The sequence below is a fragment of the Delphinapterus leucas genome, chromosome 2 (assembly GCF_059928025.1).
Source record: "Delphinapterus leucas isolate spDelLeu-1000000601 "Yukka" chromosome 2, BTC_Dleu_Yukka2, whole genome shotgun sequence".
Classification (NCBI taxonomy): Eukaryota; Metazoa; Chordata; class Mammalia; order Artiodactyla; family Monodontidae; genus Delphinapterus; species Delphinapterus leucas.
The window spans coordinates 35545702-35617790 of record NC_143130.1 but is presented as its reverse complement, the minus strand read 5'-3'; the positions used below and the strand labels follow the sequence as shown (position 1 = coordinate 35617790).

Here is a 72089-nt window from a genome sequence, read left to right as displayed (position 1 = left end):
TTCAATACACTGGTTCTTGGAACTCAGCCACCATGCTGTGAAGAAGCCCAAGCAGCCCCCATGAGGAGGTCACATGTAAGTGTTCCAGGTCAGTTCACAGCTGATCACCAGCACCAACTTGCCAGCCACGTGAGTGAGACATCTTGAAAGTGGATCCTTCGGTCCCAGGTGGAGTCACCCCAGCTGACACTGCACGGAGCAGAGATAAGCTATATCCACCCAGCCCTGCCTCAATGGCAGCTTTGTGCACAAAATAAATGATTGTTGTCATTTAAGCCATCAAATTTTACAATTAGTTATACAGAAACAGATAGCTGGCACAATGGAGAAACAAAATAATCAGCTAAAATAGGTCAGAAGAGGATAAATTAGCAATACTTATAAAAAGCTTTCAAAAATACGTGTACCCTTAAATCCAACCATTCCAATTTAGGGAATTTCATCCGAAGGAACAAATTTAAAATGCATTCTAAGATTTAGCTCTAAAAATATTCTTCCTGAATAGAATCCTAAAACAGTAAAAGGACATAGATAAAATCTAAGAAAACCTCAATAACAATGGACTTCAGTTAAAGGTAATATATTGATATTGGTTCATTAATTATAACAATGTGTCGTATAATGTAAGACATTAATAATAGGAGAAATTTTGTTTGGGGGGTATGGGAACTCTGTAAAATCCTTGAAATTTTTCTGTTAGTCTAAAACTGTTCTAAAATTAAAAGTTTATTTAAAAAAAAAAAAAAACGGCAAAAAGCTGGAAACAACCTAAATGTTCCTTAGAGAATTGGGTACCTCAGTTATGGTACATGTAATTCTGTTGGTCCAAACCTGATCCGTCAGAATCACCTGGGGATTTTAAGGAAAAAACAAATGAGTAGTCCCTCCCCCCAGTTCCCTTGTTGGTGAATACTAAGATTGTTTCCAGTTTAGGGCTATACAAAGAGTGATGTAATATATTTCTTTAGTCATCAATTCTTAGGTATTATTGCTTTTGATCTCATAAGATCATCTCTAGAAATAGGTTGTCCACATCAAAGGTATGCACAGTTTCAACTGCAATAATTGAATAATAATTGTGGATAATTTTCCACAAAACTTGTAGCAATTTACACACACCAGTAATGTATGACTTCCCATTTCTCCACACCCTTGGCAGCCCTGGGTGTTAACTAATTTCTTAAGCTTTGTCAATGTGATGCGCAAACACTGATACTTCATTTTATTTCAATTTACATTTCTCCGATTAGTGAACTTGAGCAAACGCCTATGTTCCGTTTACATTTCCTCTTTTAGGAATGTCTTCTCTATGTCCTTAATTTTTTCCCCTTCTGAATTATTTATCTTTTTCTTATTATTTGGTAGGAGTTTGTTTTTTAGGGGTTTGTCTGTCATAAAAAGTTTTAGGCATTTTTTGCTCAGGCCTTCACTGGTCATCATGGCAGTCACCAACCACCTGTGGCTATATATATTTAAACCAATTTTTTTTTTTTCCCCTTTGGCCGCTGCACACGGCATGTCGGATCTCAGTTCCTGCATCCCCTGCAGTGGAAGTATGGAGTCTCAACCACTGGACCGTCAGGGAAGTCCCTTAAACCAATTTAAATTTAATTTCATTTAAAATTCATTTCCTGAGTCACACTAGCTTCATCGCAAGGGCCCACTTGCTGTGTATGGTTAGTGAGTACTGTATTGGACAGGGCAGGACAGAACACTTCCGCCACCAGAGAACATTCGACCAGACAGCGCTGGCTCAGACTGCAATTTGTCTTTCATCTTTTCTAGGTGTCTTTGTCTTGGCCATCCCTAATTTGAAATATTTATAGAGTTAAATCTGACAACGTTTGCTTCATGGCTATTAGGTATATATTTCTTGCTTATGAGAACCAACCTTTTCCCAAGGTTATTTTTTTTTAAACTTCCAGTTTTTACTTCTCATATTTTTATACTTTTTCTCATTTAGATCTTTAGCACACAAAGAATTTATTTTCACATAGGGTGAGGTTGTACGTCTGGCTTTATTTTCTTCCAGATATGTAGCAATATGATTTGTGAAGTAAGTATCAAGGCAAGAGTTTGTTTTTAATGCTCAGTTGTAGAATGTCTGTGTGATCAGGCTGTGATTGTTTTTATTTATTTATGGCCCCGATGCCCAGCATGTGGGATCTTAGCTCCCCGACCAGGAATCGAACCTGTGCCCCGTGCATTGTAAACAAGGAGACTTGACCACTGGACCACCAGAGAAGTCCCTCGTTTTTGTTTATGAATTGGGCTTTGCTCTCGTCCCTAGACAGCTCTGTCCCACTGTTGGATAGTGAACACCCAGCTGCCTTTTCATCTAGGTCTATATGGCCAATTAAAGATGGGGAAACTGAGTCCTAGGAATGGCAAGTAAGCAGCTTCAGGTGACAAGAGGAAAGATAAAGGGACAAGGGTGTGGCGGTGAGATGCATTTTGAGTGCAGCCGTCTTGCAGGCTGGAGGATGTCACCGTTCCATCTCCATTTCCTGCACATCTGCCACATGGCTCTTCCACCACCGGTTCCCAGGCTCGGCTGCAGGGAGACAGAGGTGACTTAGACCTGAAGCCCCAGTTCCCTCACCGCGTTCCAGTCTCATGGGCTCCAAGACCTCCTCCCCGGCTGATACACAGGGCGCTCTCAGCGACCACCCTCTGGGTGCCTGGCTGCAAAAACATGCTTGGTACCAGGAAACCGTGCATCAGATTCAAATGAAAGCGCCAGTAGGAGGCTCCCCTCGGAGGACGAACTGGCTATGTAATTTGCAGGGCCCAGTTGAAAATGAAAATGCAGGGTTCCTTGTTAAAAATTAAGAATTTCGGGCTTCCCTGGTGGCGCAGTGGTTGAGAGTCTGCCTGCCGATTCAGGGGACACGGGTTCGTGCCCTGGTCCGGGAAGATCCCACATTCAGCGGAGTGGCTGGGCCCGTGAGCCATGGCCACTGGGCCTGCGCGTCCGGAGCCTGTGCTCCGCAACGGGAGAGGCCACAACAGTGAGAGGCCCGCGTACCGCAAAAAAAAAAAAAAAATTAAGAATTTCAAGTTGGTGACAGCAGAGGGTCTAACCAAGCCTGAGGCCTTTTTCAGCATGGCGCTGTGGAGCCAGCCCTGCTCCTAGGGCTTACAGGCCCAGGGAACTGGGCCCCCCCACCTAAGCTCCCTCCCCACTCAAATGGAGGCGCTCTCATCCGCCTGGCACCAGAGCCCTGACTGCAGAGGTTGGTGGTGCCCCACTCCAGCCACTCCCAAAGCCCCAGACTGTACCCCCCAATTAGGGGCTCTGCTTTGATCCTACTAATTTAGAAACTTCGGCTTCACAGTGAACCCCAGCCCCCGACCCCATCTTCACGACAGCACATCCGAGTCAAAGCCAAGGGTGTGACCTGTGGTTGTGGACACAGCCCCTTGGACCACAGCAAAATGATTGAGAAGCCAGCTCCAGGCCACAGGAAGCACAGTCCCCGAGCTCTGGAATCAGGTAGACCCGGTCCAAATGCATCTCTATCACTTACCGTCTACATAACTCTGAGACTCTGCTAGGGATGCCGAGATCTGCTCCAGGAGCTGCCACAAAGATTAAATGACGTGAGACCCAGTGCCTGGCACAGAGCAGAGGCTTATGAACAGTCACTTTGAAGGAGAGGCAATGTAGCCAAGTGGTGAAAGCTCGGCCCCTTACCAGCTGTATGGCATTAAGTCACATTCCTAAACATCTCTCTGCCTCAGTTTCCTCAGAAGTAAAATGGAGATGATTTTAATAGTACATTCCTCTTTGTGTTATTTTTAAGGATTAAACAAGGTAATTTTAGATGTAGAGAACAAATGGACGGACACCAAGGAGGAAGGGGGGGGTGGGATGAATTGGGAGATTGGGATTGACACATATACACTATTGATACTATATATAAAATAGATAACTAATGAGGACCCGCTGTGTAGCACATGGAACTCTACTCAATGCTCTGTGGTGACCTAAATGGGAAGGAACTCTAAAAAAGAGGGGATATATGTATATGTAGAGCTGATTCACTTTGCTGTTATATAGAAACTAACAGCACTGTAAAGCAACTATACTCCAATAAAAATTAATAAAAATAAATAATTTTTTAAATTATATAAATAAATAGGTTAATGTTTGCCACTCAGGTTAGAACACTGCCTGGCACATAGCAAGAGGTATATGAGTATTTGTATTTATTAGTATTTAGTATTTATTGATGAGATAAAATAAAGAATTGTCTACGGTCATGTAGGGTTTGGAATTGGCAGAGTTGAGGGGCAGGTCTGCTCCAGCTTTTTCACCGAGGAGCCTAAGCGGGCCCTGTGGGTTCCCTGATCCTGTGCTTGGGTCTTCTGGCCACTTAATGGACATAATTTATTTATTTATTTGCGGTACGTGGGCCTCTCACTGCTGTGGCCTCTCCCGTTGCGGAGCACAGGCTCCGGACGCGCATGGCTCAGTGGCCGTGGCTCAGTGGCCATGGCTCACGGGCCTAGCCTCTCCGCAGCATGCGGGATCTTCCCGTACCTGGGCACGAACCCGCGTCCGTTGCATCGGCAGGTGGACTCTCAACCACTGCGCCACCGGGGAAGGCCTTAATGGACCTAATGACTGGGGCCTTTGGGCTGTTGCAAGAATCAGACTTGCCTCTGGCACCAAAATGCTGATAAGCAAGATGCAAATATTGGCTGCTGTCATGGCGATTTTATTTCTGGTTGTCAGAATCCCTGACCTCGTGAGGCCACATAAGGGGCACAGGATCCATTCAGTAACATGAACTGTTAGCCTGCCCTGTGGCTGGCATTGTGCTAAAAGCTAAATATATGGAGGTGAGTTGGAGGCCCTGCCCTCCAGAAGCTCACTTTCTCTTTTTTATGGAAGACAAACACCGGACTTATACTGGACAGAGGGGAGTGTTGCAGGAGATATAGTGGGCTGGGGGGTGGGCATGGTCCCGGGGGCAGGAAAGGCTTCCTAGCAGGGGCATATTTAACTGGAGGCCTGGCTATGCCTCTCACTAGCTGTGTGATCTGAGCCAGGGACAGAGACCTCTGTGAGCTTTAGTTTCGTCATCTGTAAAGGAGGTAAAGAGTGAATTAAGCAAGATAATGTGCCCGCAATGCATGAGTGGTAAGTAATAGATGTTGCTTCCTGCTCTGTTCTCTCCCAGCCATGAATATCAACGATGACAGAAATGGGAGGGGCTCCTTCCCCCAGATTCAGACCGAGCAAGTTCACCTAGAGGTTGCCATGGGGTGAGGGCTGGAGGCCGGAGGGGCCTGGGATCTGAGCTGTTTAGATCTCCAACCGGGATGAAGGGAATTTCCTGAAGCTGGCTTTGCTGTCCCTCGTTCCTTTTATGAAACACTGGCCTCTTCCTGCATCCATAAAGATGAGGACATTCTTTTGCAGGGATTTAATTTCGGGACTGCATGCCTGGCCCCTGAGAAAGCCCAGGCTTCCTCCTCCTTTTAAATCTAACCCGGGCAGCTTTGTGCGCTCCAGACAAGACCGCATTCCCCTAAATGCTCCTGGAATCGCTTACTCACACTGAAATCCGCTGCCTCAGGGCTTTTTCCAGCCAGAAATAAGCCTCCTTTTCATGAGCAATCAGGCAGCAGCCTGGAGCAGAGAGGGGGAGGGGGGGGCCTGCATGCCCCGTTGGGTCTCTGTAGACAGTGCTGGGCACGGGGCCCTCCCCTCTCCCTGACCCCAGGCGATGAGCCCTGGGGAGGCTCCCAAGCCTGGGGAGATGTGCAGTGACAGAAAAGTTATCTACATCTGCAAAGGGGAAGCTGAGGCTGGGCGTGACCCCGGATCTGCTTGGGTCAATACCTGGGTTTAAACCAGACAGATTTCCTGAATCAACACCCAGAGTCCCCACTCTCTTATGGCTGAGGTCGCCTTCAGTACCTGCCGGGAGCTATGTATCGTGCTGTCCTTGACTCAGTATCTGGGTGCAGGAGGTGAATACACTCAGAAGAGTGGGTCCAAAGGTGGGAAACGTCCACCAAAGGCCCTCTGCTCCACTTCTTGGGGAGGTGACACCCAAGCTTGAATTGCTAAAGGTTGCGTTTGGTGGAGGACGGGGGTGGGGGTGCGGGGATTCGCGTTGCCTCTGTGCCCAGCAGGTGTGGGAGGCTTTTCGTCAGCAAATCTCTGTTGTGAGCCCACCGAGTGCCGCATATCATGCATGCCAGATGCCGGGATTCAGGGGGGGAATAGGGTCGACAAAGCCCGCCAATCTCCGTAGCACGAGGGGTGGAAGGAGCATGGGCCGCGGATCTGGAAGAGGCGAACTCGGTCCCCATCTTTCCGCTTACTGGCACTGTGTCCTCAGGCAGGTGATCTATTTGGATGGCAGTGTCCTCATCTACAAAATGTGTGTGACCCTGAAACCTGCCTCTCAGGACTCTCTAGAGGGATCAGCTGACGTTCTGTAAGGGAAAATGTCCATCCTCTCTCTCGCCTGTCGCCACAGCTGTGAACTGAGGTCTGACTTCTGCCGTACGTCCAGGGTCACTCCGGGTAGTACGTGTAGTGGTTACACACCCTGCCCTCACGATCTGACAGTCCTGGGTTCACATTCTGACTCTGCCACCTACTGTGCGACCTGCTGCATGGTACTTAGCCTCTTCGGACCCTTGTATTCCCAGCTGTAAACTGGAGATGATAACAGTAGTACCTAGCTCAGACTGTGGGTATGATAATTAAAGGACGTAATTCAAAAGTAAATTTAAAAATTATTAAAATTTAAAAGTAAGGGGCTTTGCACAGAGATGTTCCCCATCAGCCCTAAAGAAATGTGAGCTACACTTTTAATCATTAATATTTTTATAATCCAAAGTCTAATCCAAGGTATTTTTCTATGTTGCCACATGTATGTCTTTGGACTGGTGCAAAAAAAAAAAATTGGAAACACGCTACACAAAGACAGAGTTATGAGGAACTGTGGAAACAACCCAACACCTTTGGAGAATTGACTGCAAAGCTAGATGCTCTGTTTGTATTGTTGTGCGCTCAACAGTGTCTTTCCAGGTGCCCACCAGGTGCCTCCAGCATCCCATGCCGTGCAGGAGGATGGGAGGTTCTCAGCCCCCTTTCTACACAACCCCTTCACTGTCTGGCCAGCCCCTGGCTGGTCTCTTTCTGTCCAAACGAGGTACTGAGTCTCTGGGCTGTGCTGTCTGCTCCTTCCAGCAGCCTCTGCCCGTCCACCCCATGGCCTCTGGAGCCGTTCTCCATACTCCTGGACCCAGAGTGGAGACCTCCAGGTGCTGAGTCCCCTCTGGTAAAAGAAGAGGGGGCCTCAGCCACCCCTTAGAGCAGGAAGGGCCTGAAGGGGACATTCACTCCGACATTGGCCCCCAGTTTCTACTGAGCTTAAAAGGAAACTGAGACATGATAAAGGTTAAAGATTTCTCTCGAGTCATAGCAGGAGTCAAGGTCTCAGCCAGGGCTAGAAGACGGGCCGTCGGACGACCAGATTATAGCTATAGATTGGGTCACCTGGGCACAGCTACAGTGCCATGCCTTGACTGGTTAAATCAGAATCTCTGCGAGTGGGACCCAGGCATCAATGTCTAGCACCCAAGGCTGTACAGCACTGCATTAGAGCAAAGAGACCCCCATGTGAACACTAAAGGCCTGGTTCACATTCTACTCACGCCCAAACCATATGCCGGAGATTCTAATGTAATTGACAGTGCATCAGGATCATTAAAGACTCCCAGATGATTCCAACGTGCAGCTACTTTTGAGAACCACTGTTTTAATGTAGCATCTTAATGTAACTTTAAGACTCCACTTTACTCTTTAAGGAAGATCATAATACTTCATTGTAGCCAAAAAAACAAACAAACAAGCAAACAAAAAACCGTACCTGTTCAGTCAAGATGCAATCCACTGCCTGTTAATCTGTATTCACCTTCCAGGAAATAGAAGCATTTGTAGTTAAGGGAATATTAATCCCCGATTTTGTCTTTCCAAGTAGGTGCAGTTAGACTTGCTTGCGTGTCACTCGATTAAATCATTCGCCAATTCAAGAGATTTATTGTTTGTTTTAGCATAAGCAAAGTTTAAAGGATAATTCTGAATCAACAACATAATAAATAACCATCTTTAATATAACAGAAAGAAGATAAATTTAGTTAGTACCATGAAATGTCCTGTGTTAACATATGGTCCTTATAAGTTGAGTTTAGTGAGTGTTTGTCATTTGTTGAGGAAAATGTCTGGGATGGGACTTTCTCACGAATCAGATGGAAATTCCTGCTCCTTTTTTTTTTTTTTTCTAAAGTAAGATTGCCTAAAATTCCAAAGCCTTTTAGCCTCTTTATTACCTCCCAACTACGATGAGGAAGCCTCAGGAATAAGCACCCCAAACACTCCACCGCTGTTCTCATGGGGGAGACCCTCAATGCAGTCACAGAGAGCACGTTTTGAATAAGGCAAGTGAAGACCTCCCTGAGAACAAAACCCCAAGGCTGCTCCAGCATCTTCCGGCAGGGAGCACAGCCCAGGGCCCCCGATGCCGCATGGTCCTCCTTCCTCCTCCTAGGATCCCCTGCTGCCCTTGGGCATCCAAGCAGGAGCAGCAGGTTTCCCCAACACGCAGGTGACCCTCGGGGCTTCTGGAAGCTGCGAGTGTCAATCACCTACTCTTATCAGTTCTCCGTCCAACATTTAGAGTTACAAAGCTGGCTGGAAAAGTGATAAGGGGATGTGACTGGCTGGCAACGACGTTCTGATGAAGTTTTGAGGGACAGGAAGAAAACTGACTTGATTTCCAGGTCAAAGCCTCTCCGTGCCCTGCTGCTTGGCTCCGGCCTCTCCCCAAGTCTCTCCTTTTGACATTTGGCAAGGCTTTTCTGTTTCTGCACACTCAAATGGAGACATGCAGCCCTGGATCACTATAGAAAGTCGTGGATTCTTTGCATTTTTCAAAAAAAAAAAATTAAATGTTTAAAAGTTAAATTTTAAAACGAATAAATAAACCAAAGTTAGCAAAGTCTTTACCCAACAGCTCTTGCAGGTCTGAGGCAGGGCACCCGGCATGTTCTCCTCCTCCTGGTCTCTGGGTCTAAGCTCACACCCACATGCCATTCATAAAGTCCCTACTCTGAGTCTCCTCCTCCTGCCAGGATTGGTCCTCCAGAGGTGCTGGCCCCAGGCCAGGACCCGTCAGCTGCAAATCTGCTCGAGCTGGATGTGTCCACTGTGCTGTGTGGCCTTGATAGGATGAGGCTAGGGTGGGGCTCGGGTCCAACGGTGAGCTCTGCCGCATCCAAGCTCACTGGCCCATCGTGTCAGATTCTTCCCTCTTGACGGTTGACCATCCACACTGATCCGTACACAGACTCTTTGGAAACCAAACGCTACTGACATGGCTTCAATTGTGGAGAGGTTAACATGTTTCTCTATGTCAGGATGAAACCAAGAATAAGAGCCAGCTTTCAGGAATGGGTTTCTACAGAGCAGTGCATTGTGTGAAGTATTGCATTGTATAAAGATCATCAACTTGGATCCCAACTGCCTGTCACCCACTTCCTGGTTGTGTGACCTTTAGCAAATGACTGAATCTCTGAGCCTTGGTACCTGATCTCTGAAACAGCTAGTACCGCCTAACTCCCAGGACTGCTGTGAGAGCTAAATGAGAAGAGGGATGGAAAGTGTGTATGCTTAAATTTAGGTTCAAATCCCATGTCAAGCGCTTCCTGGTGACAGAGCCTTCAGCAGGTCTCTTAAACTCTCTCAATTTTAGCTTCTTCTTTTGCAAAGTGGGGATTCTAATAGCTACCTCAAAGGGTTGTTCTGAGGATTAAAATAGATATATGTTACAAGGTTAAGAGCATGGCCCTTGTAGTTCATTGGCCTGGATTTAAATCCTGACTTTGTCAGTTACTGGCTCTGTGTAAGTCACCCAGCCTCTCAGAGCCTCACTTTCCACATGTGCGGAATGGCTGTGACTCTCCTGACAATCCTACCTCAGGGCTGTCGTAAAGGTTAAAAAAAACCCTAAGCACAGAGAATTCAACAGAAGTGCAGCTAATGTCATTAACAAGATAACACAATCACCGACAGTGACCTTGACGCAGGAGATGCCCACCAGGTGGCAGCTATACCTTTCCATGGGATTCGCTTGCATGGGGCTTTTTCATTATCATTCGATTCATCCCACAGGCATTGATGAGACCATTTATTGCCAGGGATGGCTCGAGCCATTGGACGGAGGAGGAGATTCAGTCTCTGAGCTCAAGGAAATGAGAACCCAGGGCTGATACTGACCCACATGCTGAAGAGGGCCATTCACTCTGTCTGGGGGAGACTGAGAAAAGTGACTTTTGACCTCTGCCTAGGAGCAGAGAAGCGGGAATGGATTGAAAGGTGAAGGGAGCAGCTTGTGAAGGTAGGAAGGTGTGAAGCGGGGACTTGGTTGGGGACCAGCAAAAAGCCCACTGTGAGGTGATGGTGTAAAATGAGGCTGGAGGTATAAGATCGGGGTCAATCACAACACCTTGAACATCCGGTTAATTGGTTTGAGTCCTACCTGACAGGCAACAGGAAGCTCTGGAGTTCTGAGGAAAGTCACATCTGATTCAAGGAAATAAGGGCCAAAGGTTTGGAAAGAGAAGGGCTGCAGAGGGTGGGAAGAGTTGGAATGAACACAATGGCAGTCGCAATGGTGTCCTTTAATTTTAAACTTAGCACGTTCTTTAAATAACTATATCGTGAAAGTAATGGTACTTAAATTTGGATAACGCCTACAGCATGTAGGTGCTGCTGGATTCAGCTCATCTTCGTATAGTATTTCATTTCATCCTCTCAACAACCCTGAGCAGTGCGTATCTGGGGTGGGCTCCGCCCTTCCTGGGGGCAGCAAGGGTCATGGGAAGCTATCAAGGCAACAGAATGTCAAACTCAGAAAACTCTCCCAGGAGAACGAACTCCATTCCAAGGACCCTTCCAGATGGCAAAGCCACCAAGTGGAAAAGCGGTGACAGTCACAGGACAACCCTTGTATTATTTACACAGGTCACGGCTATGCCAGAAGGAGAGACCCCAGGCATACGCCATGTGCAGGACAGGACACCCATGGGCTGCAGGCTCAGGACAGACCTTTGATTGTCCACCCAAGCTTTGCTCCATTGATCTTATCCCCTCAGCTCCACAACTCACTCCAGTCGATCTTCCCTGGCTAAGTCATAAGACCGTGTACTGCCCTGTCTCAGTTAGGACTTTTTCAGCACATGGTTCTTATTACTAAAATGCATCAACACGAGGAAGGGACCCCTAGCCAGAGAGTCTGGAGGGGCTGCCTGTACAGCACAGGTTGCCCCCCGCTCACTCACTCTGTGACCCCAGAACTGAAACACTCTCCAGCCTCCCTCTTCTCCTTTCGTTGTGTTTTCATGACTTTTTACCAAAAGACATTCTAAAACCACTTATGGACATATCATGGGCGCTCTAAATATATACCCTCTAAAATATACTTTTATGGACGTATTTGACTTGAGTTTTCCCACTTCCAATACAATAAATTTTCTTAGGGACTAGTTCTACTCCAAGCATCACCATTTTCTTTTTATAGAATAAAAAATAGATACAGAGAGTTTAAGCGACTGGCCTAAGGCTTCACAGCTTGTCAGAATTGAAGCCAAGGTATTTCTGTCTCCAGAGGTTTCTCCTACATCACCCTCCCTTTCTAAGTGCACAAACAAGTGAATAGGCATCACCTTCAACACTTCTCACAAACATTCCAAGTCACGCATGCCTGTTTTTTTTTGAATTTTAGAATTTTATTTATTTTTTTATACAGCAGGTTCTTATTAGTTATCCATTTTATACATATCAGTGTGTATATGTCAATCCCAATCTCCCAGTTCATCCCACCACCATCACCCCACCACCACCACCACCACCACCACTTCCCCCCTTGACACACGCCTTTTAAAACAGTTTATCGTTCATTAGCCCAGAAACCAAAGGACGGTCACGGTCAAGGAGGCAGGCTTGAGGATGAAGCGAAATAATTGCTGAGCTGCTGAACCACACCGTGCTCATCTTTCATGGGCACCCCGTCCAAGAAGTTCCCCTGCGGATCCCACCTGGTGCTTTCTGTAACTCCTTTGGCCTTGGTTGACTCTCGTGGGTTATGAAATCCCCACCTCCCAGGTCTCCGGCTGGGCGGTCTGTCACAGTCACTTTGCATCTCACATAATCCTTTCCTGCCAGCTGACTGGCTCCACCGCAGCCTGTCTGCCCGCCAGGGTTAGTAAGTTCCTTATGGGTGGTGCTGATGGCGACCTGCAACCGGCCAACTCCTTCCCCCCAAAGCTGGAGAGATGTACTTGCCCCACGGTTGGGGGTATAACAGGCCGTGGAAGGAGCGGGCAGCATCAGGACAGGTGGAGGGAAGGAGAATGCTGAGTGCTGGGCCCCTTCCAGAGCAGGCTGCCCTGCCCGGCTGCATTCAGGGGCCACGACCTGTCTCCTCCCCGGTCTCCATCCGGTTGTGCTCACTTCACCCAGTTTAATGCGCTCAGGAATGTGCTCTGTTGAGACACCCAGTGTTTGCTTTGGCCCCTTTGAGCTGAAACGTGCCCCAGGCTCTGCTCACCCACCTGCAGGCTTGCTCGATTCAGTCCTCAGAGAACATCCAGGGGCAACAGGTGACCTACGCCCAGAACAGGGCTCAGTACCTGCATTTAATATATTGTGAAGCATGATAAACGTCCACCAGGCCTGGCCTGCAGGGATGGCACGGACCCCGTCCTGGGAGCCAAGGAAGCCACATGGCTTTGAAGTTGGTTCCAGCTCGGTTCCTCCTGCCTCAGAGCTGGAGGTGGAAGGTCAAGAACCAGCTACCTCCTTCCCTGAATGCTGCTCGGTTCTGAGGGACACGGGCAGCATCTGCTCCCTCTGAAGCCCGCGTGGCCGTCTGAACACTGGTCTAGGAAGCGCTGTGTGCTGGCTCTGAGCTGGGGTCCTGAGACGCAGCTGAACCAGAGCTCCTGGGCTGGGGAGCAGGGAATGTGGGCAGGCAAAGCAGCACACTCGATGTGATAGAAGAGAGAAATAGGGGCGTGGAAAGGGGGCCAAATTCCCACATCAAACTTGGGATCTGGTTACAATTGCATCCTAACTCGGGGCCTCAGTATATAAGAAAAGACAAGAAAAAAATTGATTTTGGAATGGTTCCAGAAAACCTGGGTCGTCAGCTTGAAAGGGGAACAAAACTCAGAGCCAGACAAGGAAACTGTGTCCAAGCGCAGGCAACTGGACGGAGACTTTGAGCTGGATCTCAGAGGGAGGGTGGGCAGAAGTGGCTGGAGAAGCGGCCCGGCACAGACCGGGAAGTGTCTAGAAGGCCAAGTAGAGGAGAGTGGCCTCTGTCCTGGAAGGTGTGAGGAGCTGTGAAAGGATGTGAAATAGCATCTCACACACCTGTTTGTCCTCTGCTTAGTCTCTGTCTCCCCCACTTGAATGTAAACACCGGGAAGACAGGAACGTTTTCTGTTTTGTTCCTTTGCTGCTTCCAGCGTGCCTAGAACAGAGACCAGCAGACAGTAGATACTCAATACGTATTTGGTGAATGAATAAATGAGCAGGGAAGGGATTTCTTGAGAGAGGGGCTATTGAGGAATTCAAGCTTTTGTTAATACTGGTTCTGGTGTCAACACCCTTCTAAAAAAAAAGACTCAGATGTGTTGGAGGGAGGCGATTGCTGGGGGGTTAGAAGACCAGGGTTCAAGTCCCAGATCTGTCCCTTGCTCTCCAGGAGAAAGAAAGAAAGCCAAAGGTACAAGCTGCTTTTCAGAAACCTCCATGCTCAAGACGCCATGTCACTGCCAGCCACCCTTCGGCAAGCTTCTACACACTTCTTTCTCAACGGGTTGCTTCTGAGTCATGGGGAACACTCATAAACGTGTTCTATAAAGACCTCACAGACACACCCCACCTTGTTCTGGGAGCCTCAGGGGTGCCATTGCCCTCACAACCCACTCCTACCTCCTCTGCCCGCGTTCAGAGCTCTGTACACACGGGTCCCCACCCTGATATTTGTCCAAGATGTTCTTGCATAAAGCCTACGTCTCAGCCACATCAGAACAGCCAGTGAAACACAAACATGTTCTCAACGTGCCCTTTTCCATACCTCTGTCCAGCATGGTTTTCTTCATGCACATCGCCTGTTCTATCCAAATTCAAAGCCGAGCTCAGATGCCTCTGAGATGCCTGCGTGATCCTGACGGTCGGAAGGAAAGCCCTCTGCTCTGTTCTGGCCCAGCCCTGCATTCACTCCTTGTCTCTTCTGGTCTTTATTTCCCTGTGTCTCACTCCCCGTGGAGTTATTGTTCACTACATCTTCTCTTGAGTTGCCCTGAATGTCGAGTGTTCTGTCTGCCATGGTGGATGCTTGCAAAAACGTATCAAAGTGGGTGGTGTTGCACCTTCTAAGATTTCCTTCCCTACAGTGATGGCACAGACAGAATGAGGGAGAAAAGGTGAATTTATGAACCTTCAGCTAATTGGCATTGGCTGGGAGCATGTCCATGAGAAAACCATCAGGCCGTCCTCATTTACACGATACTCTTGGGCATCTAAGTTCCACATGTGTCCTTATTTCCACCCTTGAAATTCTCCCTCATGGGGTCTCAGTTATTGTTCTGTCCACAAACTCCTCCTACATTCTATAAGTTCCTCCAACATCATGTGATCTCAACATAGTCACACCCGCATGTGTCAAGCCCAGGTCTCCAGCCTCTTGCCGAAAGAGACATCTCCTTCTAATTCAATACAATCTCTGTCTACCAAACACAGTGGAACATCAAAAGACTCCCAAACTTGCTTAAGTACATGTGGAATCTCTCTCAAGATATATTTCTTCTGCACTCGAATACAACGAGCAGCCAAGTAGATCAGAAAAAATTCCGTGCCGCCTCCGTAAGAGCAGATGTTGTCGACGCCCCACCCATATCCTCTTGGCGTCACCATTCCTGTACATATGCCCCCTGGCTTGGAATTTATGGGCTGCAAACATCCGCAATGCTCTATCCGAGGGACTTTTCTTGGCTTGCGCCAGGGACCAGCTGGACACGCTGGGGAGTTAACACCTCTGGGGGGAAAGTACCCCAGAGACCTCACCCTCTGGTGGGCAACTCTGAGATACGTCCTCCCAGAGGTCTCCAGCAAGACTGAGCCCCGGTTGCCCATGGTAGTAACTTGCTCATACCCTCTGTATTGGTCTCCTTCTCTTCCCTGTCTCACTTCCCCAGTCAGCCTCTGAACTAAACCAATTATACTCAAGTCTTTGTCTAAGAGTGTGCTTTGGAAGATCCCAGCCTAAGACAATCTCCCTGCCGTTTTAAACCCCTTCTGCCAAGAATATAATATGTGCTTCTCCTCCATGCCCAAGCCCTCATTTCTATCTGGAACCAGCAAGAGAAAGATGGAAGAAATTCTGAAACAAAGTAAGACCCTCAGGGATAGCAGTCACACATCATCAAATTTTAGAACTATGATGTCTACAGGGATTGGCCAAGTTCAGCTCTGTACTTCTCAAGTGGGGCATCTAAAGACACCCATAGAGAAGCAAATTGCCCAAAGTCACCCACCAGGTTAATGACAGAGCTGGAACTAAGACTTGAGTCTCTCCACTCTCAATTTCAGGGCTGGATCCTCTATGCCATGTTGCTGTGAAAGGGTTTAACCAAGTGGCAAGTCCCTCCCAAGGTCACTGGTTAAGCTCACAGCCAAAGAAAAACAAGCTCTAACATTCCAGCTCTCTCCTATGAACCTTGCAAACACTTAAAAGAGAACGAACCTAGCCCTTTCCAAGCCCATGTGTCTAGATGGCAAAGAGAAGTCAATTCTAGGAGCAATGATCTACACAATTTAAGCCCAGGGAGGGTTTGCTGTAATGGCAGTCATTCAAGTAATAGCCACCTCTCCATACTCTTCTTGCTCTTGTTCAAGGAGACCCAGGGCTTACTAGCAGAGAACAGAGATTCTCACTTTCTAGTTGAACGGTCCAATCCGTAAGAAGGGAAAGATGGAGCTCAAAAAAAATTGTATTCAAATGCTTACATATTTTCCATAATACACGGCACGAAATAGGGCAGCTGCTGGGACAGCAGAGCCAGAGATCGCATAAGAAAGACTGGCATGGGGACGTGGGCTTATGTTTCTAAAAGGCAGCGAAATGCTACTTAGATTGAGTGGGTCTGTAATTCCGGCGATCCTCTGCTCAGCTGGGTCGCCTTGTGTCCTGTCTGCTTTGTCCTGGCCCCACTGGTGAGGACACATTAGACTTTCACAAAGGGGCAGCTTTCTCCTGCAGCACATGAGAGCTGCTTTTAGAGCTGTGAACCTATCTGCATCTCAGCAAAAGTATCTTGATTATGTATCATGAAGATGGAATGTAAGTGGGCCCAAAATACCCCCTGGCCCATGTACACAACAACCCAGGTGTGGAAAGTGGGAATCTTCTCATGTCTTCAAATAGCTTTAAAAACAACATATTCTATTAAAAACAATATACTTTGGTTTTCCTTGCTTCTCAGGATGTCTCCAAATACACTGAAGACAATCTATTGTAATTTTTATTACGTTATTTCTACAAACAAGACATTTTAAAGTGAAAACTGAAAAGTGGATTAAAATGTCCCTACTCTTTGATCCTTCAAGCTCCCTTCTGGGCACCCCCCTACCAGGCAAGCAACAGAAAATAGAGTACTCTACGCCCAGAGATGCTTTATTCGGCGTTGCAGATCACAGCCAAAAAAAACCCCGGAATAACCAAAGTGGCTACTAGGAAAAGTTCAGTGAAAGAAACTGAGGTGCATCCATTCTACGTGAAGTGGTATGGATAGTGTCATGGTTCTAAAACATGTCCTCAAATTCTTTGACACGCACTCCATCAAGAGGTGGAGTCCACAGCCTGCCCCTCCAGTCAGGGGATGGTGATGGTGGCTGCCTCGAGGAGGACATAAGGAGGAAGGGGTGCTGTGTGGCTCCCGGGCTGGGTTAGCAAAGGTCACACAGGGGCTTCCCTGGCGGTCCAGTGGTTAAGATTCCACGCTTCCACTGCAGGGGGCGTGCGTTCAATCCCTGGTCAGGGAACTAAGATCTTGCATGTGGCACAGCGTGGGCAAAAAAACCCAAAAAACAAACAAAAAAAAAACCCAAATAAATAAATTAATTAAAGTCTTATTAAAAAAAATAAGAAAAAGAAAAGGCCACACAGCTTCTGCCTGTCTCACTTGAGACACTTGCTCTAGGACCCTTGAACCACTATGGACGGAGTCAGCTGCCCTGAGGCGGCCGTGGGGAGAACAGGATGCCCCAGAAACCCAGCTGTGTGAGTCTTCCCAGCCCAGGCGCCAGATGTGAGAGCAAAGAAGACTTCGTTCAAGGGAACCCTCCCCCCAACTGCCTGATTGACCGCACATGGGAAGACCGGCTGAGAAAAATCAACATTGTTATTGGTTGAAGACACTGTTTGGGGGATGGGTTGTTACATCACAGTGAATAACGGAAACAGAGGTTCCAAGAAGTGTTGGATCTTACGCAAGGTCACATAACTAATAAGGAGGGAAGCCAGAGCTGGAATCTGAACCCTGGGTCTTCAGTGTGGGGACATTGACAAACCTACAGTCTTTTCTGCTACAGAACGAAAGAGTTCATGTTGCTTGGTAAACAGAAGGAAGATGTCGATCTATGACAGAACCCTCCTTGGTTCCTACGTGACTTTTCCCAGTGTATCAGTATTTGGGGCCAGCAAGTATGCAAAGTACAGGAGCACCGCTGAAGGTTGCAGGCTGCCAGGAAAACAGTGCTGGGATGGGATGCCCCTCGTGCCTCTCTTTGCCTTGGGGCTCAGCCCACCACATGGGTTCCTTGGGCGATGTTTCCTGCCCAGGTCTCCCTGGTATTTGTGGATTTTGCTCTTGTCTCCTGACCTCAGAAGCCTCTACCCCTCCCTACATTAGGTCAGAAATGCCCGCTCTCCCACAACTGGCTCTATAAGCCAGTCTAAGCTCTATAGACAGAGCTTACATTTCCCGGAGTCCGGCAGTCCCCCGTCTGGTCCAAGACACTCATTTCCCTTACCTGCCTGGCCGTGCAGACGTTTGAGTTGGCAACCCTTGACTTAAGAGCCTTCAGTATGGAGACGTGTCTGTCTCTACCTAACCCAGGGCATCCTCTACTGGTTCAACCACAGAACTAACTCTCAACCCACCTCCTACATACTGCCGACTTCAGTGTTCCTAAGGAGGCACAAAATAGGAAAAGCTGCAGGGTCTTCTTTTTTATTAGTATTATTAATTTTTATTGGAATGTAGTTGCTTTACAATGTTGTGTTAGTTTCTGCTGTACAGCAAAGTGACTCAGCTCTATGTATACATATATCCCCTCTTTTTTGGATTTCCTTCCCATTTAGGTCACCACAGAGCCTTGAGTAGAGTTCCCTGTGCTATACAGTAGGGTCTCATTAGTTATCTATTTTATACATAGTAGTGTATGTATGTCAGACCCAATCTCCCAGTTCATCCCACCCACCCCCTTCCCCCTTGATACCCATAAGTTTGTTCCCTACGTCTGTGTCTCTATTTCTGCTTTGCGAATAAGGTCTTCTAATTCTACTTATCAGCGCCCGGTTATTAACAGACTCCAGCCTTGGTGAGCTGACTTCCTTCTGTAGATGCCTCAAGACATTTACAGACCATCTGGCCTTTCTCCTCCAGGTCCACCAGCTGCGTTTACAACGTTGAGATTAACAACCTCTGTCAGGGCCTCTGTGTCTCTTCCATGAGCATTTAGTGCGTTGTGCCCTTCAGTTTACGACCTGTGCTGCCTTCCTAACAGTCAGAGTATCACTCTCCATTCAGTTCATTCTGCAAGTAGCTCTGAGTTGCCCTTTTTTTTACTTTATTTTTTAAATTTAATTCTTTATTTCCTATTAGAGTTGATTTACAATGTTGTGTTAGTTTCAGGTGTACAGCAAAGAGACTCAGTTATACATGTACCTATATCCATTCTTTTTCGGCTTCTTTTCCCATACAGGTTATTACAGAGTATTGAGTATGGTTCCCTGTGCTGCACAGCAGGTCCTTGTTGGTTATCTGTTTTATACATAGTAGTGTGTATATGGCAATCCCAACAAGTTGCCCTTTGAAAGTAACTACACGACAAGGATGGATATTCGACTTGTGTGCTCCATGTGGTCTATCTGTGGGGATCGAAGAGCAAGACCGCACTTGCAGAAGGTCTAGAATTAATGGCCTTTCATCCTGGAAAGTGCCCATCCTGAAATGGGAAGTAAAGACTCCATAGTGGGTTAGGAACTGTGGCCTCAAAGAAAGATTTATCTAACTCCTCACTCTTGGTACCTGTGAGAGCGACCTTATTTGGAAACAAGGTCTTTGCAGATGTGACTTTTTAAAAATTAATTAATTTATTTATTTTTGGCTGCATTGGGTCTTCGTTGCTGTGCACGGGCTTTCTCTAGTTGCGGCGAGCGGGGGCTACTCTTCATTGCGGTGCACGGGCTTCTCATTACGGTGGCTTCTCTTGTTGCGGAGCACGGGCTCTAGGCGCGTGGGCTTCAGTAGTTGTGGCTTGTGGGCTCTAGAGTGCAGGCTCAGCAGTTGTGGTGCACGGGCTTAGTTGCTCCACGGCATGTGGGATCTTCCCGGACCAGGGCTCGAACCCGTGTCCCCTGCATTAGCAGACGGATTCTTAACCACTGCACCACCAGGGAAGCCCCACAGATATGATTAAGTTAAGGATCTTGAGATGAGATCATTCTAGGTTAAGGGAAGGGGGCGCTAAGTCCAAGGAATGGAGGAAGGAGAGGAAGGAGAGGGAGATTTAAGATGCAGAGATGCACGGGGTGGGGGGGCAGGGGAGCCTACATGAAGACAGAGGCAGAAATTAGAGTGATGCCTCTGCAAACCTGAGGAATGACAAGGATTTCCAGCAGCCACCAGAAGCTAAGAGAGAAGCAAGGGACAGATTTTCTCTCAGAGCCTGCAGAGGGAACTAACCCTGCTGACCCCTTGAATTTGAACCCCAGACCCGTGAGAGAATAAATGACTATGTTTTCTGCCACCCAGTTTGTGGTCCTTTGTTACAGCAGCCACAGGAGACTGATACAGACTCCAAAGGCAGGTGAGGGAGGAGGTACAATTGCCTCATCTCAGGGGCCACATGGCCATGGGGAATGGGGTAGGGTGGTGAGGGGACCCCGCAGAAAGCCAGCAGGATCGGAGCCAGGCTGCAAGGTCCCTCAAAAAGGGGGGATCCTAAAGAGAGGTATCTTTGCAACCTCCCGCCCGTCCGGGCTTCTCATTCACTCTCTCTCTACTCTCAATAAACCTTCATTAAAGATTAGAGCTCAAGGTCCGCTGGGTAGTACAAAATTGAGGGAAGGGCCTGAGGAGTAAAGGGGAAACAGAGTCCCTCTCTCCTGAAAGCAGGGTGATGGGAGCAGGAGAATCACTGGAATGGCTGAGCCCCGAAAGATGGAGCCCATCACGGTCATGGGCATCAGAGGCAGCAAAGGGCAGAGGAAAGAGGGGACCAGCGTGCCAGGCCTTGACCAATACCGCCCTCTGCACAACCAGGAGACCGCGCCCTGAGAACCCTCAGAAACAGAGCCCTGGGACTCCTTCAGGGGTTTTTGTCCTAACACCAAAGGCAGTGAGTCGTTAAGAGACATGTGACCTTGCTCTGCAGTCACAGGCTGGTGAGGCCCGAGACATTCGAGACAGGTGAATATGCCTGCAAAGTTTCCCCAAATAGCCAAGAAATTAGCACCCCCGACATAGCTGTGTGAGAGCGAGAGGGCGCAGCCTTGTTCTGGGCCGGCCACTGCTGCTTTACCTCCCCCTCTACGCCTCTCTCCATCCCTCCCTTCCTCCCCACTCTGCCACCTTCCTCCTTTTCTCTCCTTCCTCCATTCCTCCCTTTTGCCCTTTCTGTTCTCCTCTGTCCCTTCCGCCTGCCTTCCACACCCTCCATCTCCCCTTTGGCAGGAACCAAGCCCACGGTTTGCATTTACCAGTGACCCTGAGGCAGCAGGCTGTCTGCAGACGTCCCTGCCAGGGTCCGGTCCCCACCCCTCTGAGGGCATGTGGCTACTGGTGACCAAGCAGCATGGCCATTGCCCATCAGAGAAGCCTCAGAGGGCATACCCTCTGAGAAGGGAGATGCTCTTGAAAAATACCTCCTCTTATTTAAAAAAAAAAAAAAAATGAGGTCATGACATTCACTCATTCATTCATTCAGCCAACGTGGCTAATGTATCGAGCACCTAGGGGTGCCCGCCCAGAGCTGCTGGGGGAGCATACAGTGTAATAAATGCCATAGTGAAACTCTGCACAGGAAGTATGGGAGCACAGAAGGGAGAAATTCAAGTCTTTGGGGGAAGGGGGGTGGGATCAGGGACAATTTATCGAAGGAGAAGGTGACCATAGAATTCATTGTCCAACCCAAGACACATTTGGACATGTGTCCAACCAGAACTGTCCCAGGCCAACTGGGACCCCTGGTCACCTTAGCTCTGAAGATTGTTTGGGGGTGTCCCCATTTGGAAGATAAGGGTACTGTGCAACAGACAAAGTGAACAACATGAGGGTTACAAAAAGTGTGTGGGATTGGGGAAATGCTCATCGTCAGGTGACCTGAAGTGAGATGGGAGCGATGACGGAATGTACTCGTAAGACCGGAAAAGTCCATTTACAGTCAGTCTTTGAAAGGTCGCAGATGCAAAGCCAAGGAGTTCTGCTTTTACTCCTCAGGGATTAAGTATAATGCTCGAAAAATATTATTATTATCTCATCAACAGGACACAAAAAGAGATAAAAAAGCATATAATCATATTAATAGGTGGTTAAAAAAAGGTATTTTATAAAGTCCACTATCTACTACTAACAAAAAAAATACTCTGTGAACTGAGATTAGAATACTTTCATATTATAATAAAATATCTATCCCCAAATACCAATCAATATTAACCTTATCAGAGAAACACTGCAGTTAGAAAATAAGATGGGAAAAGTATCCTCTACACACTTTCAATATATTTATGTACATAACATACACACATACAGGCATGTACATGTATGTATATTTGAAAATAAACTTAACAAGGAATACGTTAAGATGTATGAGAAAAAATGCTAACATTCATTGGGAAACATTTAGAAGACTAACAATTAGAATTATAGAGCATTTTCCTGAGACAGAGATAACAGTATAAAGACATCCAGTCCCCAAAAAAATCATAACCAAATTTATAAGTTTTTTATTTAAAAATTTTCTGAAACAATAAATGCATGGGGGAAAAAATGAGATAACTCTGAAAAAGAAAAGCAGGGAGAGAGAATTGGTCCTACCAAGTGTCAATATCCCCTGCAAAGCTACAATACTCAATACAGTGTACTACAGCTGAAAGAAACGACAAATCCATGGAAAGTCCTGAAAGGGCTGACTGTACATTAAGTGACCAGGGTGAAAATAGGATTTTCTGTTCAACTTCGGTGGGACTTGTGGAAGCTAGAAAATTCCTCAAATGGCATGCAGCTCTCTGCCTCCAAAGGATGGAGACTTGAACCTGACCACTATTTTAGGGCTGCCTGTTTGTTTCCTTCTGGTAAAACTTCCTGAATGATCCTTCAGTGAAGCAAGAACCAAGTCAGTGTTGGGGGATTGACTGTGAGAAAAAAACACCAATAAACTGCTCATCAAATACCCCGCAGCCCTGTTGCCCCTCCCCCAAGTTGCTCGCTGCTGGGTGGGATCATGTGACCAGCTCTGGCCAATGGGCTTCTAGAGAAAACGACATGTGCTATTTCCAGCCCCAGACAGAGAAGAGCCTGGCGTGACCTTCCAGCTGTCTTCTCCTGCCATAGCAACCAAGGAAACCAACGGTTTAAGATGGTGTCCTCACAAATAAGGATGCCTCCGTCAGAAAGCTGCCTGCACGGAGCAGAGTCTCCCACTAACCCTTACTGGACATGCAGTGTGATTGAAAAACCAAACTTTGTCATGATAAGCCACTGAAATACTGGGATTCATTACTGTGGGATACCCCAGCCTCTCCTGACGAATAAGACCAGTCACCTCGATGTCAGCATTTCAAAGCAGTGGTTCTCAACTCAGGCTACACATTAGAATCATCTGGGAACTCTGGGGACAATGCGAGCTCCCAGACCCCTCTGAGAGCTTCTGACTTGATCGCTCCAGAGCGTGGCTCAGGCAGCAGTAGTTTTCAGAGTTTCCCAGACAAGTGCACTGTGCAGCCCCAGTGAAAAACCACGCTTTCAGTTAAGATGCTAAGAATTCTGTAAGGTAAAATCACATGTAGTTCACGGTCAGGTCAGCATCTGCTCTACAGACTTGGTTCTTCCCACGAGCCTGTTTTTCACTATGGATTTCTGCAGCCCTGAGCTTGCATACCGTTGCTGACTTTTTTTTTTTTAATTTACTTTTGGCTGCGTTGGGTCTTCATTGCTGCGTGCGGGCTTTTTCTAGTTGCGGCGAGCGGGGGCTACTCTTCGTTGTGGTGCGCGGGCTTCTCATTGCAGTGGCTTCTCTTGTTGCAGAGCACGGGCTCTAGGCGCGCAGGCTTCAGTAGCTGTGGTGTGCAGGGCTCGGTAGTTGTGGCGCATCGTCCTAGTTGTTCCGAAGCATGTGGGATCTTCCCAGACCAGGGCTCGAACCCATGTCCCCTGCATTGGCAGGCAGATTCCTAACCACTGCGCCACCAGGGAAGTCCCCCATTACTGATTCTTGAGAAGCTGCATGTGTGCTTCTGTGAAGATTTGGTATCAGGCATTCTGAGGCTGAGATCCAGGGGAAAACAACACCTTTGCCCCATGTTAGAGGCACCTCTATAAATAGGAAAGTAGGGCCTGATATGGGAAAATTCAACCTGGAGTGTCCAGTCAAGTGTTCTGCACAGAAAGCTATTCAGAACTAAGACCCTCACGGCATTTGGAAGCATGCAGATCCTGCACTGCTGTGTTCTGATGTCATCTGCCTGTTGGGATCATGAGGGAAGCTGAGACTGGGTGGGGTTTCTGATGCAGGGAGTGGACATTTCTGCTGTCATCAGCCTGGGACCAGGTTTCTGGTAGCGCAGGCAGGCTCACAACCCTCTCAGAGAGGTGTAACTGGGCCCCACTTCATGAGGCAAGCTGAGAGATGGGCAGGGAGACTGTTCTATCAAATCACGACTCTCCCAAATGTTTAGTAAAGTCTCATCAGAGGGCACAGACTGGTTTCTGCACCACTTGGGAAATTAGGGGTCCTGGTCATAATAAACATGTCTCCTCTCCTGTTCCCCACATTCCACAGCCTCGAAGCCCGTGTTCTTCGTAATCCTCCTCACTCTCCCCAACATGGGGCTGCCCCGCAGATCTGCAAATACCTAGCCTGCACCTGCTACCCTCCCTTCCTGGACCAGCAGCAGGTACCACGACACAATCCCAGCATCCTTTGCCACCAAGCCTGCCCGAGGCCTTGACCTGATCACAGGAACCCAGGCAGCATCCGCCTGCTGGTCACTGTTGGGAACGGCCACCCGACACATGCTTTGATTTCAGGAACGTGGTGGTGCCAGCTAGACGCAGCAGGCTCACCTGTGTAAACATCGTCTAGGGCCGCTTTCATGTTGCAAAGGCAGAGTTCACAGTTGCAGTGGAGATTCTATGGCCCACAAAGCCTAAGATAGTTACCATCCAGCTCTTTGCAGAAAAAGTATGGCGACCCCGAGTGGGTAGAGGCAAGGCATGTTCAAATTTTTTTCTCCCAGAATAATAAAGTTGTCAATAAACTTATAGAGTATATGTTTCTATTCACAAAAAAGAAGTGTAAATAGAGTCATCTGAAATTTAAAAATAAGGGACTAGAGATATCTAGTGATTGTGAGAGTCAAACAGGACTAACCTCAAGGGTTACTATACCTAGTTAACTCAACCTTGGTTGGAAAACTTACTTTAACTCTCTTCCTAGAGCCTCCTTGGGCTGTGTTTCTCTGGTGTCCGGTCTTCAAGGCTGCAGGGAGTCCGTGCTGGGGACGCTAGCCCTCCGCAGGAGGATGCCAGCACAGGGGGTTGCTAAGAGCCCTTCCAGATGGGCGCTGTGACATCACACCTCATCTTTCCCTCCCTGGGCTCAGGGTGGGAAAGATGGAGAAAGATCCGGCAGCTTTGCCTTCTCCATCTGCCCTCTGACTCCCACCTTCCCATTAGGATGTGGTTACCAGGGACGCTCAGTCCTCTCAGCTCCCAGCCCCTCTAGGTGGGGCCCCTGTCCTAATGAAGAGCTAAGTAACGTCAAAAGCATTGGCTCAGCCCACCGCTGCTTTTCATAATCACTGCCCGTCCCCAGCAGCAGCTTCAAAGCTGCCTCGCCCTTCAGAACACATTGCTCACATGAAGCTACACCCTCCCCGTGTTTTTCAACGATGATCTGCAGTGCAGATCGCCTGCCTTGTCTGTCACCCACACAGGCACCCCCTCTCACTGCCTGCAAGGGGGAACTCTGATGCAGCTGGTAACTATTAGCCCTCACCTGTGTGATCAGGAGACTGGGTTAGGAATCAGGACCCCGTCCTGCTTCACAAAGAAGTGTGTTGCAAGAACTGTTAGGAGACCAAGGCTGGTCCTCTTCTTATCAGACAAGTAGCTCAAAGCCTCGCCGTGGGAAGGGGAGGTCCCACCTTGAAGGAAGAAGCCTCCACCCCCAGCCCCATGGCCTGGCGAGCCTGGAGAACCTGCACAGATTTGAGTTCCTCATCCCAATTGATGACCATTCTTTCCCCTGATCGCCACGTGGGGTCAGATCCCAGATGACTCGAAAGCAAGACCGGCAGATTTGGGCTTTGTCTCGGCAGGGTCCTGGGGTGGAGGGGTGTGTGAACCAGACTCTTCGTTTCTGCAAATTGATCTTTAACATCCGCAAAATGGCCACGAGCTGTCCCCAAGTAAACCCTGGCTCACCCCAAAACACCTGCAGACTTCAGATAATCCCACACCCCGTGCTCTGATAGTCACAGCGAACATGAACTTCACGGGGTCGCCACTTTCAAACAGAGCCAGTCGCAAGCTTGCTCACCCTGCCTGGCCTCTCACTCCTTCCCAAGGAAACCACCATAAAGGCACTTGCCCACAGCTCCGGTCTCTCCCTCTGCCTCATAACCAACCCCGTGCTTCCTTTGGGTGGCCCTATGTGGCATGCAGTGTTCTCCCCAGGGAACTGAGTATAAAATTATAAAGCTGTACACCTCTTTCTGGTTTCTTTTGCTCTGCATCAGGCCTCACCATACCCCACCCAAATTCATATGGTTTGAGCAAGTGCAGACCAAGATTCTAAACCTGTGACAGCCAAGGGGTCATTAACAGAGGGACAGGAGTGGAGGAAGTGAATTGGAAGTCAGGAGAAAATTCCAAGAAAGAAAAGGATCTTACTGAAAAGAGATGATCACAGACTCAATTCCTTCCCTTGATTTAATAGGCTTAATAGATTAATTGGGAATTGGCTGGAGATACTTTTCATCCAGATTTCAGGGAGGCACATAATGTGACAAACTTATGAAGACGTTGGGGTGATGTGTATCCTTCCAGGTGAGCTGGAAACCAACTGGACACTCTAATAACCAAAGACTACTGGTGACAGGCAGTTGTCACCTGGAAGGCAGTCAGAGCCACTCACCAGACTTCAGCCGTGACTTGTGGGGAAGGGGTGGAAGGTAAGCTGACCTAATTTGCAAACGCCATGAAGTTGAGTACAGACCTCAACAAGCTGGACGACGAAGTCGGGATCCATGAGCCTCTGACCTGGACAACAGCACAGCCTCGTGATGGAGCACAGATTCCCCGAACTGAGTCTCCCTGGGCTCAAATCCCAGCTCCGTCACTTACTAGCTAGCTATCTTTGGCAAATCGCTTGGGCTCCAACCATCACTAAGTGAGTATCTCCCTCATTAAATCAATGGGTGGGAGGGGAAGTGGGGGGCGCAGGGACGGGTAGTCTCTGTTGAAGTGGTGGAAAGCCGACACGGAGGCCCTGTTCTAGACAGGAAAGCAAGGCATCCACGTGACTCTGAGTCCCTCAGGCTTTGTCTATAAAGAGAAGCATGACGTCTGAAAGTCTGATGGTTTTCCATGTTGGCCAGGAGGCCCCCAGGTGCAGAAGCCTGGCTTGGGGAGTGAGCCAGGTGAGGGATGGCAGCTGTCACCGCTCGTGGGGCTGGGAGCAGAGAGAGAGCCAGCGTCAGGCAGGTGTGGCCTGTTGCAGGGAGGGGCAGTCTGAAAGCCCCAGAGGGAGCAAAGAGGAGGTGTGGGTTTCTGCATGGGTGGACTCCCAAACCCAGCAATGGAGCAGAGCAGGGTGTGGTCTGGGGAATGTCTGGGTCAGATCCTCCGTCACCATCACAATACCAGGAAATGAGACATCCCAGCAGAGTCAGTGGGCAATTCTAGGCTGACGGGTTGGCAGTTGGGCCTGGGAGCTGGGCCAGGGCTTAATCTCACTGCCGGGCAGCCCCACCAGCACCCTAGCTCTAAGTGAGGCATGAGTCACCTTCGGGAATGCCACTCCCCTTCAGTCCTAAAAGCCCAGCGTGTGCTGACCACAAGACGTGATTAAGACCCCAGCCCATCTACTAGTTGTATGATTTGGGACAAGTCACTTAATACTGGGCTGGCCAAAAAGTTTGTTCGGGTTTTTCCATAACATCTTACGGAAAAACCTGAACGATCTTTTTGGCCAAGCTCAAAGTGTGCGACTGTGTAACGGGAATATCCTACTTCCCAGGGCCACTGTGAGGACCAGATGAACTCATTATAGTAAAATACTTAGCACAGTGCCGGCCACAGAGCACACTCAACAGTAAATGCCTTCCACCTCCTGCTTCATATTTTGCAGAAGGAGCCAGAGTGGGACATGTAGCAGGGAGTTTTTGCTTGTACACAATTCATTCTTCACAGCTAATTAAGCTGAAGAAGCCTGGGAATAAAGTTTGAAACAAAGGTGAATAAAGTTCTTTGCCCAGTCATAAAAGGGGGCTTTGGGGGTGAAGGGAGTTGAGTGAAACCTGAGACAAGAAGCCCATCACCATGGCCTAGAAGGAGCTGGACCGTTAGGACTACAGTCCTCCAGTTGTGCCAGTTGTCAATCCCTACCTTTGAAGTTGCCCAGGGACCACGGAGGTCCCATCAGGGGTGGGAAAGCCCAGACAGTGCCCCTAGCTAGCAGAGGTTTGCAGAGCTCCAAAGCTCAGCTCCCAACCTCAGGCCACTGGGGCCAGAGCTGCCTATCCTTGGTTGCTGGGACTTACCTAGGGGGCTTTTGCTTTCCATTTATCTTTGGCTTCCTTAGTATTTCTCCACATAAACTGGTAAACAGGATGCATCTGCCAAATGTCAGCCATCTAAGTTGTTTGAACGTGTGTACCTTCCAAAGGGGGAGATCCCGGAATTCCTGAACCCTGGGTGCCCTTGGAGTTCATGTAGTCCTAAGAGACTCCTTCAGAAAGCAGTTAAAGAACTAGACCCTCACTCACACATAACTGCCTATTCATACAAAATTTTCTTTAAATTTCACAAAATCCCCCACCACAGATACATAGATCCTACATTAAGAACTTCATTCGAACCCTTCGGGTTGTAGATTGGGCAGCCAAGGTCACACAGGGTATAGTGGCAGAACCAGGAAGCAGATTTCTCGCCGTGCCTCTTAATACCTGTATCCAGAGAGGTGCCATCCTGGCCAAAAGGTGGGGTCATCTGCATACAACCTCACCTTTGCCTCCTACACCTGGAGAAATAGCTGGGCATCTCGCCAGCTGCCAGAACCCTTCCTCACCACTAGGTGGCGCCTGCGCCATGTGTTAGACTGGAGTTACAGACAAACACCCTGGAAAATCAGAGGTGCTCCACCTACCTACCCCTCCTGATTACAGATGGGTAAACTGAGGCCAAGAGAAAGCAAAGGAATCCTCGAGTTATTCTGAGACATTATCTTCCTCCTTTATGATATACAGTCTTCCCCTTCCAGTCCCAAAAGGCATTTCGACTAGAATCAGTTTCCACAATGGAACCTTGGGTTTCATGCGGAACAGGATTGGGGGAACAAGGCTGTCCCCAGACCTCCAGACTAAGCGAGCAGGGCACAGGCCTCTGAGCCCCTCGCCTTGTGCTGCCACCAGACCAGCCCCATTGTACCTGTTTCATATACTGGGCTACTACATAAAATTTCATGTGAACAAAGGGTTCTGTGGCTAAAACAGTTTGCAAAGCCCTGGTTTCAGTGGACGCTGAGGATGGCTACGACCCAGGAATTCCACAACTTCACTCCAAGAATCTATGTGGCTTCAGACCTTTAATAGTTTCCAAACTGGCAAAGGCATGCGGCCCTCTGATAATCTGGAAAAATTCTGGGGAGGCACCCAGCCAGCCGGGGCAGAGCTGGGACTCAAAGCAGGCAGGTGTCCTGACCTGAGGCCAGTGCTGGGTCAACAGCATCTGCAATGCAGGTTACATGAGCACCTGCTACGCCCCAGGGCTTGTCACTGTGCTTGCTCAGCGTCGTCATGTCTGTTCTTTAATCCGCGTCTCCCAAGGTTCAGCACTGTAAGAATTACCTCCCCGTGTTACAGATGAGGAAACTGAGGCTCAAATGATCTGTTTAAGAGAGAAAAAATAAGTCACATATACTCAGGGATGGAATTGTTTTGGACTCCCAATTTCTCCAGAGGAACTCGAGAAATGGAAGGCTTATACTTGTGGTCCAGTAACTGCCCTGCCCCATGAGGATGTCTCTCCACCCCTACACACGTGCTCAGTTCTTCCTTCCCTCCCTCCCACCTGGCCATCCCCAGCCATACTCTTTTGTTTGTTTGTTTTTTGTTTGTTTGTTTTTTGGGCCGCAGGATTTTAGTTCCCGGACCAGGGATTGAACCCGTGTCCCCTGCAATGGAAACACAGAGTCCTAACCACTGGACCGCCAGGGAAGTCCCAGCCGTGCTCTTCTTGACATCAGTCAACCACTAACAGACATGGACTCCCAGAAGCTTGAGGCCTGAATCGGGCAGAAAGCTACCCAAGCCCCACACGCCTCCCCATCTCACCATGCCTGCAAGTCCACCACTAAGAGTGTCAGTACTTGGGGCTAAAGTCTCTGGAAAGGCACACGTTTTAATCTAAAGTCAGACATCAGTCAGATATTTGAATCCCAGAGTGAACGAGTATCCAGTCTTTTCCAGAGAGCAAGGAGAGAAGAGAAAAACTATATGAAAGTTCCTGGAAAACCAGAGGGGGCCCCTCCTGAAGGAGGAAGTGTGCAGGGTGCAGATGCTCTGAGCACCAAGAACTATCCCCATTGACTCAGAGGGGCGCCCTCACCCCCCAACGCTCACATTTTTAAGTGTCTGTTCAGGGCCAAGCCCTGTGCTGGGTGCAGCTAGAAACACCTATAAGATGCAGCTCTTGCCCTTGGGGAAGGGAGAAGCACATAAATACTAAACTAGGTGAGGGGCAATAATAGAGGGTCCTCCGTGGTCCTGTGGAAACCCAGAGCAGAGGGCATTTCCTCTCCTGGGGACTCAGGGAAGGCCTAGAGGCTGGCGTGGAATCAGGAAGTATAAGTTTAGGCACTTCCAGTTTTCGTGGGACCTGAAGATCATACAGGGGTGTGTGTGTGTGTGTGTGTGTGTGTGTGTGTGTGTGTGTGTTTTCTGGCAGGGGGAAGTGGGAAGCCTCTTAAGTAGAAGAATACAAAACCAAATTTGAGTAAAATATCTAACATTGATTTAGAACGAGAAAAGTAATCACAACAAATTGTGATTTTTTGAAGCTGGAAAATACTACCAACGTCACAAAAATCAGAACATAGTATTTTTATTAACAGAATGTCTGACATCTTTAAAATACTTCTGCCTGCATAATCTTTGACAGCGTCTGCATAGGACAATAAGTTGATGAGATCAATTTTTTTGGTAGGGAGAATATAGAGATAAATCAGTCTTTCCTCCAGCATGGTGGATAAGAACAAAAGTTTTTTGTCGTTTGATAATGTCACAGCTTATTATTTGCAAAGTCAAATAAAATTTTAGGATTGTTACCTCTTTGGGAAAACTATCAAGGATAGCAGGGAAGTCCCTTAAATTGTCTTTATTATTTTATTTTATTTTTTTAACATCTTTATTGGAGTATAATTGCTTTACAGTGTTGTGTTAGTTTCTGCTGTATAACAAAGTGAATCAGCCATATGCATACATATATCCCCTAGTTTCTGCTGTATAACAAAGTGAATCAGCTATATGTATACATATATCCCCATATCCCCTCCCTCTTGTGTCTCCCTCCCACCCTCCCAATCCCACCCCTCTAGGTGGACACAAAGCACTGAGCTGATTTCCCTGTGCTATGCGGCTGCTTCCCACTAGCTATCTATTTTACATTTGGTAGTGTATATATGTCCATGCCACTCTCTCACTTCTTCCCAGCTTACCCTTCCCCCTCCCTGTGTCCTCAAGTCCATTCTCTACGTCTGCATCTTTATTCCTTGTCCTGCTCCTAGGTTCCTCAGAACCTTTTTTCTTTTTAGATTCCATATATATGTGTTAGCATATGGTATTTGTTTTTCTCTTCTGACTTACTTCACTCTGTATGACAGATTCTAGGTCCATCCACCTCATTACAAATAATTCAGTTTCATTTCTTTTTATGGCTGAGTAATATTCCATTGTATATATGTGCCACATCTTCTTTATCCATTCATCTGTCGACGGACACTTAGGTTGCTTCCATGTCCTGGCTATTGTAAATTGAGTTGCAATGAACAATTTGGTACATGACTCTTTTTGAATTATGGTTTTCTCAGTGTATATGCCCAGTAGTGGGATTGCTGGGTCATATGGTAGTTCTATTTGTAGTTTTTTAAGGAACCTCCATATTGTTCTCTATAGTGGCTGTATCAATTTACATTCCCACCAACAGTGCAAGAGGGTTCCCTTTTCTTCACGCCCTCTCCAGCATTTATTGTTTGTAGATTTTTTTAATGATGGCCATTCTGACCGGTGTGAGGTGATATCTCATTGTAGTTTTGATTTGCATTTCTCTAATGATTAGTGATGTTGAGCACCTTTTCATGTGCTTGTTGGCAATCTGTATATTTTCTTTGGAGAAATGTCTATTTAGGTCTTCTGCCCATTTTTGGATTGCGTTGTTTGTTTTTTTGATACTGAGCTGCATGAGCTGCTTGTATATTTTGGAGATTAATCCTTTGTCAGTTACTTCGTTTGCAAATATTTTCTCCCATTCTGAGGGTTGTCTTTTTGTCTCTTTCATGGTTTCCTTTGCTGTGCAAAAGCTTTTCAGTTCCATTAGGTCCCATTTGTTATTTTTGTTTTTATTTCCGTTTCTCTAGGAGGTGGGTCAAAAAGGATCTTGCTGCGATTTATGTCAAAGAGTGTTCTGCCTATGTTTTCCTCTAAGAGTTTTATAGTGTCTTGGCCTTACATTTAGGTCTTTAATCCATTTTGAGTTTATTTTTGTATATGGTGTTAGGAAGTGTTCTAATTTCATTCTTTTACATGTAGCTGTCCAGTTTTCCCAGCACCACTTATTGAAGAGGTTGTCTTTTCTCCATTCTATACTCTTGCCTCCTTTATCAAATATGAGGTGACCATATGTGTGTGCGTTTATCTCTGGGCTTTCTATCCTGTTCCATTGATCTATATTTCTGGTTTTTGTGCCAGTACCATACTGTCTTGATTACTGTAGCTTTGTAGTATAGTCTGAAGTCAGGGAGCCTGATTCCTCCAGATCCGTTTTTCTTTCTCAAGATTGCTTTGGCTATTTGGGGTCTTTTGTGTTTCCATACACATTGTGAAATTTTTTGTTCTAGTTCTGTGAAAAATGCCATTGGTAGTTTGATAGGGATTGCACTGAATCTGTAGATTGCTTTGGGTAGTAGAGTCATTTTCACAATGTTGATTCTTCCAATCCAAGAACATGGTATATCTCTCCATCTGTTTATATCATCTTTAATTTCTTTCATCGGTGTCTTAGAGTTTTCCACAGGTCTTCTGTCTCCTTAGGTAGGTTTATTCCTAGGTACTTTATTTTTTTGTTGCAATGGTAAATGGGAGTGTTGCCTTAATTTCTCTTTCACATTTTTCATCATTAGTGTATAGGAATGCAAGATATTTCTGTGCACTAATTTTGTATCCTGCTACTTTACCAAATTCATTGATTAGCTCTAGTAGTTTTCTGGTAGCACCTTTAGGATTCTCTGTGTATAGTATCATGTCATCTGCAAACAGTGACAGTTTTACTTCTTCTTTTCTGATTTGTGTTCCTTTTATTTCTTTTTCTTCTCTGATTGCTGTGGGTAAAACTTCCAAAACTATGTTGAATAATAGTGGTGAGAGTGGGCAACCTTGTCTTGTTCCTGATCTTAGAGGATATGGTTTCAGGGGTTGTTTTGTTTTGTTTTTTAAATTTATTTATTTATTTATTTATGGCTGTGTTGGGTCTTCATTGCTGCGTGTGGGCTTTCTCTAGTTGTGGCGAGTGGGGGCCACTCTTTCATTGCAGATCACGGGCTTCTCATTGCAGTGGCTTCTCTTGTTGCAGAGCACGGGCTCTAGGCACGTGGGCTTCAGTAGTTGTGGCTTGTGGGCTCTAGAGCGCAGGCTCAGTATTTGTGGCTCACGGGCTTAGTTGCTCCATGGCATGTGGGATCTTCCCGGACCAGGGCTCGAACCCTTGTCCCCTGCATTGGCCGGTGGATTCTTAACCACTGCGCCACCAGGAAAGCCCAATAGTCTTTAAAGTCTATTTTGTTTGATATGAGAATTGCTACTCCAGCTTTCTTTTGATTTCCATTTGCATGGAATATCTTTTTCCATCCCCTCACTTTCAGTCTGTATGTGTCCCTAGGTCTGAAGTGGGTCTCTTATAAACAGCATATGTATGGGTCTTAAATTCTCTTTAAATTGATGGCTCCCATTAACAACTTTGTTACCGATAGATTTTGGTAACAGCATATTGTAAGGTTCACATTATCTTTGTCAATGTCAGTATTTATTCCAAATCAGAAAGCAATTTAAATCTTTTCCAAATATTTTCATATGATTGCTCCTCTTCATTAATTGGATGATCAAAACGTCCAAGAACTAATTCATGGCCTGTACTGAAAATTCATCTCTTCATCTTAATGAATTATATGCTTTAATTCACTCCCCAATGCCAGAATGATTTCTGTTAATTTTGTTGTTCATCTTTAAAGCTTTTGTTCCATATTCCATTTATTTTTATTTGAATATTCTCTCCGTTCTTTAATTAACTAATTGAATGATGTCAAAAGAAGGATACCTTCCTATATGTACAAATCAGGAGTCTGTGATTTCTCATTTGTTTTACAGAAACATTCCAAAATGTCTTTTCAAACTACAGTTAAAATGGTGTATTTGAGTTTTATTAAATTGTTAAATAAAACTTTTGTATCTTGTATCAGTGTTTGAGTTCCTCTTCCAAATCTTAAAAAATATGTTTAGATTCCTCAAAACATCCCGAGCCCACCTTGCAAGGACTGAAGCGTACATTTGGGGGTTCAAACCAAGGAGAACTTGAGTTGGGGGTACATTTAGTTTGTGCTAGTAAGGTTCACTATCAATCTGATGTAGAATTAAGTCACTGCAAGCTGTCTCAGTGTAGGGGGCCTTCCAGGAATATCCCCCTGACAGCTGCGCCAGCGCTCTCGGTTTCCTGACCCCAGAGTACAGGGCCAGGGGATGCATCACAATGGGAATGTGTCAGGTGGCTCCTCCAATGCCACGAGGACTGGAAAATAACCGCTCTTTGACAGCGGAATTTGAGAAGTGTTCCGAATCCAACACCATCTCGAGTTATTTCTGCTCTCCCCCTCTTTAGGCATGGTAAGCGACCCCCACTTGGGCAGTGCTGTTCTCACGGGCAATGGCTCGGCCAACAGGAAGCAGAGAACCTGCTGGCGGCACGAAGCAACACCATGTTATGTGGGGAGGGTGCTTTATGGTCCAGCAGACCCTTCGCCACCTTTGGCTCTTGGATTCAGCCCTCACATCCCTGGGAGGCAGTCAGATGACTCATGTAAACTGGTTAACAAGGCCCAGATGCCACGAGTCACCCTCCAGGGCCATAAGAGCTGGGCCCAGTGCCGTCTAGACGATCCTATCAGTTGTCATGGGACGCCTGCGTTGAGACAGTTTCAGAGGATCGGTACCACCCACCCTCAGGGGGCCCCCCTCAACTGTGGGGCCGCTGTCCTTTCCCTCCCCAGCCCCCCCAGTGCTCTCCACCTTCAGGCCACAGGGCCCTTTCAGGACATTGTGCAATCTCAGTCGACACAAATATCTTGACTTCCGGTTCTCTGCTAAACCCAAGAGGACGTCGCCTGCTAGAAACCACTGGGGGCACACAATGAGTAAGTTATCAGCATTAAAGAAAATGGATGGTTAGGGCTTCCCTGGTGGCGCAGTGGTTGAGAGTCCGCCTGCCGATGCAGGGGACACGGGTTCGTGCCCCGGTCCAGGAAGATCCCACATGCCGCGGAGCGGCTAGGCCCGTGAGCCATGGCCGCTGAGCCTGCGCGTCCGGAGCCTGTGCTCCGCAACGGGAGAGGCCACAACAGTGAGAGGCCCGCGTACCGCAAAAAAAAAAAAAAAAAAAGAAAAGAAAACGGATGGTGAAAAAGACTTCAATCATGTATACCTTAAGACCATTTGTCCCATGTATTCAAAATTATCTGAGGCTCAGGGGCACAGCAGCATAATTCATCTCTAGCGGGGTCCCCTTTGACATCTCCCAGCTTAAGAGACACCCCTTTCCAGGTGCTGGGCTGCGTAGGGGAAGGGGAGAGGGCTAGTGTGTCCTTTGGGAAGCACGCATCTTAAGCTTTGTGAGCCATGAAATCAGACGTGCTCAGCTCTCTGGGGACCTCATCCCAGACGCTTCTATCCCCGCCCCATGAGAAAGTATAGGAAGACCATTACTGACAACTAATTTCCTGATAATTGACGCTTAACTTCCCTGGGTGGGAGTGGGAGGGGGAGTCACCATGTGGTGCTCAGTCAGGAGGGGTGTCTCCAGGTTGGGGGTCTGGGGTGGGGAATTGATCGGGTCAGATCACAGGACAGGTAGAGTCCATGATGGCCTTGAATGAGGCCGTGTGATCTGGGGCCCTGTGTGAAGTTCCAGTTGCCATGATTTTTAACCCATCTCAAGCAAGAGAATGTGGAATTCACCCCAGGTTGAGGGCTTCTCAGATGGTAACGTGCACACAAATCCCTTGGAATTTTGTGAAGCAGATTCCGATTCAGTAGGTCTGGGGCAGCCTGAGATTCTGCATTTCTCTCCAGCCCTTAACAGCATCATCTAACAGGCGATGCTGACACTGTTCTGGTCCAAAGAACACACCCTGGATCTCGAGGCTTGGTATCACCCTTAGCCCTCCTTCAGATTTCAGAAACGAAGACCCAACGCAGCAATACATAAATAAAGAAACAAACAAATAAATAAATAACATTAAAAAATGGGGGTAATCACAGAGTTGTAGTAAAGAGTGAATGAGATATGTATAAAGCTGCAGCGAATAGCAAGTACCCAACAAATGTTAGTTATCATAAATAGTATTATAATTTAGTATTAGAATCAGAAGCTATACTAAAATTCAATCTGCCATAAAACTGTTCTCCAGCTCCAGGAAGCTGTTTTGGACCCCAAGGTTCATTGCACTCCTGTATCCCTCTCCCCTTTGATATGGGTACTGTTATTATTATCCCCATTTTACAAATGAGACCACTGAGGCTCAGAGTGGTTGATGACTTGCCCCAAGGTCACACAGCTAGTAGATGATGGTACCAGAACTGAACTCAGGCAGGCTGGCCCCAAAGCCCATCCCTCTCTCACACTTATCACCTGTTGACTCTTCAGAAGCTCTGTCAATTGGGATTTGTTCTCCCCATTTTATAGGTGGAGAAACAGGCTCAGAGAAGTACAGTGAATTCCCCAAGATGGCACAGCAAGGGAGAGCAAGGGAGATGGGGCTCAGAATCAAGGCTGACTCCAAAGTCAATGTTTTTCTACTCAAGGTGGGGCCTCAGACCCAGGGCGCTTTGCATCTTCACAAAGCTAGTGCAGGTTGTTTACAAAGAAATGGAGCCTTTTGGAGCGCAGCCCACAAAAGGAAATAAGGTTTGTGCCTTTGTCATCCAACCGTGGTTGCCATGGTCTCTGCGTGCTCTTAGCGATTAATTACCACTATTAATTTCCACCATTACCCGGCTTATTGGATTTCTTCTTTTATGTCTGTTGCTGGCTCTGTGGCCGGGCTATAGTTTAGAGAAAGTGCAGCTGACCCATTGCAGAGGTGAGTCCCAGCACAGTCACCTGCCTGCCCCACACAGTGCCAGAGGAAACAGCCCAAGGCCGGGCACTAGGACAGCTCAGAGAATTGAAATCTCCCAGTAGCCACGCCTGGGGTGGACTTGATGAAGATTTGCCGGATACGGCCAGCTATCGGTCACTTCCAAACAGTGCTTGTGGTGCAGTGTGGGAGAGCCCCGGGCAGGGAGTCAGAAGACCTTGGGCGTCTCCACGGCTGATGAGCTGAGATTGTGTTCTCAGAGCAAACTCCCTGCCACGTCAGCTTCTGCCCCCACCCCCTGCTGCCCGGCCTGGGGATCTGACATCTGCTTACACACAACTTTGGGGGAAGGAGTGGGCAGTGAGGCTCACCTTGACCCCAGCCTTGCACGGCCTCCGGGCTGGGGGTTGCCGTCTGGGCTCAGCGGCTTCACTCGGCGCTGCAGAACCCGGGAGGACGTGTGGCCTCCATGTCACCCCCACCTTCCTGCCAACGCCCTGGTGTGGCGGGATGGGCTGGTGCCACAGGTGCTGGTGGAAGTGCATTCCTGGGACCAGAGCTGGGCCTGGCTGGTGGCACCCAATCCTGAACAGCTAAAGGGAGTAGCGTGAAGGAGCAGAGGCTGCCTGGAGTGAAGGGAAAACCCAAAGCCAAAGCCAGCCGCTGGGACAGGGGCTGGCGGCTTCCCCTGTCCCCAGGTCCGTCCTGTGGAGCCCTGTGGGCTCAGGGCCAGGGAGGGGCTCGGGAAAAAGGCATGCCAGGCCCATGGCAGCCCACAGCCGGAGACCAAGGAGGGAAAATGGGGGGCAGTGGAGATTGACTTTGGCAAGGGAGCAGTGAACCCCTCCAAGGTGGTCCCAGGAGAGAGGGGTCACCTGCCAGCCCAGCATGGTGCCAGGGGAAGCAAAACCACATCTGCCTAATTCCAGAAGAGGTGGTTCCTGTCCTCAGGAGCCCACGGGGCAGCTGGCTGGCAGAAGACGGTGCGGTGCTAGGGGTCCAGAGCAGGGTGTAATCCCAGAGGAACCCAGAGGCAGAGTGAGGGACTCAAACTGAAACGGGGGATCCAAAAGTCAAACCTCAGGCCTGTGAGCTGGTCCACATGGGGTCCGGGGCTCTGAGGTCAGTGTGATCCCAGAAACGACTCAAGTCTGGGGCACCCACAGCCAGGGCGGCGGGCTAAGGGGTGTCTGGTGCTGGGTTGGCTCAGAAATGCAGCAGGCCGGAGTGAACAGGAGCTGGGGAGAGAGAAGGGTGGGCTGCCCCCTCCTTCCCCCCAGACACAATAGCCGTCCTACACAAGGAGAGAAGGGTCAGTAGGGATGGCCTGGAAAGAAACACCTCGAAACAGTGGATGTGGGCACCTTCCATGGAGAGGCTCGGCTCTGGGGCCCAGAGAGGGCAAGGAACCCACCCAAGGTCACCCAGCAGGTAAGTGGCAGAGTTAAAGTCAGATCCCACAACACTCGGCCCCCTTCCCTGTAATAATCTGGGATGGGGAGGGCTGCTCTTTCTCTCACACACAGGCAGCAGCGCGGATAAACCCTTACGTTTTAGCCTCACTGCCTTGCACAGAACCTTTCCCTATCATACTGCTCGTGATTTGTCTTCTGACCTTTATTATTAATATTCATTACTTGGAGCAGCCTCTAGCCTCGATCTCAGGTAATGGAGGCCTCTCTCAATTCTGTGAGGTATTTTGTATCCCTCTTTTGTAGATATGGAAACTGAGGCTCAGATATTTACGGTAACTTACTCAAGGTCCCAGAGCCAACAAGTAGCAGAGCCAAGCTTCAAACCCTCCGCTGAGACTCCACCGAAGCAAGTCAGCATATCTACATACCTTCTGCCACCGAGGAGAGACCTGTGACTGTCCTGCTCTGGTCCCGTCCTGGCAGTGCACACAACCAGAACGCAGACTTTCAATCTCTGCTTTTAAAAATTGCTAACCTCAGTGTGAAAAGGCAAACACTCTGATGCCGACCTGCATGAATGCTGAAAATCCTGGGGATCGGGGAGAAGCATGGCCCCTCTGCTCTGGAGGTCCCCCCAAAACAGAACACTGGCTAGACCTCCCTCAGGTTCAAGGGGAGATAATCCCCTGAAACAGGAAGCATCACCTCCCACCAGTCCACTCCTCAAATTGTCTCTGGAGTGGGGACAGGGGTGGCCAGCCCAGGGGTCTGCACAGCAGAGGGTCTTTCCTCAGAAAGGCTGCGTGTATGGCAGGCACTTAAGGCTTCAGGAAGCCTGCATTCAGTCTGGCCTTCGTGAGGAGGCAGGGTGGCCGAGAGTCACGCTCTGAACCTGCCTTGCTTGCATGTCCGAGGGCAAGAGAAGGACCTGCCTCAGAGAACTGAAACAGGTGTGAGTCAGATGCTGCACGCAAAGGCCCCGGGACAGAGGCTGCCCTGTCTCCTGTGTGAAATGAGAAGAGGCGTGGGAAACAGCCTCAGGGCGAGGTTGAAGATGAGCCAGTCAAACCGTCAAAGATAATAGAGATGTGCCTCCTCCTGAAAAGGGTTTTCAATATCTCTTCTTAAATTTTGAAAATTTATTTCCAATTCCAAAACAACCCATTTTTTTTTTTTTTTTTTTTTTTTTTTTTTTTTGTGGTACGCGGGCTTCTCACTGCCGTGGCCCCTCCCGCTGCGGAGCACAGGCTCCGGACGCGCAGGCTCAGCGGCCATGGCTCACGGGCCCAGCCACTCCGCGGCATGCGGGATCCTCCCGGACCGGGTCACGAACCCGCGTCCCCTGCATCGGCAGGCGGACTCCCAACCACTGCGCCACCAGGGAAGCCTCTTTTTTAAAAAAAATAAAATTTTAAACGTAAAGCATACAGAAGGACACTCACTCAAACGACATTAGTAAACATCGTTGCTAACCCCGCCCCTTCCTTCTGTCTATGAAGCAGGAGGTGCTCCGTCCACCCCCACTCGCTGCCCCAGAGGTAACAACTCTTACACTCTGGGGGTTCTTTCCAGACCTTCTTCTGTGTTTAAATCAACATGTGTTGACATGTGCAGTAGATCAGTAATGGTCAGAGCATTCTAAGTACCTGCTGTCTCTTAGAATAACAACCAATACGCATGTTAAATAAAAAACAAATTCTAGGGATTCCTTGGTGGTGCAGTGGTTAAGATTCTGCCTGCCAATGCAGGGGACACGGGTTCGAGCCCTGGTCCGGGAAGATCCCAAGTGCCGCGGAGCAACTAAGCCCATGCACCACAATTACTGAGCCTGCGCTCTAGAGCCCACGAGCCACAACTACTGAGCCCGCAAGCCGCGACTACTAAGCCCGCGCACCTAGAGCCCGTGCTCCGCAACAAGAGAAGCCACTGCAATGAGAAGCCTGTGCACCGCAGCCAAGAGCAGCCCCCGCTCACTGCAACTAAAGAAAGCCTGCGCACAGCAACGAAGCCTAAATAAATAAATAATTTTTTTTAAAACGTCTAAAGTTTTAGAATATAAATGTAGAGAAAGAGTTGCCTATCAGTGGGTTGACTCTGTCCAGCTTCCTCCTCCTCTGCGCCCCGGGGCAGTGGGCAGCCGGGACCTGCCGGGAGGGGCTGTGACTCAGTCTGACCACTGACCCAGGTGGGCGGGGGAAGGCTCTCCGGAAACATCAGGAGTGCATCAGGGGAACGTGGCTCATCCATGTGGCATCTGCACCTGCCTCTGGGGAGCTCCAAGAAGTGCTCTGAACTGAGCTGACAGGTCCATTAGTTACCAGCTCTGGCCGCATCTTATGGGGCTGGCAACCCAGCCCACAGCCAGCAGGAAGACACACCCAGATCTGCAAGGATCCTGCAGGGTGAAACAGGATACTGTACCTATGCTGACGATCACAATAAATATCAAAGGCTGAGGACTGATACCAGGCCAGGCATTTTTTGGCAGGATTTCTTTTAACCCCACAAGCTCCCTGTTAGACACCTATGACTGAGCCCATTTAGAGCTAGGAAAATTGAGGCTCAGAGGAGTGAAGGCACCAGCCCAAGGTCACATGAATAGGGAGACAGCCCACATTCCCATCACACTCTCTGTGGTCGGAAGGCACCGTGTGCTGTCTTTTCACATCACCCCATAAGGAAGATACTTTTCTCCCCCACTTGACAGATGAGAAAACTGAGGCCCAGAGAGGTCAAAATCCACACCCTCCCATCCCGGAAAGCCCTACTCCTCCTTCCTGAACCCCAGAGTGGGGATGGTGCTGGGGAAGTTCAGAGACGGGCAGGTTGCATAACATCCCTCGTTCTCCGCCAAAAGCTACAAACACCCACTTTCCCCATTCACGAATCTGGGCAATGAGTGGTGGGAGCTGGGAAGGATATTTTAAAAAGTTGTCTTCAGTCAGGGAATCTCACAGGATAATTATATAGTGAGGACACCAAATTAGCAGAGACAGGGGACCACCAGCTGCGGCAACCACGCACCACTGCCTACGTCCCCACATTCGTAGCCAGCTCCCGGCTGGGCCAGGCAACTCTCCCTCTAGATCCTAAGTACACACAGGACACACAGAGACCGCTGACCACGAAACTAAGGCCCCAGAGGAGGAGTTCCATCTAGAGGTCACACAAGGACAGGCACAAGACCGAGGGTGGGACCCCCAACCCCAGGCCTCCAGACCCACCCAGCCTCTCCGAAGCCAAGAGCCAGAAATAGACTCTGCTTGGGCTTCAACAGTCCAAAATAAATGTGTGTACAGCTCTTTGAGTTGTTACCATGGTTATAGATAACAAGGGCCAAGGCAAAGCACAGCAAATTAGTTAATGATGAGAGAGAAACTTCCAACAGTGGCACATTCTACACAGATTGCTTTCCTATTTCGGTGGCGAGCCGGACCCCGGTGGCAGGGCAAGTGTTGGGAGTGAGCGGGAGAGTAATTATGGTGGGGGTGAGAGCAGGCCTAGCGAGTTATTCCCCGCCGTCCCCACCCCTCCCAGCTCCCTCCATCACCCAAACAGCATGTGAAAAACCGGAAGGCTCATATGATCTCTTTCAGCCCTGCTTCCCAGGCCAGCCGGAAAGGTGGTGGCTGTGTTCTCTCCAGGACCCACAGGGTGGCAGCAGCTGGCCCTTGGCAGGGTGGGTGGTCAGGTCTGAGTAAGGTGTAGGAAAGGTTAAAAGACTTAAGACTCCCGGGAGGCCTGGGTTGATCACTGGGGGAATTTTCTCTGTGTCCTCAAGCTCCTGAATCACCTGCTTCCTGTCATTATTGTGGCAGTTGTCTGGAAAACCAGCTGCAACGATTCCCCTCCTGCTGCCCAGGCCTCTTTGCAACTGATTTTGCAGCTCCTCCCACTAGGAGGAGGAGTCCCTCTTCCCTCCCCTTGAATCTGGACTGTCCTATTGACTGGTTTCGACCAATGGAATGTGTTGCTGGTTCACGAGTACTAAAGTCCTTTGTCTCTGAGGAGTCTCGTGTCTTCTGCAGGCATTCCCTGAAATGATAACAGGTTAACTTATTAGCATGTGCATAGGGTCAAATCAAATCCAGATCTAACACAAACCGGGCATGCTCCTGCCTCAGGGCCACTGACAGCCTCCATTCCTTCAGCCTGGAACACTTTTCCCTCAGCCGTCACGTGGCTTTTACTCTCTAACTTCCTTCAAACCTGTGTGACTCCTGGTCTTCTAAGAAGCAAATGCTGAGATGGGGTTAATCATGCGAGGTTTTTATTGAGGGAAATGCCTTTATGATGGGAAATAAGGATGGAGCAGGGAAAGATGGGTTGTGGCCTGATGGTGACACAAGTCTGACCCCAAGGGAAGGACAGGAGAGAAGAAACAAGGCAGAATGGAAGGGTCCTAGAGTTTGGCATAGTCTCAGGAAGTTTCAGCAAAATCCCTGAGCCAAGGTTTGCTGACAGGGGGTCGCTGTCTCCCAGGAGAGGGCAGTCATTGGCAGGAAGCATCTGTGGGAGACGTAACCTTCACACAAATGCAGCAGTGGATTTCAAAGCTTAGTTAACTGTGGCCCTCATTCAGGGATGCTCTCTGTAGTAGAAAACCTGCAAGAGTCATTCTATAGCCATTAAACCTGTTCCAATGTCCCTTTCCAACAGGCCTTCCTTGATCATTCCATAAACAGAGCAAATCTCCCTCTACCATCCCTGTCCTTCTCCCCCACCTTATGCTTTTTTGATTGCACTTGTCACCCACCCACCCATCACATAATTACTTGCTTACTTATTAACTTTCCCATCTCTTGCCACTAATAAGGTAAGTTTCATGGCATGGGAATTTTTGTCTGTTTTTTTCACTACTCTATCCCTAGAACATTGAATAGTGTCCGGCACTCAAAAAAAATTATTGAATGAATGAATGAAAAAAATAAATGTTTCCTTTTAGGTATTGAAGGGTCACTTTCAATTTGTGTAACCCCACATTACGGACTGAATGTTTGTATCTTCCCAAAATTCACTTGTGGTAGCTCCAAAGCCAAATGTGATAGTATTTGGAGCTGTGGTCACAGGGTTAGATGAGGTCTAACCTCACGAGGGTAGAACCCTCGTGGTGGGACTAGTGTCCTAAGAAGGAGATACACCAGAGAGCTCGCTCCTTCTCTCTTCACACACGCCGAGGAAAGGCCGTGTGTGCACACTGCGAGAAGGTGGTCATCTGCAAGCCAGAAATAAGAGTCCTCACGAGAAACTGAATCAGCCAGCACCTTGATCTTGGACTTCCCCGTCTCCAGAGAAATAAATGTTTATTTTTTTTTATTTTAAAGCCACCCAGTCTGTGGTATTTTGTTATGGCAGCCTGAGATGACTAAGCCATTCCCAAGCCCAATGTTAGGTCACATGGTGGAGCCTCGGTAAATTTTTCAGACCGCTCTGAATAATGTTCTGAAACAAACATACTTTATTCTCCATAACTCTGTGTGCCAACAGGAAGTGGGGTTGCCTTTCTGCTGGCTGCTGCGAGTTGACGAGGAGACGCGAAACTGCATTTTGCGGCTGGTCGTGGCAGGTATATATGAGGAAGGGAAGGGGGAAAATATTTTTTGGTCCAATATCCCATCCACGTAACTTTCCTCTCAGAAAATTCCTGGGTCATCCTGGACACTTTCACACGACAGTGCCCCGGAAGACATGAGGATAGAGGGAAGTAGCCTGGCTCTGTGGTCTAATCACCCCCTGAGCTCTGGGGCAGTTTTCCCTACTTAGTTGCTATGGCAACAGATTCCAGCTACAGGTGCCCCCCTGTCACCAACACTAGGGCCAGATTTCCACTGCATCTGAACACGCCTGTCAGAGTGGGGAAGGTGGAAACAAACATGGAAAGGCTTTGTGTGGTCTCGGGAAATTCCAGGTGGCGGTTAGGAAGCAAGTCCAGGCTGCAGATCTGTGGACTTTCCCTGCTGGATGCCCAGATCCCTGGGTGTGTGCACAAAACCGCAATGCTGCCCTCTCCTGGTGGCAGGCACTGCTGTGCATGCTAGAGGTACCATGACTCCCCTACTGGCAAGCACTGGTGGGTGCAAAATGCAGGCGAGACACTTCCTGCAGACCCCGCCCACCACTGCCACCACCACCCCTGCTTCCAGCAGAAACTCACCACCTGCCGCAGACCTAAGGCCCATCTCCCGGATCTGTTACTTGTTCCCACGTCCACCTCCAAACCAAGGGCGGGAGTCAGGGCTCTGTCCTGCTCCCGGGTCTGCTGGCCCATGTGACACCTCCCACGACCCACTCTAGCCCCAGCAACGTGACGTCGCCAAGGAGCCCAAGGGCATGTCGGGATGTGTCACTCCCAGCTTGCCGAGTGCGGGATCCAGGCTCTGGGGTCACTCACCGCTGAGGCCCTTGGTGAGCTCTTCTCTCCTCCTCCCTTCCCACAGGAAGAGCCAGCCAGCTCCCTCCTTGCCCCCTAGCCACTGTCCTGGGCCAGGCCTCTTTCTGCTCCCCACCTGGACTCTTGCAGAGCCTCCTAACCCATCCCCCCTGCTACCACTTTTCCCTGCCTGCTGGGCCCTGAAGCAGCTTGCCCTCAGGGTTTCCCAACATCCTTCATGAACACGACTTCCAGCTCCTGGTCCCACGCTCTCTCCAACAAGGCCCCCAGCAAACAGATCTTTGGAGAGCAAGGTGTCCCCAGTGCCAGGGGTAGCCACGCGGCAGCTCTGCCCCGCCAGGCCACTGTCATATCAGTAGATGTCATCGTGGTATCTTTTTTAGTAGCGAGACCACTTACGGCTACAAGTCACAGAAATCCGATACAGAACATTCCACACGTTTACTCTGCCACGGAAGAAGCCCAGAGGCAGGGAAATTGAACGTGATTCGTTCAGCAGTTCAACATTACCACGCACCCAGATTCTTTCCCTTTTTCCTTTCTGCCATCAACAGCTTGAGGTGGCTTTTCTCTCTCCCATCCTGGTCTCAAAATGTCTGTCACAGCTCCAGGCATTACATGCAGACCAGCAGCAGAACAGCACTTCTTATCGCTCACCTTTCAGAGCAAGAAAATCTTTCCCAGAATTCCCCTGGTAGTCTTCTTGTCACATCTCATTAGCCAGGATTGTGTCCCACGCCCATTCCTAAGCCAATCACCGATGACAAGGGGTATGGAATTACCATCACCATGATTGGCTTAAAATAGTAAAGAGTCACGCCCCTGGGGTATAACCTGGCCCTGTCCACCTGCTACTGCACTAAACTGAGGCCTGTAAGCAGGGGAAAAGGGGGCGGCTGCTGGGAATGCAGTCGCATGGTCTCCCTCCATATTCATATTTAACTGGCTCCAAGCAGGTGTGGCCAGTGCCCTTCCACGGACAAGCCAGGGCCCAGGTCTGGGAGCAGAAGACTGGGGGAAGAAAAGGACCAGTGACAAGCAGACACTGAGAACAACCATTTTGAGCCAAGAAATGATGAATGCAGAACGATGGCAGTGATGGTTAAAGTAGAAAAGAGAAGACACATGCAAGAGGAATTTTAGAAATTTTAGAATTTAGAAATTTTAGAAATTAGAATCAAAGAGTCTTGGCAACTCCTTGGATGTCGACGAGGTGGGGAAAAGGGAGTAAAAGATGACTTGGGAGTTTTCCAGCCAGGATGCTTTTGAGGATGGCGGAGCCGTTGGTGTTGATCCGGCTGGACATACTTTTCCTGGATAACTAAGGAGGGCAATGTGCCTGTATAATGGACTTGACAGTTTTGAGGGCCTTTTCATGCTCATCCGTCTCACTTGCTCTGCACAGCCACCCAGCAAGGCAGGCAAGGTGGGACAGGTAATGACATTCCCATTTTACAGGTAAAGATGCTGACAATTGTTGGCAACATGGGCCTCAGGTCCTCAGTGTGAGGGAGCCTGGAACTGGGGCAAAATCTGGGCACCTGTACCGGGGGAGTCAGGCTAATCTTGGCTGGGATCTCTGGATTGCTGCATACAGTCTTTGCCCAGACTGCACCCGCCTCCATGTTCTGGCTTTAAAAGTTGAAATTTCTCTTTTCTCTGTCATTCATACCAGAGGTCCTTTCGTTGGTCAATTTCAAAGAAACTGACTTCCTTGTGCCCTATTAACCTGACATTTCTGAAGCATAGTAATGGGGAATTTTTGTTATTATCTCAGAATGGGAAAGGACTTTCTAAGTATAAGAAACTCAGAAGCTGGGAAGGAGGCGGGGAGGGAGAAAGGGGAAAGCAAGGGAGGGAAAGTCTAATAAATTGGTAGTAAAAGTAACATTGCAAACACCACCATAAACAAAATCAAAATGCAATCTAGGAAAAATACAGTATTGGCAACACGTATTACAGACAAAGGGTTAATCATCCTAATGGATAAAGAGCTCTACAAATCAGCCTGGGATCAAAAAGACCAGCAAACAGATAAGCAAGTGGACAAAGGATATAAACAGATTTCAGAAAACACAAATGCTTCTTGAACCTACGAAAATATACTTAACCTCAAATTAAATGCACATGATAAACCATTTTTTTGCCAAGAAGCAAAACGATGGATACTGTCTTGGTGAGGGTAAGAGAAACAGGAGTTCTCATAAATTGTTGACAGAAGAATGAATCGTAATGAATTCTGGAAGAGAGGCAATATCTATCACTAGTATAAAGATATACACCCTTTCAGCCTAAAATTCCACTTCTAGGACGTTCTCCTGCAGAAATACTTACACACGTGCCAAATTACAAAAGTACAAGGTCATGTTGCTGTTTGTAAGAACAAAAGATGGAACACTTCCTAGAAGTCCATCAATTGGAGACTGTTTTTTCTTTTTTTCTTAATTGGAGTAGAGTTGATTTACAACGCTGTGTTAGTTTCAGGTGTACAGCAAAGTGAATCAGTTATACATAGACATATATATACTCTTTTTAAGATTCTTTTCCCAAATAGGCCATTACAGGGTATTGAGTAGACTTTCCTGTGCTATACAGTAGATCCTTATTACTTATGTATTTTATATATAGTAGTGTGTATATGTCAATCCCAATCTCCCAGTTTATCCCTCCCCCTCCTTTCCCCCCAGTAACCATAAGTTTGCTTTCTACATCTGTGACTCCATTTCTGTTTTGTAAAGAAGTTATTAAATGATGATACATCCATCTAAAAAGGAAAGAACTTTGACTGTGCTGATACAGAATAATCTCCCAGACACACTAACTGAAGAACAAGGTGCAAAACAGTATATACGGTAGAATCCAGCCATGCAAAATAAGAATACATATGTAGTGGATTTGCACATAGATATGTAGAACTTCCCTTGAAGGATAAACAAGAAACTGGTAACACAGGTTGTCCCTGGGGAAGGAAACAGAGTGATTGGGAACAGGGAAGCAAGAGAAGACTTTTTAAAAGAGTTTAGAGCAAAAAGTGAGTTGCCCCCACTGCCTGTGGCACAGTGGGCTGTGAGGGTGCTACTCCATTTCTCCCCCTCCCTCGGCCTGGACTGTCCGGATGCCCAGGACTCCACTGCTGACTCGCCCAGGGCTGCCAGGTGGGCAGAACAGTGCCTTAAAGACCCTCCTCTGAAAGGCTGCCGTTCTTATGGGGCGGAGGGATAAAATCCTTCACGGAGCTCAGTTTCCAAGGCCTGCCAGGTGCCACTCCCCGCTCCCATAGCCCCATCACTGCCCTGACCCTGCAGTCCCCCTAACGCCCCCAACCCAGGGCCTGAGCTGAGCCCTATGTAGGGTGGGGCCTCCACCCCGTTCCATCTCAATACTCCGGCTGTGGGGAGGTCCAGAGGCTGGGCAAGGATGACTCCTTCCCCACCATCCAGCCCAAAAGCTTCTCCTCCAAGGGTGAGTGCTGCAGGTGTGCACAGCTCTCGACTAGCAGGCTGTAAACAGCCTCCCCGAGTCCTTGATCATCTCCCTTCATCCTCACAAAAACCCTGTGAGGTAGGTACTATGTTGAATCCATTTTGCAGATCTGCAGAGGTTAATTAACTTGCCCGACATTATACAGGTGGGTCAGCACAATACCAGACCCCTGCTCTGAAGGGCCGCACTCCACACCACGTATATCTGTGCACAGGGACTTCCCCTGAACCCCAGCTGCTGGAGCTGGAGCTGGAACTCTGCCCAGCTGTTTCTACCGCTGACTCCCCACAGCCTGCAAGCTAGAGCCTGGGTTAGGATGAGGCTCAACAGCCACGATGTCACAGTGACCCTTGCTGGCCATGTGGGCCTGGGTGTGGACCACAGTTACCACATCCGTGAAATGGGTTAGTCTTGCTAGAGCTCAAGGAACTGGTCTACGTGGCATCCTTGTCCCCTAATTCTCTAGATCTTTGTTTCAAAACAAACAAGAAAAGAAGAGGCAGCTACAGAGAAGGCCTTTTAAGAATTGAGGTAGGATCCAGTCTACAGGGTCGGTGCTCCCTTTATGGGGTGCCTGGTGCTTGCCTTTCCAGGCACTGTCCTTTGGACAAGGTCCATTGTGAGTTTGTGCCTACACCAGAAATACCTAGGAAAGCCCTTCGGAAGGCTGAAATGCTAGAGATGAATAGAAGCCATTAGAACTGCAAGGGAAGGTGTGTGCCCAGGACCTGCCTCGTCACCTGGGAGAAGAAAGGATGAAAATGCCCATGATTCGTAGCCTCCCCATGTGCTGGGCCGAGAACCAAGTGCTTCACATGCACCATGTCATTTTACCCAACAATGGAATAATGCACAGTCACTAAAAATGAGACACATGTGTGAACTTGGAGAGATTGTGTATTTCTTTACTGATTTGCATTTTCTAATTTTTTACGATATACAGCAAAAAAGTACTATAGAAACTTAAACGTGGAAAATACATGACTGTCAAGGAAGCTATTTTTCTCTCGGTGGGAAGGGGCGACTATGCTCTGAATTCAGGACTCAACCAAGCATAATCCTGAAGAGCCCTACATTAATGCAAAGTTAGGCAGTTACTGCACCTGCTGTATCACACAGGGACCGTGATTGCCCCTGTCGCCACGTGTTTGATTTCAACTTTGATTAACAGAAAACAGGCTTGGCTGGAGGCACAGAGACCAGTCCGGAGGCTACTGCAATGGGAAAAAAGTAAAAGCGCTATTAGACCCTGTTGCCATAGCGACAGCACAACAAAGCTATTTTGTTGTTAACTCCTGAGAGAAAAGGCAGGGCAAAAATTAATGTAAAGTTATAGTACAATTTGGACTGTGGGTATTTAACCTCTTTCCCCCTACTCCTATGAGCACAGTCAGCATGTTCCCAGCAGCTGTAGCTACGCCCTCTCTCTTCTAGTCCAGAAACCATATCCGAATGAGCGACAATGCAGTATTTGGGGATGATCCCTAGAACAGCGCTTTCAAACCATATTAAGAATGCCCTGGGGACTTTGTTAAAATGCCGAGTCTGACACAAAGGCAGGTCTGGGATGAGGTCCAAGATGCTGCATTTCTAACAGGCTCCCAGAGGATGCTAATGCTTTTGGTCCACGGTCCACACTTTGAGTGGCAAAACCCTAGTTGAGAGGGTTAAATCTTTATAAAGGAAGAAACCAGAACATGCATGTCTTATTATCTGCTGTCTCCTCCGAGTCTAGCATGGTACCTGGTACAGAAGCATGGAGGAGAAGGATCAGAAGCTCAATACATGCTATATGAATGGACAGGTGGATGAATAGATGAATGTTGGATTCATTCACAGGTTGATACTGGCCACCTTAATTGAAAAGTTAACGCATACCCATGGCAAAACATTAAACGTTATGAAAGAGCACATCTTCCTTCATGGCTGAGCTTCTGGTCACCTGTTAATAGGGTTTTACTTATTTTATTTTATCCTTCCAGAAATTACTGTTAATATATCGGTATTTTTTTTTTCTTGGCACAAATGGGAGCACACTACGGGCGTTGCTCAATCTCTCATGGGTTTTTTCTCTTAAAATATATATTGGAGATTGTTCAATATCTGTACCCATAGATCTACTTTATTCTTTTCAACAGCCATATAGTATTCTATTCCAAATATATTTAATCACTGCCCCTTTGCTGGAAACTCCTGACCTTACAAATCTTTTGGCATCTCACACCATGCTACAATAAACACCCTTGTATATATGTATTTGTGCATATGTGTATATGAAAGTTATATGTTGGATAAATTCCTAGATGTGGAATAGTTGGGTCAAAGGGTGTGTATATTTTTATGATGCTAGATAATGTTTAGTTGCCTACAAAAGAAGTTGCACCAATTTTACACTGTCACCAATATTGTATTAGAATGTCTAATTCCCTGCACTTTTAAATACTATCCATTTTTTAACCTTATCAACCTGATAAATGAAAAAAGTCCTTGTTTTCATTCGATTTCGTTAAATATGAATGTGATTGTGCATATATTCTTGTTTCTATGCCATTATATTAACTAGTAAAGTGTTATTTTATTTAAGAAAGTTACCAATTTTTGTATATTGAATTGGGAACCAGCAGCCTTACTGAATCTTCATACTGTTTCTAGTAGTTTTTTTCAGTTGATTCCTTGGGTTTTCCAGTTACATAACCATAGCATTTGGAAATAATATCAATGTTGTCTCTTCCTTTACAACTTTTTTTAATCATCTTTATTAGAGTATAAGTGCTTTACAATGGTGTGTTAGCTTCTGCTGTATAACAAAGTGAATCAGCTTTACGTATACATATATCCCCATAACTCCTCCCTCTTGCGTCTCCCTCCCACCCTCCCTATCCCACCCCTCTAGGTGGACACAAAGCACCGAGCTGATCTCTCTGTGCCATGTGGCTGCTTCCCACTAGCTATCTATTTTACGTTTGGTAGTGTATGTAAGTCCATGCCACTCTCTCACTTCGTCCCAGCTTATCCTTCCCCCACCCCTACAATTTTTATACTCATTTCTTTTCTTATTGGTTCATACTCTGGAAAAACTATCAGATAACGGTGGTGACAGTAGGCAGCCTTATCTTGTTCCTGACTTTAATCATGTTAAGCGGTTTCCATCAGGGACTTCCCTGGTGGTCCAGTGGTTAGGATTCGGCACTCTCACTGCCAGGACCTGGGTTCGATCCCTGCTTGGGGAACTAAGATCCCGCATGCTGTTCAGTGTGGCCAAATTAATAAAACAAAACAACAAAAAAAATGGGTTTCCTTCATTAAGAATAATACTGACTTTGGCATGAGACATATATTTGTTTTATCGAGGAAATACCTGTATTGTTAAGAGTTTTCCCAGTTCCCATTTCATAAATCTGTTTTAAAAATCAAGAATGATAATAAATGAAGTACAAGAAAACACTGCCTAATATTGAATTATCTTTAACTTCTGGAGTGAGCCCCTCTTGGTTATGGTTCTTTTTCTTTTTTTAAAGATTTTTTTTGATGTGGACCTTTTTTCTTTTAAAGTCTTTATTGAATTTGTTACAATACTGCTTCTGTTTTATGTTTTGGTTTTTTGACTGCCAGGCATGAGGGATCTTAACTCTCCTACCAGGGATCGAACCCGCGGTCCCTGCATTGGAAAGCGAAGTCTTAACCATTGGACTGCCGGGGAAGTCCCCTTTCTTTTAATTGTTTCCATTTGCTATTATTTGATTAGGATCTTGTATTGCTCTTCATATGTGAAGTTCATCTCTATTGTTCTTTTTTATGCTTCTTTGGATTTGAAATCCATATCATGCTGGCTTAAAGCAAAAGCTGTAACGTTTCTTTTGCAGTCCTCAAACTTTGTTTGAAAAACACTTGTAAAGTCATAAATGCCCAGCAATAGGGGGTGATTAAATTTCTTTAACTAGAATGCTATGAGGCTGTTTAACTGTCTCAGCTGGGCAGACCGGGGAGGGGGCAGCTCTTTGGCAAATTTCTCACGTCGTTCCTTGACAATCCATTGGTTGGCTTCAGTTCTATCTATAATACAATCAATTTTGGAAATTTACGCTGCCCAAGAGAATAATCCAGTTTTTTCATATTTGTTTACATAAAGATAAGTAAAGCATTTTCTTAAAACTTATTTAATTTCCTCCGTATCTATGATTATTTTTCCATTCTTATTTCCAAACTTATATATTTGTGCTTTCTTTCTTCTTGTCTTGTGTAGGTTAGCTAGTGATTTACCAGTTTCATTATGTGTATACTTTTATTTCAGTTTATCTAGCTCTTGGATTTATGTTCTGGTGTCCTATTTTCTGAGCCAGTAATTGGTTTTCATTTTTATAAATCTTTCATTTCTTTTCCTTACATTTGTTTTTTCATTATTTTTCCAACTTCTTGCGTTGTAATAACTAATTCTCACCCCTTCATGTTTAGGAATGTAGGACTCCAAGAACAGCTTTAGCTGTGTCCTCAAGATCTATGCTGTCCAATACAGTACCTACTAGCTATTTAAATTTTAAGTTATTAAACTGAAATAAAGCTAAAACTTCAGTTCCCCAGGGCATTAGGCACATTTTAATGATTCAATAGCCACACGTGGCTAGTGGCTCCTGTATCAGACATCCCAGATGCAGAACGGTTCCTTCTATTGGACACCGAGGCTACAGAATATAATGTATAGTTGTACAGGTTCAAACGCCTCCAGTTACAAGTGACATAAACCCAACTCAAACTCATTGAAAGACCTAACAAGAAACATGAGCTCAGTACCTGCGAAGCCCTGAAGTACAGCTGGCTTCAACACAGCTGGATTTACTGCTTCATTTCTCTCCATCTTCTGGTTCTCTTTGTCCTGGCTTCCTCAAATCATATCATCAGGGTTCTTTTGCTCTCTCCCTCTCCTGGTTCTTTCTCTCTGTTTGGCTTTTCTCTGCTTATCTTAGCCATGCAGTACAGCATAACAATGTAGCATAGCAGCTAAAGCCTCAAGCTACAACGTCAGACTTCCTGAATACGAACCCTTGTTCCACCATGAATGTAAGTGATACATTACTTAACCCCTCTTTGTCTCAACGTTCTCAAAATGAGGACATAACAAAACCTATTTCATAGAGTTGTCGCATAGATTAAATGAGAGAAAGCATATCCAGCACTTCGAACAGCACCTGGGACATAGTAAGTACTCACCAAATACTAGCTGTTGTACGAGTGAGTCATGTTCTCTGCATGTGGCAGGCTGTTTGGCCACTGGCATCTGCAGGCTCACATCATCCAAGCCTCATAGAAAAGAGACAGTCTTCTCCATTAGCTGAAAAATCTCAGCTGGGGCTCTGGTAGCCCAATTTGGGTCAAATGCTCATCTTTAAAACAGTCACTGTGGTCCAGAGCATGGTTGCTCTTCATGGTAGAGGCCTGGGTCATGTGCCCCAACTCTGCAGCCAAAATAATATTAGTCACCACGATTAACAATCCCATCAGGGATTTCCCTGGCGGTTCAGTGGTCAGGACCCCATGCTTTCACTGCCATGGCCTGGGTTCAATCCCTGTTCGGGGAGCTAACATCCCGCAAGCTGTGTGGCACAGCCAAAAAAACAAAAAAAAAACAAAAAAACAATCCCATAAAAACAACAGAGTTTGAGGCAGAGATAGTTTTCCAAAGAAAAAGTGACCTACTTTTATCAGAGAAAGGATGTGGAAAATTGTGCTGAGTAGTCAGAAACTCAAGCAGTCTCCTACCTACACCCCTTGAACGCCCAACAGGTGTACACACACATATGTGCACATATACACGCATTTCTTCCTCTGCATATTGTCTTTAAATGCCCACCTAACACAATGCAATTATCCTACATACATCAAATATATATAAACGCTTGTGCATTTCTCGCAGTCAGATCTGGATGTGGCTCCTAATGGTCACACAACCTATGATTAAATGATACATTTAACCACCCCTAAACACAGTATACAATGGTGGAGAAATAGTGGTACACACACACACACACACACACACACACACACACACACACCTACCTGTTGAGAAAAGGAAAAAGGGGAAACCAAGAAGCACAGTCTCCAAACAATAGTGTAGGCCACATCCTCTATACAAGGATTACAAGGGCTCCAACGTCTAGCCATGGGGTGAATTTCTTGGTCTATCACTATGGGTGCCCCCAGTTTTGCACACTGAGAAAATCTCTTGTCCATTATTCTCCATGACATCAGAGATTGGGGAGATATTTCCCTTCTGAAGAATATACTGCCCTAGAAGCCTATTTCCTGTTGGATGACTAAGGGGTCCTGGGAGTTTCCTTTGGGTTTAAGCCATCACAGACCCACTTTGCCAGTTTGTGGGTATTAAATCACACAAACTCATTTAAAATTCTGATCTTCTGCCAGAAAAATTGTTTTCTAGTGTCTCCTTTGAGCTGGCGTTCCCATAGTAGAAATCCTGCCAAGTTATGGTCTTTGAATCTGAAGCCCTCTCTTGTCATTTCTGTCACTTAAAAATAATCCTTCCAGAAAACTTGGACTGAACTGACCTTTAGTAAATAGACTTCTGGTGCATCCTCATGTTGAATCTGAATTTCTTCTGAAATTTTTAAAGAACAACTTGATTTAAGTGCACTTGAAAATAATACAACGAAAACATTTTCTAAGATATCCAAACCTCAGTTCCTTCATAATCACATGGAAGCAGGAAAACCCACCCACCCTCCAGAAGTTCAATGAGGAATAAAGATCTACTTTTTGTACAATGTAAGATGACTGAAAGGCACAATCAATAATTATATTGTCAGCCATTCCTGCCATAATAAGTCAGAGTCAAAGTTACCTAGCACTCTGTTTGAAAACCAAATAAAATGTCAGCGTATTAAACTTCGGGGCACTGTCTCTAAAACTGGAGTTCAAACTTCATTCATGTCCGTAAGAGACCAATTTCCCCACCCACCCTTAATCATACATGGGTGTCTGTACAAAACAAATAAGTTCATAAGTACATAAATTAACCATACTTCTGTTGGATGGATATACTCTCATTTGACAGAGCAGTCTGGCAGTTACCTGGTTCTTTTGATCAGCACAGACAACCGTAGTGATCAGGGTTCCTGGCTGCAAGCAACAGAGACTGTGTGTAGCTGATTGAATAGCAAAGGAGTTCATCAAAGGATGGTGCATTGCTCTCTGACCTGTTGGGAAAGCTGAGCCTGGAGCCTAAGATTTCCAGATCAATGAACAAAACCACACAGCAAAGCTGTCTTGTGGATGAAGCCTCCCTCACTGCTGCCACCTCCACTGTCCCACTGTGGACACTCCACCTTGCAGTCACCCCACCTCTGAAAGTCAGGTGTCTCGGCAGCACCTGCATCGGCAAAATGGATTCCACCCAGAGTCTCTTCCTCACTTTCCTCTCTTTCCAAATAGAGCCTCAAGTAGACGAGTCTGATTAATATATATGAGGTCATGTGTGTGTGTGTCAGACACCAAGCAAACCGGGGAAATAAGTTTTCAAGGTTCTTATTTAGGGAAGAAGATGGGACTTGTAAGGCTGGAAATTCTCTGAATGTAGCAACGTGGCTCAAAAGGTTACGAGAATCCATAAAATGTGGTCAATGCCCACTACCATCATCAAACTGCATTTTTAGCCAAGAAATCCACATCTGGAAATTTAATCGGACAACTGCCAAAATTCTATATCTTTAGGAGTTATAGAGATCAACTCCCAGAAGCCTACAGACTATTTCATGGATAAATACAATCGAGACCAAGAAATCTCTCTTCTTTCTTCCCCCAAATCTTTTTTTTTTTTTTTTTCGTGGTACGCGGGCCTCTCACTATTGTGGCCTCTCCCGTTGCGGAGCACAGGCTCCGGACGCACAGGCTCAGCGGCCATGGCTCCGCGGCATGTGGGATCTTCCCGGAACGGGGCACGAACCCGCGTCCCCTGCACCGGAAGGCGGACTCCCAACCACTGCGCCACCAGGGAAGCCCCTTCCCCCAAATCTTAAGTTGGCTCTAAATAAACCACTATTGAATGAACTCCATGATGAACACGTTTGGTTTAGAGAGTCCCTGCTCTTTACGAAATGATAACGGGACATTTCTTCCAGTCAGAGAATTTGAGACTTTTTTGGCATTCAGGCCTCCATTTACATCTGGTACACCAGGTTGGTTATTCTTAATGTGGTCGGTCACCTGACTTAGAATCGCCCTCTTTTGGTTAGAAGGGGTCCCTTAAAGCCTGCTTTCTTGGTGCCTTTCTTCCCCCTTCTGAATATCAGAAGTTGCAACTAAATCTCAGTTTTGATTCCAGTGCTCGATCTGATGGACTGGCTTTTCTTTAGCATCTGGATCGATCTTCCAATGCATTCACCGAGATGGTGGCAGGTGACAGATCAAGACTTTTCTCAGAGTCTCTCCTTGGGAGTCATGGTCACCACAGAAGCCACTGTAAGAGGGAACGCTGTCTTCTACCCCATTTCACCTCTGACTACTGGTACCTCCACAGCCCTCCACTGAAAGCAGATTAAGTTATGGTTGATAATAGAGAAGATTTGTCAGTCCTCCTACGGAGATAGGATTCAATATGAAAGAACAATGTTATGTGGAAAAGGGTGGGTCTTCACTTGCATACCATGATCAGTGAAGGCTCTTCTGACGCATTGTGGTCCAAATTCAATATGTAGGTTGAAAGAGACCAGACCAGATTCTAATTTCTACCTCCCCTACCTCAATATCGCAAACACAAGACAAGAATGAATGAGGTCGATTTGATCATGTATATTGGTGGCCTGGACCACACAAACCTATTTATTTCTTCTTCTTTTGTCCTTCAACTGATTTTAAAACACAGTTAATAAAGGCCGCAATCTCCTGCCTTTCCTCTTCCCATCTCTATATTTTTAGCTGATCTGACATTTAACTCCATTTCGCGATATAATAGGTTTCCACCACTATTTCTTGATTTATCAATGGATTGCATGGTTGAGTTTTTGCTATATTAGATGAGGATGTGGCTGTCTAAAACCTCTCCCTTCCCTTCACCCTTCCCCAACGTCTCGATAGTCACAGCACTAGTTAGGGATCCTCTTTTGGTTACTTTTGTAAATGTGAGTGACAAACTGATGCTGGATTTCCTTTTCCATCAGTTCCTTCCCCTTTCTAAGATGAGAAGCTCAGTAACCCTTGCTTCCCTTCAGCTACCGATATTTTCCCCTCCCTCTGCGTTTCTATTTTTGCCAGCTGTACTTTTACCTTTTTCATTTTAACACCAATAGCAGGAGCATCCTGTTCTGAAACAAAAATTAAGTCGTCTTTACTTTGTCTACAGGATGTAACTAAATGCTGAAATTCAATAAGCAGTGTTTGCCTACCAAATGTAAAATAGTTAGTGGGAAGCAGCTGCGTAGCACAGGGAGATCAGCTCGGTGCTTTGTGACCACCTAGAGGGGTGGGATAGGGAGGGTGGGAGGGAGATGCAAGAGGGAGGAGATATGGGGATATATGTATACGTACGGCTGATTCACTTTGTTATACAGCAGAAACTAACACACCATTGTAAAGCAATTATACTCCAATAAAGATGTAAAAAAAAAAAGCAGTGTTTGCATTCTTGTGGTTCTAGGACAATCATTCACTGCTGATTGAGGATTACTGCTCGCGCTTTCACACCTATTTGTTTCTCCTGAAGTTTATCAGTTTATATTATTCTCCATTTTCTATTATCAATATTTCCATTTTTTTCCACATGCTCCATAATATCACCTATCCTATCAAGTCACCCTTTCCCCCAAGGATCTGTCTCACAGAGCAGTCTGCGCAACCTCCCTCTGACTTTCTCTTCACCGCTTTTCTGGGTTGATTTCCTAAGTTTCCTGAACCCCAGGTCTTTGCATTCTTTGGTTTACTCTTTGGCTTTGCTGAAGCACATTCTCAAATAGCTTCCCCCCAAAAAAGTGGATGTAGGAAGTAACATTTCAGGGTCCCTGATTGTCTGAAAATATCTTAATATTACCTTCTAATTTCAGTTTGGCTGGGTATAGAAGTCTAGGTTAAAATTGTTTCCCTCAACCAAAACAAGAAATCACACAGACTGACGGCAGAAGCAGATATGAGGCTCCAGCTGTCTTCTACTAAACCAGGCATTAAAAAGATTTCAAAAATGTTATTTTTAATTAAAATGTCATTTATGTTAACATATAATGGGTTTATTATTTTTAAATGGATTAATACATTTTAAGATGTTTAATAATAGTAATTTTCCCTCAAAACTTGGAAGGCATTGTTCTATTTGTCCAGAATCCAGTGCTGTAGATGAGAAAGCCACTGCTAATCTAACTCTTGTTCTTGAGATAACATGCATTATTTCTGGAGTTTTTTAAGCTCTTCTTAGTGGCCTGACATGTCACAACAGTATGGCTAGGTAGTGGTCTTCTTTCCTTGTTCTTGATACTTGGTGTGCCCTCAGCTCAGGGAAATAATCTTGCATTATTTTTTATTATTTCTGTCTCTCTGTTTTCTCTGTTCTAGGTTTCTGGAATTCCAATTATTCAGATATTGACCCTCCTCAGTTGATTCTCTCATCTTTTCCTTCTATTTGTCTTCTTATTCAACCTCCTAAAGTATTTCTTCATGTTTATCTTCCACCTCTTCTTTTGAACTTTCTTTTGGTGAGGTCATTCTTAATTTCTAAGTGCTTTCTTTTTCCCTAACCATTACTTTTTCATGGGATTCTGTTCTTGGTTAATGAATATATCTTCCAGAGTCTCTATGGATACTAATTCAAGGTGTGCTTTTTTTTTTAAGTTCCCTTTTGTTCTCCCAAATTAATCTATTTTTTCCCAGGGTCATTTTTTTCTGTTTCTTTGGTCTCTCTCTTTCATTCTGGAGGATTTCTTCAAATGCATGATGGTCCTTATTTTTCATATGCAAAGATGAAACAATAAGAAAGCTGAGAGAGAGTTCTGTGCATTCCGGTGGCCTTGTTAGCTTAGGGTAACAAGCAGGAAACCAGTTGGTGATCTACAAGGGTGACTCCTACACACACCAGATGGGATGTTCTTGGCTCAGGGCCACTCAATTTCTTTAGAGAGAGCCCTCCAGGGTATTTTTCTTTTTTTTTTTTTTGATGGTAGAAAGTGAGATTTATTGAGTATACTGCAAGGGAGCAGCAGGTGAGATCAAAAGGGGGTTTGTGCCTGGGGGAGAGACACTGGGCTTCTTTTATGGTCCCTTCTGGTCACCCTTGGGTTAATGTTCCACCCACACGGTAGTTAGGTCTGGGTGTGTCGTTGCTCAATCTTCCTGGCATGCTGACTGTTTGTAACTGCTGGTAATTTTCCATTGGGGGAGGGTGGGATTGTCTTATCTTGAAAGGACCTCCCCAGCCTGAGATGGCTGTTCTTTGTTAAGCCCCACATTTCTCCCCTGACAGATCAGCAAAGCCAAATCATTGACAGCTAGGTGATGACAGCATCTTGGGCTACTTCCTGCTGAGAAGCGGCGACATGGGGTCCCGGTTAGCTTTGCTGATTAGCCGTGGGGCTATGTGAGTGTGTGTGAATAGAAATTTTGGGAGCACTGTTCAAGAGTAGTCGGCTGTGTTGATGCTAGGGGTTGGAATCCTTATCTTGTCACCATTTGCAGCTTGATGGAATGAAGTCAGTTTTGTGGCAACTCATTTGAAGTATCAATACCTGGAGATGTTGGCGGGTCAGGATGGATGGTCCTCAAGGGAGGGTGGAAAGAGAAAGGGGATCTCACAGTGTGACTGGATTCGCCCTGGACAAGCTGCCGCTGCCTACTGCACCAGGTGTGGAAGTGAGGAGTCCCAAGGCCAGGGCCAAAGGACACTGCCACCCCATCAGGCAGGGACGGTTGGTCGGTATGGGACCAGGTTTCAGGTCTGCCAAAGAGTCGCCTAGTCCAGGACGCACAATCCCTAGTCTCCAGGGACCTCAGGCCGCGGGCAGTGTTGAAGAGGAGAAAAGACCATCTCCAGAATGTACCCCTTAGGGAGTCGGAGTCCTATCCCGGAGGCCTTCGGGTCCCACCAAGGAGTACCTTCAATTGACTCGGGGACCTTCAATTGCCCTGAGTCAGCAGGCCGGTCGCTACGTGTTGGAAGACGGATCAGAAAGGGCAGAGAGAGGGGAGAGAGGCCTCCCCGTATGGACCACCAAAACGCCACAGAGTTCGGCAATGGCGCCAGCAACGCGTGTGGTAAAAGAATTTACCAAGCCAGAAGTGAGGGTAGAAAGCGAGATTTATTGAGTACACTGCAAGGGAGCAGCAAGCGAGACCAAGACGGGGTCTGCCCCTCCACTGTATTTCTTTTTCCCCTGAAGGACAGACTCCTGAATGTGTGTATACAGTCTGGGGTGATAGGAAAAGGGGGATCACTTCTTATAAATAAATATGTTCACCCACTGAAGCTCAGTCCCCTCTGTCATGGCCCTCCCTGCCCCTGCCACTCTTCTGCCCCCCCCATGAGCTTGTTGTTGACCCCTTAGCTCCAAAAGGGGATTATACCAGGAGGTGGCACTCAACAGATGACCGTCTCTTCACGCAAATTGTGTCTGCTCCATGAAAAATCAAGTCTCTACTTAAAGTACCTTCTGTTGACAGTATAATGACTTTTATCAAAAGAAAAAAATAGATTCTCTTCTGCCCCCTCTCCATATTATTTTCTTCTCTTTATCCTGTTTCTCCTCCTCCTCGCCCTCCTCCTCATTCCCTCTTTCTTCTCTGAGCCGTAAGCTGGCCAAGAGCAACCATTGGCACTTGCTTCATTCCTTCTCAGGCCTTCAGAGATTGTTAAAAATAATAAACTCCCAGCTATTGCTGACTGTGGCACTTGCGTGTTCACAATCCATCAGGTGGCATCATTTAACACTGCAACAGCTTCATCATAATTACCAAAACCAAGGATTTTATTATACGTTGAGTGTGCTCCTGCCATATGGTTTTGAAAGACAAGTCATTTCTCAGAAGAAAGACTAGTTTAGGAAATGTGAATGTTTAAAATTCCCCCACAGCGTTATAGCTCTTTGAAGTTCTTTTGCTTCCTAATATGAGTTTCTGGCATCTTACTTCTCTTGCCTGAGGATGCATTTGGAATGCAATCCTGTATGTTCAAAACCTCTCAACCCCGCTCTCTCCAGTCTTTGGGCAGGCCTGTAACCTGGGGTCTGGGCCAGGCTCTGACATCAGCCCAGGTGCATACCCCTGCTTCTGGACTCTCCTTGCCGCCCCTTCTCTGCTTTTTGTCTAAATGTCAACAGCTCAGGGCAGCTCAGTTCTCAATACGTCCCTTGGGAAAAGCCTCACTGGCTTAAGTTCCTGGTTCCATAATGTCACAGGTCCTCAAGTTTCCCAAAGCTTGAGAAAAGATGCTTCCGCCAGGAGACATCTGAAAAGTGGGAAACGTGGGAAATCTGAAACATGAGATTACCTTAGATTAGATTTTTTTCTTCAAAGATTTAATGTAATTCTATTCAGTGTTTATAAAAGTCAGAATGGACCAACAGCTCAATGTGAAAAGACTCCACCTGAAATATCTGAGGGGCTTGGAGGCCAGGCAGGAAGCTGAGCTCAGAAATACAGAAGTCTCTTTCAAAACTTTGAGAAGATAGTGCTAAATGGCAACCAAGGAAACAAGAAAACAAGTGTGCTGGTCTCGCCTGTTGAGGGTCTATTGCATGCCAAGCACTGCTGCATGCTGGGGGCTCAGGAGTAAACAGGAAGAGGAAGCTGCTGCTCTTTAAGATCTTGTATTCTACTAGAGAGAGGTTAGGAAAAGAAAGGAAGGAAAGAAGAGAAGAAAAATGTCAGCTGGAGACAAACGAAGCAGAATCAGTTCTTGGGATGTTGGAGTTTTCTGTCCGGACTTCTCCCTGGATCCTTCTCAGGCAGTGGCAGTAGGCGGTTATAGATGAACTGAACCCAGGGTTTCTGAAATAAACTCTTTAAGGGACATGGCCACAATATAGAGAGGTGCAGGCTGGCACCGCAAGACCCCAGGGGTGTCATCCACACAGGCGATACAATAACTAGCCCTCAAGTAAAAAAGACTTGACAGCATCATTGGTCACACATAATTCATCTTAAGATGAATTCACTTGGTAGTTGGGGTAACCCCCTGTGTTAGCTAACTGGATTTATCCAAAGGAAAAATTAACTTCTCCTACCTTTATGACAGGAGGTAGTTTTGCAGCTTGGAGGCTTCTGTCCTCCCAGAGAAACAGGGAGATAAGGGCACCATCTTCCTCAAGCCTGGCATTTCAAAGAGATGGTTCTCAGGTCTTTGAGAAAGACATTTCTGCTCATAAACCTGGCAAGAGGCTTATTTAGCTTTTTAAAAAGATTTGCATACATTTCAAAGAGACAGAGGAACAATTACAAGTTTCCAAAGTAAATGCTCTAAGAAAAGGGAAGGGGAGAAGTCTCCTCTTGCTTCAACAGGGAGGCGTAAGCCTTTTATTTTTAATTTGTATTTGTCTTTACAAGGGCATGAAGAAACTATTGGCAAAACTTTGGTTTAAAATGGTTCTTTTAAAACTAAATTATGAAATTCTTCTGAGAGGGAAAATTTTCAATTTCTTAAAGAAGACTCTCAAGGGGAAAGGAAAGCCACTACTCGTGGTGATGTAAATCCACTTTATGAAAATAGTTTGCGCATTTTTAAGTAGCTTTGAAAAGTCGGCGATTGCGCAACCAACAGCAGTTGCTATGGTAGCAAAAGTTAGTGTTATTCTAATCTACTTGGTGATGAAGTGTCTGGAGCTGCTGCTCAGTGCAGGAAGCCATGTTCTGTGTGTGGAGTTGTTCGTTTTTGCACCATATTATGGGAGGAGTAAGCTGAGCAGACTGTGGAAATCAGGGTGGAAAAGGAGGGCAGACACAACGTGAGGTCTGAGCAACCGTGAGTCAGAAATGAGAGAAACCCTGAAAATTAGAAGCGCTTGGGTTCCGTCTCTCTAACCAGTCCTTACTGAGGACCGGACTAGGGTTGGGATGGGGAGAACGACTGAAGGGTCCCTGTGTGTTGCACAGAAATGTGGTGATTGTACGCACAGGGCCTCCTCCAGCCCCTCCAGCGGCTCAGCAGGATACACATCATTGCACCCGTTAGGACCTGAGGACTTGTGAAAGCGAAAGGGACATGTCCGAGGTCACAGAGCTGGTGGCTGAGTAAGGAACAGAATCTAGGATCTCGCTCTCAGAATGGGAGGAGCTGGCATACTGATGTGAGAGTAAATTCGGAGAAGAAACCCGTTTCACTGGAGTATCGTTGGTGAATTTAGGTTCACGTTATCTAGAGAGAGACGGACAAATCAAAGAGAGAAAGCCAATAGCACAGATGAGGGCTTCACTAGAATGTAAGTCACAAGGGGGTGAGGATTTTGTCTGTTTCAGTCAGTCCTGGCCTTAGAAGAGCGCCAGGCGCACAGAAGGGCCTCAGTAAACAGTGGCTGAGTGACCGCTACAGGAATTCTTGCAACAACAGAAGGCTGAGGGAAGAACACAGTGGGAGTTTAACTAGGTGGATTTAGGGTCTCGGTAAAGACTAAAACAGCACATATCAAGAGCCGTGAAGAACTGTCTAAGATTTTATCCTACTTGCAATCTACCCAGTTAGCCTGTCACGGTTCCATGGATGCTGGCACAAGACACAGGTCTCCTGGGTCAGAGCAAAGGACTTTGGGACTCATAGTAATAGCAGTAGCCAGAGAGACAGTGGGGGTTTTTGCTTGGTTGGATTTTTTGCTTCCACAGGATGACATAAAGAGGTCTAGGTGACAGAAAGAACGCCACGTGACACCTGCATTTGAGGACAGGAACCCTGAACTTAGGGAACCCGAATCTTTTTTAATTGGCAGTACTCACGCCTGCCCTTTGCTCCAGAGGCAAACACAGTCTTTATCTTCCAAGGCCATTCACTGTGTAGATATCATTGAAAAACAACAGCCTGGAGCAAACAGAGAAGCCTCGGCTTGTAAGACAGGCAGAAATGTCCAAGTCCCACAGAGAGTTAACTGCCAACAATAAACTAGCACTATTTTCCCTGGCTGGAGGATCACCGCTCTATGTAACAATACTGAGGACACCCGCGTGCAGGGGAATGTCCGGGTAAACAATGATGGAGCCGTGTACAAAGTGGACAGCTTGCCTGAGGTCTGGGGAGGAGTTTGGGAAGATACTGAGTTTTGATGTTGTAACCATTCATCAATCAGATTCATATGAATAAAAGGAAGGAACACAGAAATGACTTGTAATGGAAGCTTAATTCCATAAGTGCACGGGACCTTAAGTATCTTAGCCTGGATTCCCCACAAAGCTTCCATGAAGATCGTCTATTTGGGAACTAATCCCAAGAAACAGAAGTGAAGGACAGTGGAAGTAAAATGGGGGAGAGGGGAGAGCTGATCCAAGGATGTGTTATCAAGCTGGCCACCTATGTGGGCAACAGTGCTCAGTCCCATGGGGCCCTCTGAGGAGCCGATGAAATGTATCCAGAACGATCTTCCCTGGAGATCAAAGAAGGCTGTATCCATTGGCTCTGTCCCCACTGATCGTGAGAGACAACTTGCCTTGATCACCCAGGTTACACATGTATGAGTCCCGAGCAGGATCCTTGGGTTTCCTGGGCCTGAGGCAGGAAGCAAGAAGCAAGAAGCATTACCTTCATGAAACTGGTCAAGCCAGTGTGGAACTGCCTGCCACAGCGGGGATGGAGTAGGAGACGAGGCTGAGGCTGAGAAGATCTGAAGTGATACACGATGGGCATAGCATCCAGGCTGCCCCCCGTACTACTCAGATCCGCACAAATCCTCCAGCAAGGTCACTTCCTCACAGAGACCCCTTCAAGGTGGTGGCCGACCATGGTGTCTCCCAAGATATAATGCAGCTGGTCCTGAAGCCATAATCTTCCTCCTCTACCGGTCAATCTAGATCTCCCTCACCCTCAGCCAGCACGCTTGTCTATGCTGCCCACCTGTTGGGGAGACCCAGCTCTTCACTGAAGGGTCTGAGCCCTTAGCTGCCTTGCCCTGGTGGGATGCTGGTCGCTGAAACTCCCCACTCACCATTATCACCAGGCTTGGAAACACTACGAAACTCCAGTGAATTCTCTGGGCTCCAGACCTGCTCCCCACTGTCCCCACAGTAGAGCAGCAGCCCCAGTACCTCGTGGTCATTAGGGTCAATTACACACACTCCAAGTCAGACATGTCATATCACCTTAACAGTCACTGTCCCGTGTACTTGGGCGGCTTCTAACCTCCAGCCCCAGAGACTCCCCGCCCAAAGGCTGGGGAAACACGTTCAGCTCACTCTCCAAGAAGGTCAGAGGCGCTGAGGAGTGGGCACCTTAGGGGCAGTCTTGACTAGTGATGAATAGGAGCGGGTAGATAACTACCCCAGCCATGAGGCCCCCTCCAGTGAGACTGGAGCAATTCCAAGGCATGTCCCACATCATCTCCCACTGCCCGCAGTGGTGACCTGTGATCATTAACACACACCGTATGAACTCCCTTCCCTTCCCTGTCTCACCTTCTCACTCCCCTGCTGGTGTTTCCTGGAATCACTCCCAGATTCACTTCTCACTCTCACAGTCTAGTCTCAAGAGTCTGGTTGGTGGGGAACTCAAACTAGGATGATCAGCACCAGAAGTAGCCCTAGGAAGCAGACCCCCAGGCTGGGATTCTGGAGCTGGATCTCTCACTGGGCGGGGGGCAACAAGGATCTGAATTCTGGTGCTAAGTGTGGTGGTGAGACGCCCTGCCAAGCTGCAGCATCCCAGCGCTACATAGGAGGAAGGGGATGCACAGGCTGCAGTGCTGGCTCTGGCACTTGTGAAAACAAGGAATGACATTATATGATAATATAAAGATAATGGCAATGACAGTGTCAACAGCCATGGAAGCCACAAAGAAAGAAAACGGCAGCCTCTCCTTTCCTCCCAGACCTGTGTATTCTAGCTACTGGCAACACAGCTCTGCAAACAGCTCATCGGTTCATGGTGCATCCTGGAGCTCGCCCTGCCAGCGCTGCAGGGTGTTGTCCCAGAGCCAGCACTTTGGCTAAGACTTGGACAGAGCGCTCCACTGTTACATTAGGCTGGCTCCTTCCGGCTGATGGGGTGTGGAGGAAGACCAGTGGAACCCATTGTGTGTGCCACTGTCAACCCTCCTTTCTTCCAAAAAATGAGTCACTCACGCTGAGCCCATGTCATTCAGAATATCATGCCAGTTCTGCCAGTCCACAGACGGGAGTGCTGGCAGACACACTGTAGACAGGGCAGGCAAACCCTTATCCGCCGTAGGTAAAAATCTAAAAAGCACAAATTGCTGTCCCTTTAGGCGAAGAAGGGGTCTGATGTGATCAACATATTACCAGGCCGCTGGCAACCTTCCTCAAGCAATGGTGTCTTCTCTGGGGCTCATCATCCATCTCATCTTTATTCCTATTGGTCTGTGACAATTCTTACTATACTGATATTAACAACTTGGCATATATGCTATAAATATTTCCCCCAGTTCTATTTTGCCTTTAAGCTTTGTTTTTGATGGGTTTATAGACAGAAAAGTGTCTCCTTTTTGCTTTTGGTGAAATCTATCAATATTTCCTGTATGGTGTTTGCCTTTGTTGCTGTGCTTATAGAACTTTCCTTATTCTGGGGTTGTATAAATAGTGGCCAGTATTCTCTAATCTACTGATGACTTCTTTCTCCTACCCTCTTTCTTTTTAAAAAAAATAATAAATTTATTTATTTTATTATTTATTTTTGGCCGCATTGGGTCTTCGTTGCTGCGCGCGGGCTTTCTCTAGTTGCGGTGAGCGGGGGCTACTCTTTGTTGCGGTGCACGGGCTTCTCATTGCAGTGGCTTCTCTTGTTGCAGAGCATGGGCTCTAGGCACGCAGGCTTCAGTAGTTGTGCCGCACGGGATTTGCTGCTCTGTGGCATGTGGGATCTTCCCGGACCAGGGCTCAAACCCGTGTCCCCTGTGTTGGCAGGTGGATTCTTATCCACTGCGCCATCAGGGAAGCCCCCTCTTTCTTTTTTTTAAACATTTAGATGTTTCATCTTCTGGTGTGAGGTAGGGATCTAACTTTTTTTCCCCAAAAAATGATTAACCAGGACTCCTAACACTGTGTCTTGGATCACCCAATCTTTCATCACTGGTCTGAGATGCTGTCATCTTCATATGCTAAGTTCCTCCAGGTTCTTGCTCTATGTCGAGACTTTCTCTTCCATTCTACTCATGTACCATTCTGTGTGCCAGGTCTAAACTGTTTCCGCTGTCACAGCTTCATGCACTTTAGTGTCTGGGTGGGAAAGCTTCCTTCTTTATTAACCATCCCTAAAGTTTCCTGACTATCCTTGCAAATCTGTTTAAAAGAGGATTCGAGGGTCTTCACGTGCACTGAGAGGCAAGACGGGTGACCAAACCACAGCTTAGATTATTCACTCTCCCAGCAGTTATGGAGGGCTCAGGAACCTCCGAAAAGCTATTTTTGCCGAAGTCTGTAACTGCAGGAGTCACAAAGGCTCCATGTCCAAAGGGGAGCTGGAGAAGGATTCATTCACAGAGAAGGATTCAAGATATGCAAGTCCCTTGCCCCACTGGACTCCTTTAAGAGAGCTGGAGCTGGGTCCCAGAACAAACAGAGACCCGCTAAACTTAAGGGAAAAAACTGTCCACCCGTGGAGATGACCAGGAAACGGCCACCAACTCACAAGCAGGCAGGTCTCCAGCTTGGGCTGTGAACTGCCACTAAGTAGGGAGCTACCAGATCCGAAGGGGAATATGCACCAAAAATGTCAGACCTGGACAAGATGGAAGAGTATGTTGAAAAATCCATCTTTTGAATCGGTTGGACATTTTGACATGTAAGAGATAGTCACAGTGTAAGAGTTGTAACTTCCCAGAGGGACAGAGGGCAGGTTGAGACCCCTGCTGCATCTAGAGATGTGTCTGACTTTTTCCCTTTCAAGTAGGAGTTAAAATTGAAAAGAGAACAAGAATGCTGTTGTCGCAGAAGCAGGCTGTGCAGAAACAGAGGCCACATGCACCTGTCTCCATCCATTTGCTTGTGATTTAGCAGCACTTCCAAAAAATTGTAATACTGCTCAACTGGAGAGGGATGGACTCACTGTACAAAGCTTGGGAGATTTTACTGTGTGTGTTTGCTTTTTCTTTGTTTTTTACATCTTTATTGGGGTATAATTGCTTTCCAATGGTGTGTCAGTTTCTGCTTTATAACAAAGTGAATCAGTTATACATACACATACGTTCCCGTATGTCTTCCCTCTTGCGTCTCCCTGTTTGCTTTAAATGAATACAACAGATTTGATTTTTTTAACGTGCTTTGTTTTTCTTCACAGGCTATTACCGATTAGGAAATAATTTGTTTCTAAAGAGATTCTTTGTGGGACTTCCCAGGCTGTCCAATGGTTAGGACTCCACGCTTCCACTGCAGGAGGCCCGGGTTCAGTCCCTGGTCGGGGAACTAAGATCCTGTAAGCCTTCGACGTGGCCAAAAAAATAAATAAATACATTTAAGAACAAGTGATTCTTTATGTTTTCAAAGTCATAATGTTAACAGCTTTTTGAACATTTTCATTATGAAAATAAAGAAAGAATTTAGGAAATCTAAATTCAGCTTTATAAATCTGTATGTTTACTGGATTCTTTTTGCACCTCATTTAAAGGCATGCGGACACACACGGCGATTTGTGAATAAGATGCGTGAACGTTTGTTTTATAAAGTCTGTAAAGGGACATGAACAAGGATGCTCAGTATAGTGTTGTTTAAAGTGGCCAGGGGTTGGAGGCCAACAAGGTGTCCATCCCTGGCAGAATGAAAAGGTGGAATGTGGCGGATGCACATCATGGAATGTTCTACAGCAGTTAAAATCGAAAGGTCAGTTGTTCATATAACTACATAGATAGATCTTAGAAACACAGAGCGAATGAAAATAAGAAAGAAACAAACACCAGTAACAACAATTAAAAATACACATGTAGGGCTTCCCTGGTGGCGCAGTGGTTGGGAGTCCGCCTGCCGATGCAGGGGACGCGGGTTCGTGCCCCGGTCCGGGAAGACCCCACATGCCACGGAGCGGCTGGGCCCGTGAGCCACGGCCGCCGGGCCTGCGCGTCCGGAGCCCGTGCTCCGCGGCGGGAGAGGCCACAACAGTGAGAGGCCCGCGTACCGCAAAAAAAAAAAAACAACAAAAAACAAAAAAAAATATGTACCCAACGACAATGCACATTTACAAGATACATACATATAAAGCAATACACATTAAATACACTAGAATGGTCTCCTGTGGGGAAGAAGGTAATGAGAGTGGGGAATGGGGATAAAAAGGGAATAAAAGAAAAAAAGACTATTTTATAATAATTTTCCCATTTCTTTTTCCTTTATGTATACCTCATATTTAAATTGTGGTTTTTTTTCCCCTTCTAAATCAGGAAGAAAGCTTCCCACCCACAAGATTCTAGGGAGAGAGATGAATATTCACCATCTAACTTTTGAAATTGACATTTATTTTGTGATTCAAGAAGAAAAGGTGGTGGGAATAAATAACATAACTGGGGAATTTAATCCATAAAATTGGGAAAACAAATTAGGTTTTATTAATAAAATTTGAACTGGGTACAGTCATCAGTTGGGGGAGATTTATTTAGTTGATGATTTTAATTTGGATAGGGAGAGATTTTCATTAGTGACTTTGCTCATTTTTATGGGAATTAAGTTTTTTTTCCTTGTACTTTGGGTATGCCTTCACCACTGGATGCAAAACCCGTCACTCAGACATGACATTTCCATTTGGTGATGATTTTTGCACACCAATAACGAAGGAACTCACTGAGAAATCCCACAGGATGACTAGTCTCTAATACTGCCTTCTGCTTCTGTTGTGATGCGGCCCTGGGATTTCAGCGGCGTCTGTGTCTTTCCTGAGCTGGCTCTGAGACAAGATTGTTAGCAGCACCTGGGTCCAGCCGAGCCTCCTGAAGAGGTGGGGCTTCCAGCTCAGACAGGTTGGGGGAGGGATCTTGAGCTGGCCTATGACTCAGGGCTCCCTGTGCCTGGCCTGGGTCAGGCTTACAGAGTTGGGCATCCCATTCTCGTTCTTGGGTGAGAAGTCAGCACTCCAGAGCGAGGCAGGGAACTCACCTCACTGCTTGCTGAGACACTCGGTGGCATTTGTGGGCAGCGCTGCAGGGCAGCACCGTCAGACATGCTGCTACAAGGCCTGCCGGGGCCTTTCAGCAGGGGAATGCCCTCCCCGGGGAGAGGCACTTACCTCTCTGCCACCCCTACCAAGCCCCGAAACAGGCGGTGTTGGTTGCCCTCATTCCCCACTTCCTCGAGCTGAGTGTTGAGTGTCTTTGGGTAAGTATCCCCTCGACTTACAGAGGAAGGGGGGACAGAGTCAGTAAACTTCAGAAGCCACAAAGATGCTTATGGTATGCGGTACGGTACGCCACTAAGTTTTATGCCAAAACTTGGTGGCGTAAAACAAAAACATCTTTGTTTGCTTGAGATTCTGAGGGTCAGGGATTCAGATACAGCATAGATGGGTGGTTCTTCTGCTCATGTACTACCCTTGCATTGGTGACTGGGCTGACTAGGAAAGTACAAAAAGGCCTCACTCACCTGTCCAATGGCCCAGTGCTACTCCGGGTGGCTTTCTTCTCTCTCCATGTGTTGGTTTCTTCATATGATCTCTCTCTCCAGCAGGATGGCTTGGACTTCCTTACAGCATTGCAGCTGGGCTGCAAGAAGAAAAGCATTTACTTATCAAGCCTCTGTGTGCACCACGGTTGCTGATGTCCCACTGGCTAAAGCAAGTCACATAACCAAGCTCAGAATCGATGTGGGAAGGGACCACACCAGGATATGAGTACAGTAAGCCTCCTATGCATGAACCTTCAAGGTGCAAACTTTCGAAGACGCGAATGTGCCCAGAGAAAGGACAAAGAGAGACAAGAGGAAGAAGTAACCGAAGAACCGAAGAGATTCAGGACACAGGAAATGGCAAGGGGATTTTCTGTATTTGAGGAGGCACCGTTAATTTTTGAGGCACAGGACTTGAACACAGAATGGTATACAAAGGTTGCAGCAGCCATTCAGAATGCAATCCAGTGCTACCGCGTCATCTATGATGAGAAAAAAAGAGCTGTTATCCAGACATCACTGGATCGTTTGTTTTCAAGACGGTAGATAGAACTGAATCCAGCGAGGAACCAGAACATGTGCCATCCATGTCAGGCGTGAGTGACGTTGCAGCTCGCCCTCCGTCTCCTGTTGCTGACGATCCTTC

The 72089-nt window shown here is 47.0% G+C and overlaps 1 long non-coding RNA gene across 1 annotated transcript; it reads right to left on the bottom strand.

The window, feature by feature from the left end:
* Window positions 1-46237: 46237 nt before the first annotated feature.
* Window positions 46238-71614, bottom strand: LOC149749980 (uncharacterized). Its single transcript, XR_016391957.1, has 3 exons — window positions 71423-71614; window positions 53936-54180; window positions 46238-49944 (listed from the first exon to the last, which is right to left on the bottom strand). It is a non-coding gene; the product is annotated as an uncharacterized LOC149749980 (long non-coding RNA).
* Window positions 71615-72089: the final 475 nt, after the last annotated feature.